Source organism: Sylvia atricapilla, chromosome 13 (assembly GCF_009819655.1).
Source record: "Sylvia atricapilla isolate bSylAtr1 chromosome 13, bSylAtr1.pri, whole genome shotgun sequence".
Taxonomy (NCBI): Eukaryota; Metazoa; Chordata; class Aves; order Passeriformes; family Sylviidae; genus Sylvia; species Sylvia atricapilla.
Genome location: NC_089152.1, coordinates 10,246,659 through 10,315,705, shown reverse-complemented (window position 1 = coordinate 10,315,705; position 69,047 = coordinate 10,246,659). Strand labels below are relative to the sequence as shown.

Below are 69,047 nucleotides of genomic sequence, written 5' to 3'. Positions count from 1 at the left end.
CTATGGTCACGTTGTTGGCTTGATAGGTTGAAATTGAAAAATTAGTCTCTATTTATGTTTGCACAAGCAGTGCAGGTTTTCACTGTCAATGATCCATGTAGCATGAATTTGGAAGAGCGTTCTTAAGCTTCTGACTCAGTACTTCAATGGCATTATTCATTGCACAGTTTAAAAGGTTTAAACCTTTGCAGATAAGGTATTTCTACTGCAAATATTTCTAGACTTCCTCTTTTTCAGTTCTGCTAACTCCATGCCTACCTTAATACATAGTTAGGCTGAAATTTTAAAACAACAATGTACGTATTTGAATCAAATCATCTTTAGTTGCACAGTTTTAGCCAGCCAGCTCCCTAAAGCACAAGGCAAGATCCCCAAACAGACACCATCAGAAGAACGTTGCTTAGTTACTTGAATGAAAAAAACTACTTGAGCTAAGATCAAAGTCTAATTACGACATCTGCATCACAGCACTAAGTTGATCTCATTATAAACAGAATGAGTTTGTAATGAGTTTCCTTCCACCCAGAAAAATTAAAGGAAAAGAATACGCCCTTATTAGGAAAAAGAAATCCTCACTGCAATTTTTCAAAGTAATACAATGCTAAGTTCTTACAAAAGAACAGGAGTGGCCCTTGGTAACACCTAAACACTGATGCAAATTCAAAGTAATTGAAAGCTTCATGCCTTACAATCACCAATGCCTCCAAGTTATTCATTCATGCAGCTCCCTGGATCTTGAGAACATCCCTCTCCAGGTTCAGCTTTGCCCTCTGGAAGGCCAGAAAATTAAACACGCAGAATTCATGTTATTCCCAATGCCTTAAATATATTTTCTATATCCACTGACAATGCTGATTTACATACCTAAATATTTGTTTCCATTTCTTTGGTAGCTAATAAATTCAATTCAATTTCCACTACAGTAGCCAAGGTAGCAGGGAATTAATTTTAAGCAATATAACCCAAGTACTGAGGAACTGGCATTCTTGATACCCTTGAAAGAGAAGAAATGGGAAGAATGACATTAAAGATGGAGCAGCATGAGCAATAATTGAACACTTTTCCATTCAAGCCCAGTCTAAGGAATTTTATACCACACCTAGGAATCTAGAAATATGACATAGTCATTATTTCTGTGTGAATCTTCAATCTCTTCTTGTTAGGAAAAAAACCCAAACAATTTCCAACTTCCACAGTCAGAAGCTAAGGAGGAAAATGACTGAAAATTCTTGCTATGGTTTTCTTCCATTTTTGTTCATGACAGCATTTGGGTGGCATTACTTAACCACCGGCATCTGAAAGTCAGTATGTTAGAAGAGAAGATCTCATGCTGTGAAATACTTTGCATTGTAATGTTTTCTGAGGTATGGAACTCTTCTGACAATGTAGAAATCATTCCTATTACCCTCTGTTAAGTCGTAACAGCCTCATGCCAGTAAGATCAGTCATCAAAAATTGGACTGGGAAATACAAAGGGCAACTCGTTCCAGTAGCCTTAAATATTTTAAAACCTTAATAGATGAGACAAGGCAGCTTGAAAACAGAAATGCAAAAACACAGACACTGAAGTGAAAATTCATACAAGTTTAGAATAATTAATCTAATTAAGGGATGATGACAAGGAAAGACATGTCAATATTTGGGCATGACTATGTTCCAAGATATTTGTTTTAGGAAAGAGGAATGCTGAAGGCATAGGACTCCTCCCAAAGGCAGAGACTAAAATTATTATACTCCTCAAAGACAATTCCTCTTACCAACAGTTGGATTGACTGTCTCTCCAAAGTTTCAAAAATACCTCTCCAGCTAAAAAAAAAGAGATGGGCATAAATATGAATAAAACACACAGTTATTCTGATATATAACAGCTCAAAAGTATCTGTAGAATCATTTCACATTTCCATAAGGAATACATGCATCACCATAAGGACAGAGAAATTGCAGGTTTCTGTTCTGCTTTTCTGTTCTGTTCTGCTTTTCCCTTCATACTATCTTTCCTACTTTATACTGCTTTCATGGAACCTATTCCAAGGTCCCTGACCTTTATTTTGCTCTCTTAGCATAATTTAAGAAACAACTATGTGATACTTTAAGAACGTGCATTAAAAAGTGAAACCTTGGAGCAATGCTAAGAAATACACTGAAAGAGTGACATGTGTGACACTTCCATTCTCACATACTCCTGGTTTCCAGTAAGTTCAGCATGCAGAAGTTCCTGACACCAGCAAAAGTTTCTGGCTCTTCAGAAATGCCCCATGAGATCTCTTCCCACAAAAACCTCTTCAATCCTGAGAACTCTCATGAACAACATTCTTTGATAAGTACTCTCCAGTTTCCTCTTGCACCAACACACAATTTTGCATCCACAGCATCCTTACATGAAGTTCTACAGATATACTACCCACCACTAATCCATCACTACCCATGTAATGGATTACCTTTTTTCTTTGTTTTGAACAGAGGTCTGACTAGCATCAGTTGTTCTGGTATTGGAAGTCACCTTTAAAACAGGCATTTCTGATACAAATTACAATTTTTCAAACCTCTTCCACAGCCACCTCAAAGTTTTTTGCCTGTCTTGAGGAGACATAACATACTTCCAGTCATTTCTTGGGACTGAAACCATCCTGTACCTTTGATAATTCTTGCTGCCTTCTCTGAACCTTTCCCAGTTCTAATATGTATCTTTGAGGACACAAGATCTGAAGCACACACAATATCTGTAGTACAGGAATATCATAAACACCATGGCACTAAGACAGTTTTTGTTATATTCTTGGCTCCTTTTTAAATTAAGGCTAACAGTTGAATTGCTTTCTTCACATCAAGCACTGAGCTGACATTTCCATGGAATCATCTATCTGGATGCTATAAAAGTGACCCTTTCCCTCTGACTGCTCTTCTTTCATTCTCCTTTGTTCTCATAGCTGTATACTGAATTTAATATGACATTTTGCTGCTAAGGCCCTCAGGTTTGTATGGCCTTTCTCTAATTATCAACCAATCTACTCTCACTCCTGTACTGAACACCACACAAGGATCTCACTGTTCCATATCCAAAAGAAGATTTAGTGAACCACTGGATTATATATTTCACTGAAACAATAACCAAGCATCCCTAAACAGCAGTCAAAAGGTGCTAAAGACAAATATTGACAAATTGAAAAATGTATCCTGTTAAATTATTTGCATCTGTCCATTCTCCCTTCCCTTTCCATTTCACCCCAAAGTTTCAAGAGAAGGGCATGTGCAGTTGGGGCTCCAGTCACTCCCGAAGAAATGTAGAGTCTTAGTGTAAAATCCTTTCCTTGGCAACTTAAGACAAGTGAGTTTCCACTGGAAGGCTCCAGGTGCAGGCACACATTTTTTAATGCATCTGCCATGATGGACGACTTCCAGTAGAGATGCAGCATCAGTGGTGTCCACCTAAAGTGCAGTAATTTCACCAAAACTTCCGTCAGCAGGCAGAGATTTCCACACTGTAAGGTCTGGGCCTAACCCATCCCTTAGGCCTTGCCCGTCCAAAATTCCTAATTGCAATGGGAATTTTTTCCATGTAAAGATACAAGACTGGATGCTCACTAGAAAATTAAGTAAACACATTGAGGGTGGCCCTCCCAGAAAGACATGGAGACATACAAAAGCTCTTTCCACTACTTTTCTAAGCATGTCTCTACTATTTATTTATGAGATTTTGTTATAATAAAGCCTGATGTTTGAAATGTGCAATATCTGTCCTAAGTGTAATACAGCATTTATACTTAGTCAAAGTATACTAAAATTAAAATATTATATACTATACAAAATACTAAAATCGTGCCCTAAAGCATATACATGCCAGCTACTCACTATGAACTATCCTTACTTGATTAATAAATAATCAGACCACATCTCCAAATCCACCTACCATGAAAAAAGACTATGTTAAAAAACAGAGTTAACTTGTCAATTTCATATGAAAATTTCCATTCCAGGAATAGATAGGGTAAAACCTACTAAAAAAAGAATCCGCTCAATATTTTTTTTCCTTCCTATGCAGGGAATTATTGTAACAAGATAAAATTATTTTATTTCGTGAGTTATAATAGTTGGGAGTTTTGAACCTTAGTCCACTAAAATCCAAGACATGTATTAAGGGGAAAAAAAAAGATTGTTCTCTTTTTTAGAACCTTTAATATTTGTATGTTCTCCTTTAAAAGAAATTAGTTTGATGCGTTAAATATGAAAAAAAAGGAACATTCTTCCCCAGAAACAGAGAGTAACAAGTCCAACAAGAAAAAGTAACGAAGCTGAAAATTATCTGAACACTCACTGTGCTGGTTTTTCAGTTTCATATTAGAAATGGACTGAAGACAATGCTGAACAATATTTGATTTCTCCAAGAACTGATGACTACTCCCTCCAAATTATCAGATCTGAAAGGAGAAATACAGCCATTCTTGAAGATCAGCCGCCATCTAGTGAATGGTGAGAGAACTGTTTAAAACATTACTTTCAGGTTTTTATCAATTTAAACTAGATTCTTCATGGAATATTTTTTGCCACTTTGTTTCTGTAAATGTTGGGGTCTGTAAATGATTCAGGAGCATGGCTACTAAAAAGTATGTATTTGAAATGAGGGCGATGTCAGTCAGCAAAGTTTTCTAAGAAAATATATAAATAATATATGTGTGATTCCACGATTTGTTCAAAAAGAGCCAATCCTGTGCTCTTTCAATAGGACATACTAGTTTTTGGGGGGCTTCACTATACTAAAAAGAACTGAACTATCAGTGTCTTGAAGTAAAATAATCAGTATTACAGCAATAAAATACAGTAAAAACTTAAAGAAGTTTAAAATTTACTGAAATGTGCTCATCAAGCAACAATAGCAGTTTTTTATATTGGACAAACACTTTTGTTACTTAAGATTAGATTTGCAGGTGTTTTCCTTCTCATAAGAAATCAGAATTTCCAGATATTACAATAAGTCTGTTAGAAGGAGCCGTTATATCCAAATATAAACCATAGAGCTCATTGCAAATATTCAATTTTCCATACTTTTCTTTCCTAAACACAACTTTCTAAAACCAAGCAGAGGGTCTACCACTTACAGTTTGAAATTCAGAAACACAAATCTGCCATTTTAAACAGAGTATGTTTTTTGTTTAATCGAGTACGTACTTGAGGGCACTCATGTTTATGAGAACCTTTGATGGAAAGAAATAAAACAAGAGAATATGTTTATAAGACATTGGCTTGAAAATACATTCGCCTTCTTGGAATGAAAGCTCCTTCTAATTTTTTGTCTGTACATTCTCTGGACAGACATTAGTATGTCCTACACCAAATACCTGGTAAGTCTACATATTCCATATAAGCATATTCCATATAAACATTTGCATATGTGTGCAGCACAGAACCGTGCTATGAAAAGAAAGATTAAGTAGATATCCAGGAGCAAAAGAATAGAAAATAAACACTGAAATGAGAAAATTTGGTCATGAATTGAAAGGAAATGTATTAGAGGCCCTTTTGCACATAATTAGGCTCAAAGAGCAGGCTTGCTGGTTTTCACATCACACAGCCCTACAAAATTCTTGTGAATTCCTATTCAGCATTCAGAATTATTATGAAGTGGTTCTCTTAACACTGCCTGCTTTTATTCACATGGCTTACTGAAATATTTTGTGTACAGCCTTGGTTCAGTAAGGAATGTGATTAACCAGAACACCATCACAAAGGTTTTCTTACACTGCCCCTCCTGAGACCTTCAGAATACAGTGCAGGACAGATTGTAGTTGTGCTGTAAACCTCCTTCTCTGGGTTTTCTGTGAATTTAACTGTGCCTGACTAGCGTCAAGCATTTGAGATCTCAATTCTAGTATGTCTGTGGTCTCAAAGTCTGTGTGTATTCAGCACATGTGTGACTTTATTTAAAACAAAGCTACTTTCAAGAATAAAACTATGCACATACTAAATTTTATCTTGTTGCTCACAACACTGACAGACCTCCTGGAAAGTTTTTTATTAAAATACTGCACAATTCATGGCACAATCTAAGAAGGTGAAGGACCAAAACTTTTCATAAATGCTAACATTTGTCAGAGCAACACTCTGCAATAGTTTTACCAAATGTTGAATGAATATCTGTGTCTTAATTACTTGTATCAGCAGCTTCTTAAGCCAATGGTGTGGCTCCCCATATCTTTTTTTAACCAGCACCCACAGCTAATTCAACCATGACCGCTGGTGACAAAGGAGCAGAGGGAAGCACTGGCGAGGGCACAGGAATGGGCAAGCCCAACATTTGGGAACATGTTTAAGAAGCACTGAACAAGCAGGCAGCGCTGAGGAGACAAAAAGAGGCCAAAGAAATGAGGGTGGCAAACAAGCCCTGTCATGACCAGTTCTGTGGAGAACAAGCCAGATGAATATTAGAAAGGGGGTGAGTGCATTTAGTCTGTGGGATGAGGGTGTAAGAGACTCCAGGACACAGCACTCACCTCTCAGGCATTGCTTTGACAGCCACAGGGGAAGGCCCAGGGCAGTGGCCGAGGCAGGGCATGAGGGAGGTGGCAGACATCGAGTACTGTGGCCAGTTCCGGGCCCCTCAGTTCAGGAAGGACATTGAGGGGCTGGAGCAGGTCCAAAGAATGCCAACAAAGATGGTGAAGGGCCTGGAGCACAAGTCCCATGAGGAACGGCTGAGGGAGCACAGAGGGCTCAGCCTGCACAGGAGCTTAGCGCTCTCTACAGCTCCCTGAAAGGAGGCTGTAGCCAGGTGGGGCTTGGCCTCTTCTCCCAGACAGGACCAGAGGCCACAGCCTCAAGCTGCACCGGGGAAGGTTTAGGGTGAACACTAGGAAAAAAATTCTTCACAGGAAGAGCGATTAGATATTGAATGAACTACCCAGGAATCACCGTCCCTGGCTGTTTTTAAGGAGAGACTGGACGCCGCACTGTGTGCCACGCTCAGACTGACAGGGCGGTGTTAGGACACAGGCCGTATTCAATGATCTCGGAGCTCAATTCCGACCGAGCTCACTCGGTGACGCTGTGGGGCTGAGGCGGGCGCAGTGCCCGTGCTCCGCTGTGGCGCATGCGCGGGGCCGCCTGTCAGCGCGGGAGCGGCTCCGCTGCGGCCCGGCCGCTCCCGTCGCGGGGGTCCCGGGGGTCCGCAATGCCGGCCGCGGGTCCGCAATGCCGGGCGGCCGCGGTGCGCCGGGCGGCGGCGGAGCGGGAGCCCCGCGGGAGGGCGAGGCGCGGTGAGTAAGGAGCCGACGGGCCCGCGCAAAACAGGGGGGTTGCTGCCCTCCCTGGCGGAGGCGGCGATGGAGGCGGCAGTCTTAAAGCTGCTCCCGCTGGACCCGGGAGATGAGGGCACCCAGCGGTGCCGGTTGGGACCTGCCGCGCTCTCCTTCCTGGGAGCCAGGATCGGCGCCCCGCTGAGGATCTCCGTGCCCGGCGGCTGCTGTGTGTGCACGGCGTGGCCCCGGCACGACCTGGCGGACGGGTACCTGCAGGCCGACCTCAGCTGCAGCACCGCGGGGCTCAGGGCGCGGGACCTGCGCGGCCTCTCGCTGAGCCTGGGCCGGCTGCAGCCGCTGCCGCACGGACAGCTGCGAGCGGCGACGGCCAGAGTGGTCCTCAAGAGCGCCGCGCTGAAAAAGTCGACTCCCAGAGCGGTGTTGCAGGAGACAATCAGAGAACTGCTAAAAAATGTGTACGTTTCGCCTCATTACGTTGTTACTGTTGCCCCAAGTCCCGAAAATCCCGTGGTGTATGTTGAAATACTGTCTGCGTCTCCTTTGAAGGAGGGAGCTGGATTGATAACTCCCCATACAAGCATAAAAATTAAAGAGGTGATCACTTTAGAATGGTACAGACATCTATCAGAAGACACTGCAAAAACTTCAATTGCGGGATTGGATGATGTGGAGAAGTCTTTGAAAGAAATGATTGATCTGCCTTTCCGCTTTCCTAAAACCTTCAAGAAGCTGGGTCTTTCTGTCCCTAATGGAGTGCTGTTAATTGGGCCCCCAGGTGTAGGGAAAACTCTAATGGTAAAGGCAGTAGCAAAAGAGCTGGGTGCGTATCTGTTTGGCGTCAGTGGCCCAGCCCTCCATGGGGCAAGACCGGGAGAAGGTGAAGAGAATTTGCGAAGAGTCTTTGAAAAGGGCAGAGAGATGTCAAACGAGGGCCCAACCATTCTCTTTTTTGATGAGATTGATTCTCTGTGCCCAAAGCGAGGAAGTTCAAACAATGCTCCTGAGGATCGTATTGTTGCCCAGCTGCTGACGCTGCTGGATGGTGTAGGCAGTGAGGGCAAGATGGTCATTGTGGCAGCGACAAACAGGCCTCATGCCTTAGACCCTGCACTCAGAAGACCTGGCAGATTTGACAGAGAGGTAAATAAACCCTGTTATTCATACACTCACATTTTCCTTTCATTATTGAGGTGGAAGGGGGCTGTTAATAGTGTTTTGAGTGTCTCCTAGTCATGTTTCATAGTGGAATTCTACAGGTTTGGGGCAGGTGTCTTGTTTCTGTCTTTAGTTTGCTGCAACTTGGGTATGGTTATTTTGGGTTATTTTACTCAGAGCACTGAGAGCTCCATATACTTGAAAATGGATGGGAGGAGTATTTTTGCTTTATCATAATGACATTGACCTGATCTTGAAGGGATTTGTTTGCTTCCAGATGCTTAACCTTACAGGATTGGATTTTTCCATTTAAATCCTAGATTGAAGATTTGTGATTGAAGATTTAATTTCTCCTTTAAAATGTATTGTGACAGAGAACTAGTAACCTGTTGTGTCAAAACTTCTATTAGGGTTTCAGTAGCAGAGATTGGGTCTACTCTGGAAAACTTCCCTTAGCTTAGTAGACCAAAGAAGTAAAACATATGCAATTATGCAACACATAGTGCTTGTGCTCGTATTATTTATTTTCCTGGCTAAACCCACTCCTTTTAGTCACCAGTTTAATCAAGTTCTTTCATGCTTTCATAATTCTAATTTTAATTATTTTCTGGGATTTATAGGTCGTTGAGATGCATTTTTATTATGATGTTTTACCAAGTTTTCAATAATGTGTGAATGTTTATCTATTTTATTTTTTCCTATCATATTAGTCTAATTTAGTGCTTGTGATGTAAGAAAATTGTTATTTCAGTGTTACGGGACTTGATAAACACTATTTGATGGTGTCTTATGAGCGACTCACTGTTCACTTGGAAAGTAAATGGCATTTTAAATATTTGTCATTTGTATAGTGCTGGTAATAGGTTTCCTGTAAGTTGGGATGTAAGTATATATCAATTTTCAGTAGCCAATGTAAAGCAGAGTCAAAATTGCTTGCCTAGGTCTATAAAATAAATGAGTATGGCAAATTATCTACATAAAATTTTTGTTTACTCTCTTTGGTTTAGGTTATTATTGGCACCCCAACAGTTACCCAGAGAAGATCCATCCTGCAGTTGCTTACATCCAATATGCCCATTTCTGCAGAGGTTGATTTGGCTCAGCTGGCAGATATGACGACTGGGTATGTTGGAGCTGACCTTACAGCACTCTGCAGAGAAGCTGCTATGCAGGCTGTGTCCCGCAGCTCTTTGGTATGCTTGCAAATCAGTCAAGAACAGTGTCAGTAATGTTTGTACTACCCTTTCCTCGTTAATACTTCACTTTGAAAAGCTCAACAATTTGAAGACTCACACCAAGCATATTATAAATACATATATGTTATTTTTGCTAGTCCTTTCAGTTCACACCTTCGTTCTGTTACTGCATCTGTGGTTTAATAGTGATAAAATGTAGCACATTCTTCATGTATAGTGAAAGTGGATTTTGCAACTCTTTTATTTCTAAGATTGTAGGATGTGATGTGTGGTAACCCTGAAAGCAACTAGGATGTGACGTGTGGTAACCCTGAAAACAGCTATTTGATTTAGCAGATCGCTACCTAATGGAGCTGTAATTTAGGGAATAATAGTTTTCTCTGAAACATTTATTTCTGTCAAAATTGGTTTTTTCTGTGTAAAAACTTGCTATTAAAGAGGCTATATTTTACTTTGCTTTATATTTTTGTGTCTGCAGTGTTTAAGCTCATTAGGTCAGGATTTTAATTCCTTATTAGTTGTATTTAGCCTTTTGTGAAGTGCTTTGCATATTAATGCAGCCTTGAAGTATTGCAGTAAATTGTTGTTAATATGCCCTATCTGTGTTTGGGGTTTTTTTTCAGGATTCAAATAAAACTGAAAGCATGATTAACATGGGAGATTTCCAAGAAGCTTTTAAAAGAATTCAACCATCCTCTTTTCGAAGTGCAGTTGGACTAACAGAGTGCAAACCTGTGACTTGGGAGCAAATTGGTGGCCTTGAAGATGTGAAATTAAAGTTAAAACAGGTAATGTATTAAACTAATTTAGATAAATGGCTAATTTCTAATATGTGCTCCGAGGTACTTTGTATGCTGCATTATGAAAATTATTTCTCTTGCAAATTAATAAATTGTATTTTAAATATTATTACAGTGTTATTACAATGCTCGAGTTAGAAATCTTGCAGTCACAAGATACCCCCACCAAGAACAGTAATATCATGGGAAAATAGGCATGGTTTTATTAGCTGAAAAGTAATTAACTTGTAGCCAGATAATTTTTCCGTTCCTGAATATTTATCCAGGGATGGCTTTTGGCTGTTATCTCTTCAGGATTGCTTTTAAATGGAAAATTTAAGCAGGAGGCATAATATGAGGAAAGACTAAATCAGTATTCTCTGATTGCCAATTAATGTTTGTATCAAGGAGACGAAATTATGTATTTGGCAGTTTTACTGATTGCTTGTTACTAAGAATTTCATCCCTTTTTAATGTATTAACAGAGTATTGAGTGGCCTATGAAATTTCCTGAGGCATTTGCCAGGATGGGCCTCTCTCATCCCAGGGGAATTCTTCTCTATGGGCCATCCGGGTGTGCCAAAACCACGCTGGTGAGGGCTGTGGCCACGAGTTGTCACTGTTCCTTTCTCTCTGTAAGTGGTGCTGACCTGTTCTCACCTTACCTGGGAGATTCAGAGAAGATACTGTCTCAGGTACAGATTTTAATTTGTGTAACATTCTGTAGTCTAGTTTTGCTTGATTTTTGTAAAGTTAGACCTAAATTTTGTTGTTGAAAAGATAATAGAGCTGTCATCTGATTGTAAAATAGAAATGGCTTACAGATTTACCTGTAGGTATAGTGAGACTCTATCCCTAATATTATGCCAGTGTTAAACTTTGTAAGTATTTCTAGTGTTTTGTTTTAAGTTCATTTAGAAATACAAATAAGAAGCAGAATTTGCCAATAGTAAATGTGAGCCAGAACAGTTGTTAAGAATCATTACAAATGTACCTTTAAAGTTAAATAAAATACAGAGTATATGTAAGCAGGATATTTTTTTTCAACTTACCTGATAGAATTCAGGCACTAATGTTTTATTTTATTAACATTTGTTGAAAAGGTTTTCCGCCAAGCAAGAGCAAATACTCCAGCAATAATATTCCTGGATGAGATTGACTCTATCCTGGGATCTCGGGCACACTGCAGAACTGGCCATGGTGTCTCAGAGAGGGTTCTTTCTGTTCTGCTCAATGAATTGGATGGGGTTGGGCTGAAAGTTACAGAAAGAAGAGGAGGCAAGTTAAAGCTTGAGGCTCAGTGCCAAGAACAAAGTGATGAGGAAAGAAAGGTATTTATGTTCCCTTTCCTGTATAGGAAGAATAAGAACTGCTGTCCAGTTGCTTCAAAAATTTTAGTTGTTGGCATTCACATTTTAAACTTAAAATTCTCAAACTTAAAAACGTGCAAGAAACTCTTTTACTCTGCCATAATTACTAGTTTTTAGAAGATACTGTATATAGGCTGCTGATTGTTTTTACATACAGTATTCCTCAATGAGGCTTTGTTTGCACAGGCTAATGAGCATTACTAGTTGGGTGTTCACTTCTGTCACAAAAATCCTTTTCTTGACGCTAAAGTACAATTTTTTAGATTGATTGTACAATTTTTACTCTTAAACAATTTCTTCCCTGAGCTTACTTTTTTATAAGTACTTTCCCTACTTCATTTGCAGTTCTTTCTCACCCATAATGCATACAAAAGCAGCACAGTTATAATCAGTGAGTTATTTAAACAAAAACTTGTACCATCACTTGTCAGTGAATTGTTCACAATGTTCAATATTTAGCTTTTTTGTGTATAAATTTCTTCTTATGATGATACTTTCTGGGGGAATAATAAAGAAAACAGTTCCAGAATTGTAGGATACTGAATTTTTTGCATATAAAAAGTTCTTTCGTACAATCTGGTCAAAGAAAAGTCTTTATTTATTTCCAAGGCAGATACTAACTGTATTGCTTCTTTGTCATGTAATCTGCCCTCCACCAAGGCAGATTTTTACCTCAAGAAATATACTGATATTGAAGGGAAAATAACTATATGTGAAATCATAGGATCTTTTTGTCCTTCCCCTCTTCTCATTAGTAGTTAACTAATATCTTTTGATAATATCTATCTCAACCATGTTGCACTAATTTGTTTACATGATTTCTTACTCAGCTGGAGTTTTGGGAAACTTTGAACAAAGATTTCATGGTAGTTGCTGCAACAAATAGACCAGATATGCTGGATGATGCCTTGCTCCGTCCTGGCAGGCTGGACAAGATGATCTATATTCCACCTCCAGATCTGAAGGTATTACACATACAGACGTGGCTTTAAAGGGAGAGGCATTAATTGCCAGCATACTTTAAGAGCAAAGAGGGCATATTCCTGTAACATACTTGACAAGTGATGGGTGTTTCCCTGGAGATCAGTCACCAAAACCAAGGTACAATGAAAAAATTTAAAAATAAAGATACAAATTACAATTTTTCAAACCTCTTCCACAGCCACCTCAAAGTTTTTCTCCTGTATTGAGGACACGTAACATACTTCTAGTCATTTCTTGGGACTGAAACCATCCTGTACCTTTGATAATTCTTGCTGCCTTCTCTGAACCTTTCCCAGTTGGTAAAATTGGTATTTTAAACACCAATAACGTTTCAACTGGTAGTTATAGTATTGCATATGGAAAACAGAGAAAATACATGTTTACAAAATCAAGCTACAATTGAGGAAATACCAAATTAAGTTACCTGTCCTCACTTCAAGTAATTTTTGTGTACTGTTCTTAAGGCTAGTGTAGCTATTTGTCCTGAGCTTCACAAAAAATTGACCCAAAGCATGTCAAATCAGGCCTGTTCAGCCTAAAATACTGTGTTTTCATGAAGCAAGGAGTGACTGTGAATAACAGACCTTATATATGAGACAACCAGAAGTGCATTATCTCCATTAATAGTATTTTATTCTTCCACCAAAACCAGTAGTTTTGGTGCTTTTCTGGATTTTCCTTGGCTCTAATCTCAGGTTTGGTACTGCTTTGGAGGAAGATTAATTTTTGGTTTGTTTGGTTTTGTTTTCTTGCATAATATGCACCAATTTCCAGGGAAGACTTTCCATTTTGAAAATCTGCACCGAAAAAATTCCATTAGATGCTGATGTGTCATTACAAGATGTTGCAGTCCTAACAGACCTCTTCTCTGGAGCTGATATTGAAAATCTATGCAAGGAGGTAAGAAATACTCCTGGTTCATCTGTGAAATAAACTTTAGATAACAATTTTTAATGAAAAAAAGAGAGCTAACTCATAGATGTTACTAAGCCATCTCTAGTACAGATTCTTTTCCAGTTTGCATTGAAAATCCAAAGAAAATTATTAAAACAGAAGGACTGAACATGGGTTAATTCTTTAAATAAAAGAGCCAAATAAGAATAAAGTCCGTGATAATTTACCAGAAGTTAAAGAACTGTACTACCCTTTATTTCATGTGGCCCTCTCTAATCCATGCTCACATCTAGGTGAATTGCATGCTTTGTACTGCAAGGTGAAATTAGCAGGTACTGTCAAGGCTAGAGAGAAAAAAAATGAGAAGAGAAATCCAGAATTTGAGTTGAGATGTACAAAAGACAAAAGACTAGTAAGAAAATCCAAATGCATAAAGGATAAGGGATGTATTGTCTACTCCAGACAGAAAAAGTGAATGAAAAAGTTACGGTAACCTTACTTTATCTGTTGTTCAATAACTGTAAGTTATACAATGATGTTTTCAGATACTTTAAATAATGCTTTGTTCCTTGTAAAATATTTTAGAAAACTTACACTGTTCTTTGCAATTTAAAACACAATAAGGAGTTGTTTTTGTTTTTGTTTTTTTTTTTTTCTTTTAAAGGCTGCTTTGTTGGCTTTGCAAGAGAATGGACTCGAAGCAACTGCTGTAAAACAGGAACATTTTATGAAGTCATTGAAGACTGTAAAACCATCTTTAAACATAAAAGACTTGGAATTTTATGAAAAATTCTCTAATCAAGAATTAACCTCTTGAATCTAAAAAGGAGTGGAATAAGTATTTTTAAATATATTACAGATTTTGAAAAGGTTTGCATCTTTCCTGCTTTTTAATACTGTAGTTACTGTAGTTTTCAGGGAGTGTGAAATACAGTAGTGTCACTTGTGAAAAGTTCTGTAATTTCAATAATGAATAATAAATTAAAATCTTGTTTGCCCTGGGTAGGTTTATGTCCGATGAAACAAGTAATTGAGATACTTAGATAAGACACTATGGAACATCTTAGTGTTACTGTAGATTTCCTACTTTTAAGTACAAAAATGGCATAATAAGAAAATTTACAATTTGTTGTGAAGTCTCCCAAAGAAAGCAAATATGTAAGAAATAGAAAACATTTCAGGAAAAAAATTCATTCTGTATAAAATTGAAGGTGTTTTATATGTGCCTATCTAGAGGCTTACTTTCTTACAAGCAGATTCCAAAATGCAGTGGCAGTCAAAGGGTTGTCAGTGCTTAACTCCTTGGTGTACGTTTGGAAGTCAGGTGTTTTGGGAGTAATTTTAGATTAGTTACTGCTTATTGTACAAACATTTGGATTGAGTAAGCAGATAACAAGTGTATAACCAACTCAAACTATAATTTCTTCTTTAGAAGAGGGGGTTTGCTAATGCAGAATTATATTCCCCACCCTGCCATTCCTTGTCAATATATTTTTGTAGGTTCCCTTCTGAAATATACAGACACTTATAAGGAAATTGGTATTACATGTATGTAAGTGTGTATTTTAACTTAATAGTAGAGTAGGAAGGCTTTTATTATTTTTTATTATCTTTTCCTTTTCCCAGTGAAAATGCTTGTGAACAAAATACACGACTTAAAAATAGATTTCCTTATTTTAGCCGAGGTTCAGCAGTTATAAGCTCATTAAACAATATTTCTTTCTCATGCCAGGCACAGTAGGGACTAAACTGAGTGTGATTTATAGTGAGATGGATCACAAAAGGAAGTTCCAAGGCAGTCGGTGACTGAGGAGGGCAGAAGGCAGTAGTAGAAGCTGTTGTAACCTAGGAAAGGCTTCAGATACAAATAACTGCCCTACAGCTTGGAGGCTTTCATCACTGATTTATAGAAAGGACCAACCTGTAGCTTTATTGGTGGCAGCAAATAGATAGTGCTCATGACCCTCCCAAATACACAAAGGTTTCTCAGCAGTAGTCCTGAGAAAAAGTGTGAAAACTGTCTGTTTTGCTTTCTAGTGTTCGAGAGTTTGCATCAAAAGTGCTGGACCTCTAAGTTGTTACAGTGAAAAGCTGCCAGCTCCTTTGCCTCAAAGATGCTGGTGCTGGATTTCCACCCTCGCCCCCTAGGAGGACCAGCTGAGCTGACTGCTCCCTGCCATGTCTCTTCCTTGCCGCAGGGAGGAACCAGAACATGCCGTAAAGGCAGCCTCTTCCTCACTGCTTTCCAGTGGGCAACAGAGAAGGGGAAAAACCAATGTACAGGAGTTGCCTGCTCTCACCTCCGGCCTGCCCCTGGTAATTTTTCTCAGAGAGGGATATTTTGAAGTGATTTTGAAGTGAGCTGTACACAAGAGAGTGAGGGTTGAGCTTTTGCTGCAGCACAAGGGGACACGGTGACACTGGGCTCCTCCTTCGGGCATTTGTAGGCCCCTGTTCAAGCTCTGAAGAGACAGAAACACTTGTCACCTGGGCGTTTATCTGGACACCCTGTCCTCTGGGCAGCTGCCTGGAGAAGGGCACAGCCAAGACGCCAGAGGAGAAGTGGAGAAGCGGGGTTTGAGCGCTGCGGTGTCGGAGGGAGAAGGCCGGGGCAGGAGGGCGGGCAGGCCGCAGCCCGCCCTGGGCCCGTGGCGCCTGCGGGCGCTGCGCTGCGCGGGCCGCGTGGGGGCGCTGCGCTGCGCGGGCCGCGTGGGGGCGCTGCGCTGCGCGGGCCGCGTGGGGGCGCTGCGCTGCGCGGGCCGCGTGGGGGCGCTGCCGGGCCGCTGGGGGGCGCTCGCGGGCCGCGTGGGGGCGCTGCCGGGCCGCTGGGCGCCGGCCGCTGGGGGGCGCGCTGTCCCGCCCCCTCAGCGCCCCCTCAGCGCCGCGGGGCTCAAAGGGCGCGGGGCGGGCGCGGCCCCGGCACTCCGGGGAGAGCTCTGCTGGCACCTGTCCGCTCCGCAGCCAGCGCCGCGATGAGCAAGGGCATCTTGCACATGCTTAAAAACAAAAAGGAAGTAAGTTTGCCTGAGGGGTCGGGGGCAGCGAGTGATGCGGGGGGCTCGGGCGGCCGCACCGGGGTTGCCACTTGATTTTCCGAGGAAATGGGAGCCGCGTACGGTTCATATATTAAAAGTGAGGCGTGGAGAAGGATAATATAGAGGTAAAAGTGAAATCTACGTATTAAAAGTAAAGTGGTGTAAGGAGTAATGTAAAGGTAATGTACAGGAACAGGCGATCTCTGCCTAGATCTGTGTTACCCTCGCTCCCCCTACTCCTGGGTCTGTAGCTGGGACTTAAGATCAACTCTTTTCTCTATTTTATCTTTCAGCTCATTCCCCTGGTCACAATATTGTCCATGGCAGCAACTGGGGCCGTCTCTTTTTCTATCTATTCCCTACTCAGCAAATCTGATGTGATGTAAGCAAAAACTTACTGCTTGGAGCTTACCCTGACTTTGTTTTTTATTCTACTGAGTATTTGACCATCATGTTTTACGCACACACAAACGAAACAAAACAAAACCCAAAAAATCCAGGTTCATATTCCAGGTTCCAGGCACATATTCCAGAGTGCTGGGAGTACTGATAATGACTAAAGTATCTGCAGATTGTAAATAGTGAGGAAATTGATTAATTTGGAGTGTAGTCCAAGTTATTTCATAACTTTTGATTTAATAATTATGTTTTTTCTTTGCTTTAAGTATAAGAAGTTTTAAATGTTCAAATCAAAAATTTAATATAATCACATAGGTAGATGAGATGCATGTAAATTACAACTAGGCTATCAACTTGTAAGGAACAATGTTTTATAGTATTAACTTAAGATAGTATTCCAATGGCTTGGCTGATAATTGGAGCCACATCCTATACTCTTAAAGCTTTTGGGAGTTTATTTATTTATTATAAAGTGATTAGAATAGGCATTTTAACTGTCTTTTACAGAGATTTAAGGGTAAGTCTCCCCTTAGGTTGTGTCTTTATTCAGTTATGATTTTTCAGCTTGCTGCCCTTACAATGGTGTGTGAACAGTGCTGGCTTGCTTGGCGCTTTGGAAGCTGCAAATAAAGCAAGCCATCATCGATTCCTATCCAGATTTTAAAATATAATGCCCAAACCTGTAAACTTGTGCTTTAGGGAACTCCTTCCTTACATGAATAAATAGCTCTACTGATATTAGGCTGCTCCTGTGAAAATGTGTGCAAGAACACACCTTCAAACATAATACCTGTTTTATCTTCCTTTAAAGCATTCGCAAGCTTGGTGATTCAGAACCTTGGGAAAATGTTGATCCTACCAAGTCTCACAAGGTAATTTGTACATTAATATATGCATAATTAGCATAAATTTCCAACACAATGAATCACTTCTTTTAATGTATAAGAACTAGCAAAATATGAATTGAGAAAACAAGTGTAAAGTTGATGTATGTCTAGTTAAAGGTGGAAACAAATGCTTCATTTACTACTTTATGTCTTCACCCTATTACCTAATGGTAGAGATTGAACTCTTACACTGTAGGTCTGATCTTAAATTCATACTGAACTTCTGGTTGTTGTCCTATGTCCATTCCCACCCCAAACACCCATTTAGTGGTACCTTGGAGTATAGAGGAAGTGCTGTTTACCTGAATTACAGACTTGAGTAAGAATGTTTGAGTACTGCAGCCTGAAGGAAAAAAATATCTTAATTTAATAGAGCACTTAGGATAAGGAAAAATAAAATTATTTGGCGTTATTACTTGATTAATATCCAATTGATTTTGTTCAACAAATTATTATGTCATCTGTTGTGTATTTCTGAAAGGAAAATGTAAAGCCACTAGAACTTCTTCATCATAAGCTGATGTTTGATAATGGGGGGGTGAGAGTGGAGTAAATGCTCACTGGCATTTTACTAACTTTCATATTTTCTATTTCTTCCAGCTGATAACAATCAATCAGAAGTGGGAACCTATAGAAGAGCTGGAGAAGGTCAAAAAGCTTACAAAGTGAGACGTTTCTGTTGCCTCCAAAGGTACCCTATGAATCTAGTGGAAACACTTCTGCACAAACTTGACTACTGAAATCAGTGTGCGGAAATGCTTCTGCTACATTTTTAGGGTCTGCCTACAGTTTTTTTGGACTTTGGATGAGGAGTTTCATGTTGTTTTAGAAGCTGGCATAGAGCATCCACATAGTCCAAAAATCTGACTAAAAATACTCATTTTCAATAAGCATTTGATATAACTTCTTTAGTGTTCAGATGGTAGTTATGGATTGAAAAAGCCTTCTTAGTTTTTGTAGAATTTCAGGATTTGTTTCAAAATACATTAGTTTTGCCATTTTATTCATTTTTAATAAAATAAATTTTAAATTTATACATTTCATGTAAATTGCCCAAAAGCCTTTCTAACTTGGAATTCCTGGTCTCCTTCCTTTCTATTCTGTATTTCAATGTTATACAGATACCAAAGTCATAGCCATCTTTGTATGGCAGCATATGGGGTCATAAAGTGCCCTTGCATTCCTTGTCTGTGTTAGACGTGGGCACAGATTAAGTCAAAACTAATGTTGTGCTGCAAATACTGAAACTTACCCACTGAGGAGTCCAGTGGGTTATTTGAGGGTGTATTTGAGACTGCAGATTTAGAACCTCAAACCCTAAGAGTTAAGCATGGCTGGAAGGGAAATGAAAACCAGTAATTTGTTTCGTATTTAAATATTGTTCATGATTTTTTAAGTTACTAGAATTAGAAAACCTGCATTATCCAAAACTACACATGTTAATTTCTTCTTTTTGTGCAAGGTTGTTCAAATGCAAGTTCCAATGTGTTGCACAATTAACAATATTTTTGAAGATTTCTACATGCTGTTAGGAATATATCTTTTATCAAATAGAAACTAACAGATTAAAATTAGGAATGATTCTTTGAAGAGACAGTTCCTCTTTAAGTTTCTGTGTGTTTGCTTATGGGTTGGCCAGGGAAAGAATGTAACAGGCAGGTTCCCAGTAAAATCATTAGACAATAAATGCATCCCATGGCAGAACAGTCCTTTTGTAGATATTTTCTGTATGTCCCCCTCTTCCAAGCAGTTTCTCAGTCCATTCCACAGTTTCTTTTACAATGGATGTTCAGAATTCATAATCCTTTCTGTGAGGAAGAAAGCAAAAGTGAAACAACTGCTAATTGGGAAAAGTCCTCTTAAAGAGTAATAGTCAAGTGCTTAGGTTATTCTGCTGCAGCAATGACAAACTTCAGTTAGAAAAGCTGTCTCCTGAATTCCAAGGTAACTTGGCTTCAGAAGCTTTATGTTTTCTTCAGCTGGGGGGGGGAACAAAAAAAAAAAAAAACTCTAAATGTTACATAAATATTTGTTTATCTAGTAAGGATGACTCAGCAGCATTTATGTTTCAGAGTGAGAGGAGCTACTAGGTCTTCAGAATAAGCCCTTAGCTTGCATTTTAAGGAATGACATTACGAGAAGATTGGATAGCATAGAACCACAAAAATACGTTGCTCCAAGGAATACAAGCTTTAAGTATTTTAAAACAGAAAATATTTTAAAATATTTCTCTGTATTTCCATATTTCTACTGGACTGTAGCAAAAACAAAGTGCCATGCTCTTTGAGTTGATGCATTGAGTTTGTTCTTCAGTAAGTCCCTTTTTTGGTTGCAAATACTCTGTATCTGTCAACATTGGGAAAATAAGTGTAAGTTATTTTTAGTTGATTTTTGTATTTAGCCACATTTCAGTGATGTTTCCAGTAAGACATTAAGCAATCTGACTGCTGTCAGTCACAGGTTCTTCCTTCTCGTGTCCTGAAGCATAACAGCTCTGGTAATAAAACTGTTTTTCTTTGTAAGCCGTTCTGTTTTTCTTTATTAATACAGACTTTTGGGGGAAGGTTTTACACGATGTAAGAAATCAAAATATTTTTTGGCAGTTCAAAAAGATTATGAATATTCTTAGGGGTTTGTGTCGTCTCTGACTGTCCCTAAAAATCCATCTCCTGCAATAGCACATTTTTTCTTACAAGTAGCGTACACCAAGAGCAATTACTGTATCTCCCCAATCAGCAACTCAACATAAATCCATAAAGCAAAATATAAATTATTTCCTTGTTCTACAAACAGTAAAGGTTCAACTGGTTGAATTTTATGAGCTGATGCTCAGGAGAATAGTAAGACTTCCTGATATGTATCATGCAAACCCATGAGTTTTTATTCCATGAACAATTTAGAGACTGTTGGAATCATTTAACAGCTTCCTTATTTATGTCCATTTCCTTCACTCTCATTAGTCTCCTACTCCATTCTGTTCTTGGTTTTGGTTTGGGATTTTGGTTGGTTTTAGCTTTTTTTAGCAATCACTATCTTTGCTCACCCTAGCTAGTACATTTCCATGAGACTATATAATTTCCAAATTTCATATTAATTACAAAGTTTAATAAAAATGCTTACTAGCTTGTTAGAGTTTCCAGTATAGATTAGAAACCGTTAGAAATGTATTTTAATAGTTCTAATCACTATTAGAAATCCAGCATTAGAATCTGTAGTCATGCTTCTCTAGCTTTTTCTGTGTAGTCTATATGTAAATAACTTTCTGGAAGAACAGAAGAACAGAAGGTTGCTTTCTGCAGTGTATATAAAATGAATTACTAATTTTTGTTATTACACTAGTACTTCAAGGCCTTAAAACTGCAGATCTCCTGGTGGTATAGTTGTCAGAGAGCTGTGCTGAGTTTTTTTTGGTTTCTTTCCATGTGATAGCCCCAGTGTCAGCATTTCTCCTGACCCCCTGCATTTCTCTGCCACAAGGTGCTATTAGCATGGTCCTGCTCAGTCTGGTTACTTCAGTGGTGGCTTTCTGCAGAAAATAGTAACTTGCAGCAGAGGGGCCTGATGCAACTGTTGAAGGAAATGGTTCATCCTGCACTTGTCTGCCTTAGTGCAGAGGAGGGCTGTCCCTGGGACTAGCTGTGGAAAACAAACAAGAGTAATGGGAATGATTCACTGAATCCAGCCAGGATTTGGTGTTGGACACTTCCCAAAAAAGCTTTCAGGTTAAACAAACACAGTACACTTTTCAGTTGCTGTCTGAAGCCTTTGGTGTCCAGCACATCCTTGCCATACAAGAGCACATGGACAATGAAATCCCATCAAAAGTGTGACTGAAATGGAAATAAAAGCAATACTGCTGGCTTGGCCTTGGGCACTGAGGGTGGGCATGGTGAATGTTGCCCTTCAGGTGCTGATATGAGCAGGGAGCAGCAGCTTGTTTGCCCAAGGCTCTCTCCATGGGGAAGCAGCCATCACAGTAATGGCCCCTGCGAAGCCGTGAGCAGACACCACATCCAAAGTACTTCGCGTGTGCGCCTCACCCTGACCAAAGATCACACACCTCACCAAGGCTGTGCCTATTTATGCTGGACCTTGCCCAGATGAACAAAGGGTTTAGTTTAATTAGCATTTACTCTTAGATAATTTTCTTGTATATATGTTCTGGCTAGAGCCATTACTGGGGAGGTGTTGCCCTTCAGGGCTCACCCAGGACATGGGAGAGCCCCTCACAGCGTAGAGAGCCCAGGGCCTGGGGCAGATTTCACCCTCACGAGTGAGAGCTGTCCTGCAGCATCACCACGGTGCCTGTGGGGACTGAGGGCCCCATGAGCAAGGTCCAACAGTGGGGTGGCAGAGCACTAGTTGGGAGCCTTAGAGACTACAGTCTGGGTATCAGGGCATAGGCCAGTACTGGCCTTTACTGCCAGGTTACCAAATTAATTTAAATAATTGTCTCTTAGCAACAGGGGCATGACAAAGGGTTTGGTTTGGTGGGGTTTGTTCACATTTAAGACTTCCAAGGTTTGGCCTGGTGTGCCAGGCCACCTCCATGGCCTCTCTTTGGGGGCTGGGACCCTGCACAGGCCATGTCCGGAGTCCCTGGAGGTGTCTGGGGTGTCCCGGCTGGTGGCTCTGTGTGCAGCCCCATGAACAGGTCCAGCTGTGCAGCAGCAGCAGTGACAGCCAGGCTGTGGTGCTGGGCTGGCAGGTGTGCTCCTGTCCTGGCTGGCAATACCATTTCTGCTGCTCCTGGCAAAGATTTGAATGTGTGTAACATTCTATAAAAGGTCCAGATAAATATTTTGGACTTCATCATGCAACTTTTTTAAGATAAAGCACGTCATTTTTTGACCATCTTTCCATAAGGTTTAAAAAGTACTTGAGAGCATCTGTTAAAATTCAGATAGATGTGCTTCCAGTTTTACTGGCTGTCGAGCAGTAGAAAAATCACTCACTTCAACTTGAAATATTCAATACAGAATATTTCCACACTCTGGTATTACTTGCTTGCTGCCTCTCACATCCTCCTCCCTATTTTCTATTGAGACTCATTTCTTTTGGTACTTGTTAGCAAATGTTTTCTTCTTGCCAAACCTCTTTCTGTCTCACCCACCAAAACAAACACATCAGAAAAACTTAAATTTGTCTTCACCTAGTTTATTTGTCTATTACTACTGTTCATTGATAGACTTGCCCTGTGTTCTAGAAAGTTAAACATCAAATGAGTAGATCAGAATATAGTTAGGCTGGTAGTTTAAATGAAGAAATTAAGAAGAAGAGGCCCTGCTTTAAATGTTTGCCTTCCTTCTCCCTCTCTTCTCTTCTGCTTTGCTTTATTTATGCTGATGGATTGTAATAAATGCATCATGAGTGGAAAAAAGGCAGAGCCGTACTAAAAACAGTAAGGATACATAGACTAAACTTTTCAAGAAGTCATTATATACATAAATAATAAAAGTACTTTAAAATTGTCTTTGAGCCATGAACATAAGCATGCATTATCTTTCAATAGACTCACATAAAAACATTTTCAGTTTTTATTTGAATTTAACAAATTAATATGTTGGTAGTTAGGTTCCATTCCCCTGAAAGCTCTCTCTAAATTATGCTGCTACAGAAAAATAAAGGCCATATCTACTAATAATATTATGGGAGGCTCTTGCTCATGCACTTCTAGCTGGGTATCTTTTGTTTAGAGTAAGGGCTGTTCTGTTACTGAAATTCTGTTTGGTTGTTCCTTTGCAAGTAAATGGTAAAATAATTTGTTCATGTTCTGTAACTCCAAACTTGGAGTGGTCTGGCAGTTTTTAATCCTAAGCACTATAAATCATAGTGATTCCTGAGGCCTGGCAGACTGTGATAGTGCAAGTCCAGGCAGAAGCTGTAAAACAGCTTTTCTTTAATTTGTGTATTTTTTGAGTCATTAGAAGACATAATTTCTGTAAATTCAAACTCCCTTAGCTCTCCCTCAACCAGACTTGCTGACTTCACTGACCCCAAGTGTTGCTGAAGCGGGGAGAGGAGATGATAGCTCTTGAACTTGAGACTTTTACCTCAGACATTGATTTTATAATCAGATTTCCCTGCTGAAGGGCATGGGCATTCTGCACAGACATTGCTGTTACCAGGTGATGGTAAACTGAGGATCTAGAGACTCCAGAGGATAAGTCATTAGGATACAGCACCAAAAATAAACTGTGGGGACCAGAGCTCTGTAGCAATCCTGTCAAAATCCTAAATCATTAAATGATGCAGTCCCAAGGCAGAGCCACCTGCATCCCATTTTACAGTTCCAGTTCTGTAGAACTCTGGTTTTCAAACCACTTTCTACCATCTTATTCATTTTTACAGTATTTGGCATGAGACCAGTCTGGTCTGGTACTCCAAAGGTAGACTCTGGGCTCAAGGGCTGCATCAACCTTTTCCATAGAACTGTATTTTGTCTTCAGAAACACTGGTGCATGGTGTGAGGTGTAAATGAGGAACACTCGCCTCTCCACTAGATCATAACAGAGATTGCCAACAGCATAGTTAGTGAAAAGCTGGAGTTCTTTCCCTTCTTGTTTCAATATTGTGCACTATGTGAATTTTTTTCATTGCAAAGTTGTGTATTAGCTGAGAGGTCAGAAAGCCACACAAGTCTGAGAAACTTCCTGCATGTAAATAAATGTGTTTAAGCTTTCAATTTTAGCAAAACTGCCACATTCTTCATCTCCTGTTGGATGTCACTTCTTTAATTGAATTAAATGTATTTCCAGTAGGCAGGTAACTAATAAACACCATCCTTTATCTGATGCATGAACAAGGAAGTAGATGCTAAAATTCCTGATTCCTGATAGTAACAGAAAAATCTTATCAGTTTGCCAAAGCAAGGCCAAGTCATTTACTGCTAATACATCACCAATTCACTACATCAAAACAAAGGGAAACATGTTTTTTTTTTTATTGAGGATGTTAAAACTGTTTCATTTAATGATGCAACTTTCCCTTCTGCTGTGACTTCTATAATTCAATAAAGTCTAAATATATTTTGAAGACTGTTAGCACTGTGCTGCCCATGCTGTCAGCATTATTAAATATGTAAGCATTATGCTGCCATTAGTGTGTTTATTTTCCTCTTGGCAAATTCTTTGAATGAAACATGCTATGGTCAGAAAAAAAATCATCTTCAAGACTGCAGTACCCACCTTACTCCCTAAAGCAGAAATCTACAGCACAATCCTAGTCACAATGACTTGCAGTTCTAGTCATTGCCTCATTGCCAAACACTCCAATATATATATTTTTTTCATACAGTAATTAAAGTTTTTGGTGTGGGCTAGACAGGTAAAACACCTTTATTAAGGAGCAAAGTGACTGTAAAATCATCAGATGTCTTAGTTGAACTGCGCAACAGATCAATTAAAATGCTGCAGTCGGTAAAGGAAATTGGTATTGACTTAATTTCAGACCATTACAATTTGCTGCAAGTACAGTAGTATGTTCCATGCTTGGTTGTATGGTAGTGTAATGAAGTCTAATGATTCCCAGCTGCTATCTGCACTACCCGCATGACCTGGCTTTATGTGTTTCTTCCCTCCTTCCTTTTTTTTTACACAAACACACCGTTTATCATAAACAAAATATGAACTCTTAAAAAAATAATTAAAAAAAAAAAGAAGCCAAACAACCAACCCTCAACTCAGTAAGAATACCCCTACTTAGCCATAGAAGATGGTGAGCTGATTAGTAGGGTTTAATTTTGTTATTACTCCAACTCCATGAGCAGCTTCCTTCTAGCTCTGACAGTTAAAATTAGGAGCTAACTCTTCTCTTGATCCTCTTCCCAGAGCAATCTCAGATGTAGTAAGTCTGTGGAAGAAAACGATTCTGCTTTCATTACTGCTTTACAAAGACAGTTAATAGAGCTAATGCACAGTTATTCACAAGTGAGTGCATCTAAAATATATTGTCATTTACAGCTGTCTGTGAACCTTTAACATTTGATAAGCAGAGAGTTACTCCTTTGAATTTTCTTTTACATTACTTGAATTTTGCCATGTGGCAAGCTGAGGAAGCTAAGGTGCTTGAAAACCATCCTCATTTATTCCATCTAGTTCCGTCTCAAGCAAATAGAAAGAAACCAGTGTGTAACTGGTTGGGCAATTTCTATTTCCAGTTGAAGGTGTGTCTCTTCTGCAATAGCTTAGAAAATACAGAATTGCTTAATAGCTTCAAGAAATGAAAGAAGACTTTACTGGAAGGATGTTGTGGTTCTGAGTTAATCAGCCTCCCTCATCTATATTTTTTCTCCCTGAAGTCTGTTCCACTAAATCCAAAAACACCACTGTGCTAGCAATTGCAGCGTGTGAACACAACAATATCTGCAATTTATAATTATACCTGCCTGGTTTGAAACAAAATTTTTTCCCTTACTTTATGTTTTTGATTAGGTGTGTCCTCTGATTCTTCACAGAAAACACAGTCAGGAATGTTTCAGAGGGAAGCATCTGTTGTCCTGGAAACATGAATTCAGCACCCCAAAGAGGGAATACTGATTTTCATAGAAACAAAGGGCTTGTGAGATAACTTACCTTGTTTCCATTAATGAATATAATCTATTCTAATTACATTTCAGATATCTGTATCCTCTAATTTTTACTCATACAATTTTTTTTTCTTGGATGTTTGTAACTGGAGGAAAGCACTGGAGCATGCATTTCATGATATTTACCTATATATGCCTTCAAGAAGTGTCTAAACTCTTTCCCAGTAATTGATTAGCCAGTCTGCTAGGTTCGTGCTTTTCCTTATTGCATCCATTAAGAAGTTAAATCCCCTGTGGGTTTTTAAGGAAAAAGTAAGAGGGTTTAGGGGTGGCTTATTGAGGGGGAAGGTGTAGTAGTGGTGCTTTGGAGTTGTGTTGTTGTTTCTTTGCTTACTAACAAGACATTTCTAGGACGTGTAATGAAATTATTCGCTTGCCAGCGGGAAGTCTCCGTGGCTCTCCTCAGCGCACCACTCGATAGTTAACGCTGGGAGCGGGGCGCCATCGTCTGGAAAAGCCGGGAATGGCCTGGAAGGCTCCCAGGTGAGGAGAGTCTGCCCCTACAGGTGCGTCAGACTCCTTCTCACAGCGCGCTTGGAAACAGGAACACGAGAAATCTGTTAAAAATTGCAAAATAATTGAAATATGGAGCATCATCTTAACTATGAAAATTTTTGTTAACAGTGTTTTTCTTAAAAATTCTGTTTTATAAATAGAAGGTCAGATACTAGACATAGGTGACTGGTTTTATAAGCTCATGCTTCATCAGTTTATTTGGAGATTTATTAAATCATTTCTTTGTGTGTGCTTTGGGAAAAAGAAATAGAAAGATTGCAGAGACTTGGGTGCTCTCAATGCACCTGTGATAAAAGCAAATTTTTAGTCTCTTTGCCATCTGGGTCCTTTGGTATAGTCATTAGATGAACTAAAAATTCTTGTGTATCAGTACTTAGTTTACTATGTAAAACAACGCAAAACACACTCTGGACAGACAGCCCTGACTGATTTCATGTACCCTCATGTACTGGCTGATAATGGTCCTGGAGAAACAACTTATCTTTTTACTATGTATAATAATAAGGCAATCATGAAGCAGTCATCTTAAGGACAAAATTATACTTTTGCTAATGAAATGTCTTTCTTTCCCCTACAAAAATGTATGCCATAAAAGGTGTAAGTGCTTCATAGCTGTAATAAAAGCAGTTATTTTATCTTGCATATTTAGCACCAGTTGCTTTCAAACTGAGCAATACTGAGAGAAAACAATGTAGAAAAGGAAAATAGAGATAAAAGAGCAAAAATACTCAAAAGAGCAAACACAGTGATGAGGATATAATCATTTTACAGCTGTACACACAGAAGGAAGCTACATGTGTGTTTTAAGAGCAGATTGCTGTGGTGGCTACAAAACACTAAATGGAAAGGATCCATATTTATTTTAGTAGCTTCCAAAATTGTGTCAGGTATTTCAGAGAAGGAAGAGCATGTAGGGTCCTTCCTAGGGCATTCAGCTGTGGAAAATGGACTGAGAGTAGAACAGTAGGGGATTTGCCAGCTCCAGAGCACAAAGACTGACAGTGCCCAGCATAATTTGTTATGGCGGGGAGGAGAGGGTGAAACTGGAAAGGGAATAAAGGATGGGATGGGGAATGTGGAGGACCTTTTTTTTTTTTTTTTTTTTTTTTTTTTTTTAATGGTAGAAAGGGAACCTGGAGGCTTTCAGGTTAGGTCTTTCTTGTGAATTAGCAGCTCGGTTAGACAGTGTTTTATTTTAGTCTATTGATCAAAGAGAAAATGACCTTCTGGCAAAGGCAAGCCTGCATTTGAACAGCACCGCTGTGGGCATGTGTTCCACACCTGGTACAGTCAGAGAAGCTCCTGGTGACCCTGTAAGCAGCAAGTGCCCAGAGTGTGAGCTGGACATTATTAATGAAACTGTGGAGAGGACAGACAAGAAAACAGAGAGGGATGCTGAGAACAGCGGCATAATGCAAAGAGCTGATGAAATGTGGTATTTGAGCAATGTGTGCTCACTCCTGAAAACACTGAATGTGTTTGGGGCAACCAGCAAGAAAAAAGACCTTGACAATGCCATTTTGGATACAGGGAAATGATCTGGATATTTCCAGGGAATTGTCCCCTTCCCTTGAGATCCCAAGGGGACTTCTTCTCTGGCAATGGATTAGTTTATTGGACTAGGAAGCTGCCACAGTACCATGTCTTTTACCCAACTACCCATCTTTCTTTATTACACTTACAGTTATTTGTAGAGAAAAATAATGCTCTAACAACCTTGCCCTGCAGCATCAGTGAAGTGTCCTCATGAGATCCCACTAAAATACCTGAATAAAATCCTTGCCACTCATTACTTGATGGGTGTCTTTTGGGGTTTTTGGTTCTATGTCAGAAAATTACTTTTAAATGCCAGCCTTCTGCATTTCTGAGTCATTCTGCCACTTGGGAGTGATTCTGCAAGAAATAGCAGATATGTACAGTAGTGAGATAATTGAAGACCAGATTCAAGTATGACATTTTAAATGGTAATTCTGCTGGTGAAGAAAGAAATGCTACTGGTATTGAAAAGACAAAATGTCAACACAATTAAAAACAAAAACCAAACCACATAATTAAGCAAGGAAAACATTCAGAAACAAAATATGTTTCTGATAATTTTCTTAGGATAAGAACACTTCAGAAGGACGAGTGGGATGTGAGGGTATGCAGTCTACTCATATGGAAATGTTTTATTGACTCATATGAGTAGGTTGTCATCAAAACCGTATCTTTGCTTCAGAAAAGGATGGGTGACAATCACAGATTTAGAAAGGAAAAACCTTCTCCCAGTGTAGACTTTCAGAAGGGGCAGAATTTTCTCAGTATTTAATCTGTTCAGTCAGCAAGAGTATTCCAGCAGAGCTCTGGAAACCAGGGACACTGGTTCTGGAAACCTGCTCAGATCTTGGAAGTCTTTTGCTTAGAAAGAAGTCCTGTTAAGTATATGCATGTTCATTTCAAGCAGAGGATTTGTTAGAAGGAAAAGAATAGTGTCAGAGCGTGGAAACTATCTTAGCCACATGGAATAATCTGGCTTGGAAAAACATGAGACTTTATTTATAATGACACCCCTTTTCTCTAAGCTGAAACTGAAAATTATCTTGACGTATCTATAAAAACTTACTGATTCTTTTATTCTTTATTCTTCATTTTGTTTTCTGTTGCCTTTTCTCTGAACTTCCAGTCTATGGACCTTAGTAACAAGGGCCCCTCACAGGTGAATGTAAGGTTTCAGGAAAGTTTTGCCAGTTGCTTTATAGTGATCCTTCTCCATGCTTTGTCGGCTTATACTTTCTAAAGTGCAATTATTGCATGTGAAATCACAAGTCTTAAATCGTTCTGACTGAAGACAGAGAAAATTAGTTCTATGTATAGCATCTGCAAAGTGAGTAAAAGCTGAGTGTTCAGACATTTAAAAACACAGCTGCCCTAAGAATCAGATTGCTGTAAGAATTTGAAGATGAAGAGAAATACAAATAAGTATTTTATAAGACAATGTGAAGTTTAATAGTCTATTTAACAAAACCCACAATAAAACAACACACCTTTTTTCTTCAATTAAACAAATGTATAGTAAATTATTTAAAAACTGCAAATACAATACACATCTACTGTACTTCAACATCTAATTACATCAACTGTAAACCCCAATTTAATTAAAACCCATTTGAGCATTAGTATGTGCAAAATACCTGTAGTTTGTGGGTTTTGCCTGTACATTTGTAAGGATGGGATGCACATTTTTCATGAACTGTGATATGGCTTATTAATGATAGTGTTTGTATTGCAGCATTACCTTCCTGAGCACAGTGTTGCCTTTGAGCTGCACATGCTCCCACATTGTACACGAGTGTTCCCATTTCTTGCCCAAACAGATATGAACACAATCTGGTGTTATGTGCACTTTGTCCAAATTCACAATGTGCTGTCAGCTTTCATCAATAAAAATTCAAGTGATCCCTACCTCCAAAAAGGGAAGAAGCCAAAATTGTTACACGAAATGCAGCTACAAATCAGCCTGATGAAAATGTGAAACCCTAGTGAGTTTCAAAACAGACAATAGCTGAAGAATTCACAGCTGAATATCACAATAACCGTAACTGGGCAAAAGTTTTCCTTTCTGATCCACACAGAGAACTGCTTTTCATGTCAGTCGAAGTTCTGCATAAGATGAAAGTACAGAATAAACACAAAATATTTCAAGCCAAGTTTTTCCTCTCTTTCTGAACTTCGTAGTTCATCTTGCTGCCCTTAGCTTCTTCAGTGCCAATGACGTCAGAAGCTGGTTAAATCTGGGCTTGTAGGTGTATGATAGCTTAGTGTAAAGATTTATTATCTTGTGTACATTCAAAGTACAGGGGTTCCACAATGAGGCCGAGCAGTTCCACCTTGTGGACTCTGAGCTGTCCCGATGAATAGAGTCTTTTCAGGTTGCTTCCTCTCTGTAGATAAAAAAGGGCCTTTCTGCCACTGTAGGTTGTTATGATATTGTTCTCCAACACCATTAGGTTACTGAGCTTGCTTGGATTTTGTTTTATTCATAAGCTAAGTATTGGGAACTGCTATTGCAGTGGCCTTCCTGTCAGGATGCTGCCATGCTGTGCTCAAAGCAAAATGAAAATACCAGAGATTGTGATAGATGGAATTGTGCACTCTAAAACTTCTGCTCCCCACTTTCCTGTTAGATGCACGTATCTGAAGATTGCATTTGAGAGTATTTCCATGTCAAATATCACTTCTATAATTTGTCTTTTCAAACAAAACAATCATGGAAAAATTATCAATTACAGGACATTTATTAATTACAATTAGAATGCATGCTAATCAACTGGCCTTTTAAGGTGAATCAAATGATGGTTTAGACATTCAAGATTATTAAGAACAAATCCATCTTACAAGTCAAAACTTTGTAAAATAAATAACCTGTTTCTAATGTATAAATCCTATTCTAAAATACATTAAAGATAACTGATCGCTTAAAACACTTTGGGTCCAGTGTTGGGTTTCTAGTTAAATACCAGAAGTCTGGGCAAGAACCTTCCTGTCTGGATCTCTGAATGCCCAGATTAAAGCTAACTTTCTGGTCTAGGTACAGTAAATTCTGTATTCTGCTGTCTCTGACTAGACAGTTTCCACAAGAATTCAACTTAATGTATATGTTAATAGTTAATATGAGATACCGTACGAAAATTCCTATTGCAAAAATACTGAATAATGAATTTGGGGATCGTGATACATTGTGCAACCCTGGTATGATCAGCTTTAGAGAGTTGTGACTGAAATACTGAATACCTGATCCTCCATTTGGAGTGCAGGTACTTTGTGGTACATAATGATTAAAGGACAATATCGGACTGTAATTTGTGAGGTATCTGCAGAGCCATGTTCCAGTTTGTAAACAATAATCCAAAACCAGTTTTGTCTCAAAATCATAATAAATTGAATAACCCAGTACAACGGAGAGAGTGAAATACATGTTCTGTAGGGCAACCACTGCACTTCTTGCAGCACCAGTTCTCCCTGCTGCATGTCCCATGGTACAAATCCACATATTAATGGTTACTATTGGATAATTTTCGTTTTGCATTTATTGCTCTCAGTCTTTGACTATACAAGGTAAAGAATAAGGCAGCAGTTCCCAAAACATATGAAATTAGGCACTGGAACTCTGACAACTTGCGCAGGTTTTGCTCATTTCCTGTTTGTAACTCTGAAGCTGGACAGAGCACTTGTACATTCCAAACGTGTTCAGGAGCAGTTGTCGGGCCTTGGACTGAACATCCTCCCATTTAGATGAACTACCAGGAACTGCAAAATTAAGAAAATAATTAATAAATTCACTCCTTAAGAAATCTGAGCAATGCATAAGTTCTCAAATTTATCAGTGTCACACATGAGAATGACTTTTGCTCACACTCATTAATTAATTTAGTATCGTTCTTGTGGTCACTGTGTACTCTGTCACTGTACACCTCTCTTGATAGAACTCCATGTATGTCTGACACTTCCCCCAAAAAAACCTGAGCTTTCTTACCAAGAACTGATATTTGTAGTATAGTAATATGTCTGAATCGGCACATGTTTTGGCAAAACATTTATTTTTCATATGTTAGATCATTCCACATTAGAACTTCACTCTTTCTTTCCGTAAACATATAAGAAAATTTCTGAACAGAAATTCTGTGTTGTTTTTTTCCCCTACACAAATAATCTGAATTGGACATTTTGGTATGAATATATTTTATTTGCACAATTTTCATTTACACCACATCTTTCTTGGCCAAGGTGTTATATTCCTTGCTGTACAAAACCAGAGTTAGTAGATATCCAGAGTTAGTAGTAATACATTCCCCAGAATGGTATTTCTTGGTTCAACTTACATAACAGTATGAAGAGGAAGTGGTGGGGTTTCTCCTAAACTTGGAGTTAATTTAGAATTATGCTACCCAGCAGCTTACCTAGTTGCAAGTGGACTATGGCAGTTGTTTTTCCTGCAGTAAGAGACCAAACATTTAAATCTTCTATAGAATAAACATCTTCGATTTTCATCAAGTCTTCCTTGATGCGATCCACATTTAAGTGTCTTGGAACTCCTGTGATACCAAACATGAGAGAAAATTAATTCTATCTTCTGCAAAGTCTCAGTAGCCTTTAAAATGTCACAACAGATCTCAGTGTCAAAAAATTAGAATTGTGTTGTAGGAAGTGATGATTAACATGTTATCAACAGAAAATATTATGGAAATGGGCCTGTTAAGTCCAGTAAGGATACAGAAGTAGTACAGGAATTGCAGAGCTGTCTCAACTGAAATCTGTCCTGTCCAGAATCCACACTCTGGCAACAGCCAACATTAGATCCTTTGCAATGATGTACTTTTGTTGACAACTCTACTGCAGTTAACTAACCCCTGGTAACTGCTTAGGCTGGACTCTAAACTCAAAATCTGTATTAAAAAATGCTACGGCCTGTCTCTAAGGCCTCTCTAAGTCAGAGATCAAGTCCTTGTGGTATTTTCAGCAGCACATCTCTAACTTACCACCACCATTCTTTATCTGTACGAAGGGCAAAATCAAAATTTTACATGATCAACATGGGTCAAAAACTAATACAAGTACTGAATAAACTCTTTCTGAGTAGTTTTGATTCTATAGTAGCTTTTATCACTTACCTTCTAGTTTTATGCAGTTTCTTTATGTATACTATGAGGAGTTCAGCCACAAATTTCTTCAGACTTTTTTCATGACTTCTTTGAACCTGGTGCCTTACTGTCTCTTAAATTATTTCCAGTACTATCTGGAAGTTTTGAAAGTTCAGTGTCCAGAACTGTCTCACATGAAAAAAAAAATTCCTTCTAGTGGAGACCATCAAAAATTATTTAGCTAATAAGTAACTAGCTAACTGTCTGGTATTTGTACAGCTTTCTTTTTCCCAGGAAAAAAGGACTTAAATTCTCATATCTACATCATAGCATTCTTAGTATAATGAGGAAACTGAAGTTAACACCAAAAGTTGATATAACTTCAAGGGCCTTGATGTTGCAGCAGCAGTTTCCAGTATAAACATAAGTCCACTCTCTGGAGATCCTGATTCTGAGTTGGAAAAGTTCCCTAGCATGCATAAAGCCCATATATCATCACCTTTAATGACATCATTAATTTGGAGATTTTTATGACAACTGGGATACTTATGCAAACAGCTACAGCTCAAAATATCTGGAATCTGATAGTTCATTAGTTTGTCTTATCTGTTTTCTTCAGCTAAATCTGTTGCCTTGGAGCTAATTGAGGGTTCTTCAGCAAATTTCATAATTTGTGCCTTCTGAGTGAACTTCTACTTGGTTGGATTTTTTTTTTTAATCTTAAGGGACAGCAAACCACTTGATTAAAGATTCTGAGGTTTCTGATTTAACCTCATAACATAATAAAAGTAAAGTAAATGATAATTCACATAAGACAGCTAGGAATGTGCAGTTAAAACCTATGATTCTTCTACCAGTCCTAACATCTTCACTTTATAAAGCAACAGTACTAGATCAAGCAGTAACAGTTGGCATGTAAGCTGTGATAAAGCAAAGGATGTTACTGTTTCCTTCTATGTCAGGCAAGATAAGATCCTTCAGCCCACGTTCAGCTTTTTCTTCCTTTTTTTTTCTGCATTTTACACCACTCTTAACTTGCAGTTTCCCCTATGAGAACAGTGAATACACACAAGTAAAACAAAGGTACTTGCGGGAAAGGGGAAGACAGGACAGGCACGAACCACATCTCCAGCCTGTGCTTAGTGCTTTACCTGCATTCACATTCACTTTAACCGTACAAGTGATAAAAGTGAGTGTAGAACTGAGTCTGGGCAAATGTTCACTTGATTTGTCACTCCAGACACACAAGAAAGTTCTGTACATTTCACTTCTACATGTCCTGATGGTAAAGAGGGTGCAGACATAGAACTTGTGTTGTTCTGGCCACAGTCAAAGACACCTAAATCTGCTGCAATTTAGAGAAGCCATAAAGAACCACCAAACTAAAGCAGCACTGAGACAGAAAGGTCTCCAGGTACAATCCACATAGAGATGGGAATCATGAAGTCAAGAAAACTGGTATTTTCCACGTAAAGTACTGCAGATTTGGCACAGATCTTACCTTCCAGAATAATAACTCCCGTGTCACACAGAATTCGAACTGTTGTAAAAACCACCAGTATGGAAAATACATATGTACATATAGGATCAGCAATCTTGTATTCTGGCTGCAAAGGGAAATTTCACAATGTCAAACGATGTATGAAAACAAGATCACTTACAAAAATGTGACTCAAAAAACCCAGTTACTTCTAAAAAGTTCTAACTTTCATGATTTTTGTTGTTGTTGTTGTTGTTTGAATAGTTACAATATATGTAGTAGAGACAGTTTTGCTTATTTTGCATGATGTATAAAGCTTATCATAAAATATCATTAAAAAGTTATTTTTAATAACTTATAAAGACAGGTCCCTTTTGATTTTAATCACCAGAGTTGAAATGCCAAGAGCTCCCTGTGCCCCCCGGAGCGCCCTTCCTTACCTTAAAGCGGATGATGTAGGCAGCTACGAGCACCCCGATGCTCTGTACCAGGTCCCCCAGGGCATGGACAAAGGCTGCTCTCACAGCCAGGCTGCTGTGCCCGTGGCTGCTGTGCCCGTGGCTGCTGCCCTGGGCTGTGCTCGGAGAGCTCAGCTGAGGTACGTGAGAGTGAGGGTGGGAATGGGAGTGAGAGTGAAGGTGGCCAGATTGATTCAGCAAAAACCCCATTCTGAAAGTGAAAGAAGAGAAATGCTTCAAGAAACAAGATTTAGCGTTTGTTGGATGGGGAGGATTTGTCGAGGGTTTTTTCATTTTAAACCAAATAATTGAAAAAGTAATACTCAGTGTAATTTGCAGTCTTATTTCTGAAAATTGAGAGGTCCAGCGAAATCACATCCCATGACAAAGTTACAGGCCATGAATGAATTGGCAGCTTATTGAGAATTACATTTTATGGGTGTTAATGGAGAGAGAGCTCTTACATTAAGTTAACGGCAACACCGACAGCTGCTGTGATGAGCATGATATCACCATTTATTTCATAGTCCATATGGATCGTCCTCTGAACAGCCTCATACAAGAGGAAAGCCATAAGGATATAGACCAGCAGTACACTAATGATGGCTGACAGTACTTCTGCAAACAGAAAGGAAGAAAGCATTAGAAAAGCGTGTCTCAGATCCATTTCTATTTCCAAATTAGAATGTGGACAGGGCCTTGTTTTAACTGCTTTATCAGTATCATACCTAATATAAACAAACAAGTTGTGTGGCAAATAAAACCTGTAAAATAGAATTAAACAACAGAATTTGTTCTAGTCCACTCCTTCACATGTCTTTGTCATCAGTTTATACCTCAAATTATGTTTTCTCTAAAAAGTTCTGCACAGGTGATGATCCTGACTTTTTCAGAAAACCCAGAACATTTGCCAGAGAAGCTGCAGGCGAAGGCCCTGTCCAGGGGTGAGGAGGACAGGTGATCTCAAATATCACCAGCCTACCCACAAATAAGGGAAACCTTGATTTTAAGTGTCCAGAGTATTAAGCTGGGTTTATAAATTATTTTTATATAACCTTTTGTACTTAGGATGGAGAAGAAATTATAAAAATATAAAGAAACCAAACAGTACAAATGTCACACATGATACTCTTAAGCTCCTTGACATATGTGTTCATAAATGTTATCTGAGCAGATTTCAGCTACAAAGATTTGCTTAATTTTTCTGTATTACTGTGATATGCTGTTCTAACATTATCTAGTATTTGCCAAATATTATTATTTCACAAAAGTAAGAGCATTATGACAATTATGTTGGCATAGGAACGTTATCTGATCAGCAGGGACTTTCAAAAGGAAATATATTTCTAAATAAAGACAAAAATTAGAAAACTAATAAAAACTATCATTTCCTTGCCCTGTACTTTCTGTTGCCATTTACATCTGTGGAAAATGGTTACAGTTCTCTGAGCTTCCTGCTGTTTAGATGGGAGGTAAACAGGGTTGAGTATTTTACAGGTTGGGACCTTTGTGCTGCCTCAGTACCCAAGTCATGAAATTGTGCTGGTAACAGCACACAAACCTGAGAAGGATGAGTCCACACCACAGTTTTAAGGAAAGAAAACAGGCATTTCCAAACGGGCCATTAGATTGCTTTAAAACATACATAAATGTACTTTTACCCTCTAGCTTCATATTCTGAAAACAATTGCCCTGCAGCAGCTGAAACTTAAAAAAAAAAATAAAAAAAGCAACACAGCTGGCAGAGAAAACATTAGCCCAGTTAAAGACTGTCTCAGTTATAAGGGAGTTAATACAGGGCTTTACAAAAAGCCCTGGGAAAACCTTAATGCTCACTCCATTGTATTTCATGTAAATCTGCAGCCATGCCTGAGTAATCTGTAATCATTATGTGTAATGCTCATTACTGTCACTTGCCAGATGGATCACTGGGATCTCAGCCTTCCTCTGTGAACTCAAAGAGCAGAGGTGGAATTAATTTACTTGGAATTGTAATGGTTGTTCTTCCCCCTAGCTCCACACATGTTGCCCTGATTTATTCCCCAGTAAGGGTAAAATTCTGCCCTTGGCTATCCCACAGCTCTAAGAACACCCATCTAAGAATTGCCTCTCTTCTTCCTCTGCTTTGAATCTGTCAGCCTGCAGTACAACCTGGATTACTGTAGATGTCTTTTCCAACACAGAAGTGTTTTAATTTTATTTATTATTACAGAAGAACACTCCCCATGCAGCTATATCAGCATTTTAATGTCACCAAAATCAGTTGATCTGTGCACTGAATTATTAACACCATTTTGGGAGAAGAAACTCACACCAACACATTCAGCTGCTGGGTAGTGTGTCAATGCCTGGATGAGGAACAGCATTACCACACAGTAACAAGGCTTTGAAAGGCAACTGTCACAATCTGAGATGATTTCAGAGAAACTTGAAAATCCTGGAAATATCCACAGAAATGGAAGTGATCTTTACGCTGGCAGATTATTCAGGGCAACAGTCTTAAAAATGCACAATACATTTCTTACAAGGTTTTCCAGAATGCTCTTTTAAAAACTTGTGAAGCCATAGCACATTAGCATTTACCAGAGAAATAATATAATGTGCTTTTATAATCTAAACTCATGTTTTCTGCAATAGAAACCAGTGTTTTCCTTGCAGTTTCTTCCACAGTCACTGTCATGTCAGCACTGTAGATTTGTGCTGAGATCTTTCACTTCTTGTGAAATGAACTGTGCAGGGTCTCAGTGGACTGTCTGATTCTGTCATTACTAACATTGTCTCTGCAGCAATGGACGAGTGCCAGGTTCCTTATCTATGCTTAAATCTGCTCCGTGTCTTGCTGAAAAGGAGGTACCTACACTTGGTGGTGAAACTGAACTATTTTTGGCTTCAAGAATTTAATTCTTTTTTGACATGACTGCAACTTCTATTATTTTGTCTTCACTTTTCTAACCCATTCCTGAATCTGTCAGCTTCCTTTTCACAACTGAAAATGGAACTTATGTATTATGTATTCAAAGAGAATTCAAATAAATGAAAATTAGTGCTAACTTCCTTCTGGAATTTGACTAGACAACTAACAAGTCTGTTGCTTTTATAAAGTGACATTTATGCGAATAAGTTTGAAAAATCGTCATTCTGCAAACAAAAATGATAACAAGTACCAGAAACGCTGTTCATTAGAACGTTCTCATGCTTACTGAATGCATGGATTATCTTAAAACTTAATGCAGAGAAGGTCAGTGATGAGACAGTACTTGTACATATCCCCAGTTTTAAACAAATGCTCCACATCTTTTTCTGTGACAGATGCCCAGTCTGTACCCTATTTTTAACATCCTGACATGTTTTAACATCTCTCTTGTGAAATTTAAGCTATTGTTGAACCGGTATTATTTGCTGACAAGCTTCTTACATATAGGTTACTTGGAAAAATGTGTTACAATGAGGATATACCCTAGAAACTGTTTTGTTCCATTGCCAGCACTCACTGATGTGTGAAACTGGGCCCTCAGGCCACAGCATTCAGATTGGGTGCCTAAAATCAGGCAAATAAATTTCCCAAATGTGGTTTTTAAAAATACTGTGTTTAGTAATTTTGAACCATCCCATCTTCTGTATTTTGGGGGTCCCTGGCAAGGCCTTGACTCACTTCCTCTTCCTTCCTGCACAGAAACTCTTCTCCCCAGCCCCAGGCTCTCTTCCTCCTCCCCCCAGAAAGCTGCACTGCTGCTACTCCTGCAGGATGGTTGAAGTAAAAGGGAACCCCTGGAAACTGTGTAGTCCTACTCAAAGGAGGGTCAGCTACAGTGGATTGCTCAGGGCTGTTTCCAGGTGGGTTTCATATATTTCCAACTGAGGACACTCCACAACCTGTTCTAGTCTTTGACCACCTGCTAGCACCTGGAGCAGAAAAGGAGGAGCAATTGCTGCAGAACTGAGAGGCTGCTCCCTGGGGCTGTTCCCAGGGAGAAGGGCAGTACAGACTAATTTTATGGGCCATATCTGGCCCATGGACAACCACTGGATCAGTCTGGCTAGTATTTTTCCTGGCAGTAAACTGGAAAGAAATATATATATAGAAAATGAGGTGGCAAGAATCCTCAGGGATTTCTTCTTTCACATTAATTGAAAAGTCAGTGAAAATTCAAAGCACTGAGTAAGATTTTAATGGTTAAGTAAGTTTCTTTTTTTTTTTCTTAAGATAAACCCCTGTTTTAGGCAAAGGCATGGCACGTTCGAGGTATGTGCTATTTGGTTTTAGAAAAGTTACAAAGACATATAAACTACCCAAATTATTTTGAAATAGGGTTAAAGTATGTATAAATGCTAACAAACATCCTTCTGAAGAGTATGAGCAGATGCCAGGGGCATACCTACAAGGTCAGGTTTCAGTATCAGAGGGGCTCCTATCACAAAATTAAAACTTCATGAAAGAAAAGTTTGTAATGGGAAATGCTGGCATTGCTAATGCCTTCTTGCTAGAGCACCAAAGAGCTTAGCTAGTGTACAGAGTTATGCATTCATGCACTAGTGACTAACTGATGACAAATGACAAGGAGTGATGGAGTTGTTGAATTCTACTGCTGTTCTAGCAGCCAAAATAAGAATTGCAAATAGTGACTACACAAGAATGAAATTCTTTGAAAAATGTATGCTATAGAGTGTTACAGAAAACAGGTACAAAACCGGGGCACTAGAAATTATCTATTTAATGAAAAACTACTTTGAAGTTTTTGCTAAAACGTCTACAGACCTGCAGCTGTATAGTACATCCACTTAGCAACCACATGAAAACACTCTTTATCATCGATACATTTCCAAACATGAAGTAATAAATCCTGAAAATATTCTTCCAAGGGTTAGTCCATAATTCTATTTATACTTCTTATTAGAGACACCTAAACTGGACAGAGGTTAAGTAACTTGCTGTATTTTGCAAACCATGGGGCATTTTGACCTCAGCTTTCTGTGGTTTGGGGAATGCAAAAGGAATGATTTATACAACTTCTGGCAGGGCAGCGCTCTCTAATAATATGTTCTACATAACTTCTTAGTTGTGGATTAAAATGTAATTTTTCACAATGAATAGGACCTTTTTCCAGTATCACAATTCTGCTGAAGTCAACAAGATTTTGTAAATCCTGGGCACTGGCAATAATCTGTTGTGAACAGCAAAGGGCTGACATGCACAGCTCCTGCACCAACAATGTCATCATGAATTCAATACCCCAGCCTTCCTCTTCAAGATGGAAGATGAATTAAGCATTCAGAATTTAACTCTGAACCTAAGTGCAAATTCCACAGAGATGGAGAGACACACCCTGCTCCCAGTGAATGAAATTCTGCTGTCCAACTTTAGGCAAAGTTTTTTTCGTTTTTTAATCTATTCTCTTGTGGCAATGACAACCTATGCAGTGTATCCCCACTGGCCAGAGAAAGGACATTGAGAGTCAGTTAAAGCAACTCTTAGGTTTGCTGCTACTTTCTTTCTAGCTACCTGTTCTTCTAGAATTAGGTGCTCTTTACAGTTGTTGCTTAAAATCCTCTTTAATAGCAAAGTCTGACAGTTACATACCTAAGCGATGAAATCCAAAAGTGAACCTCTTTGTTGGAGATTTTGCAGACAGCCAGAGAGCGAGGAGGGTCAAAATAATACCACTAAGGTCAGTTAGCATGTGAAGTGCATCTGTCATAATTGCTAGACTGTTAGCAACGTAGCCACCTGAAAACATAATAGGAAAAGTCAGGACACATGACATTTTTAATTATTTTACATAATATCCTCTTGCATACAGTTATTTCTTTTCAGAATATTGCAGTAAGTACATGAGAGCCCTTCTTATACTCACTAAACATGGAGGGAGGTTTGCCATTACAAGCAAAATGCCAAGCTATAATTTAAAGCTACCATAGTTAAAAGTGCAGTCAAGTGTGCTTTCTATTAAGAGTAATATGGAAAGGATTCACTCCTCATATTCTAACAGAGACTACTTGCATCATAATGTTTGCAAGATCAGGTCCAAAACAGTTTTGTATCATTTCTCTACATATTACTCCACATGTGTTTAATCAACTGAGTCTTTTGTTAAGCTACATCTGTTAAACACTCTGACATGACAGAACAGGAACAGAACTCCAAAACTGCAATGACCAGGAAATGTACCCTGTCTCCCCTTTATTATGTTATCTTTAACCTTAATTATTCTCCGTCCTGGCAGGAGCATGTCAGTTCTGGCAATATCTATTGCAGACAATGACTTTCACTTGTATAGCATTTTTCTTTGTTATTTATTACCATATTTTTTTTTCTTGTAATAATGAGCTGCATTGAGACAAATGACCTGAGATCAAAGGTTAATATCTTTGTTCCAATTCAATTGCTAGTGCTACTATTGGATGAGTGAGAGATTTTAACAATGCACCTATCACTTAAGTATCCCTTATAAAAGAGGAATCAAGGACAGGCTGTGTTGTCTTCCATATGCTTGAAGGTAAGCCCATTATCTCAGAAAAGATCACATCTTCAGTGTCAGCTCAGCTATGATTTGGTTTCTCTTTTTACCTTGAAATTATCTTGCAGCCTGTAAACTGTACTGAGCAAGCGTGCAGCTGGTGTGCCATTTGGCAGGCTTCAGGCTCCAACTAACATTTTCAAATAAAGAAATTTTTGAATACAATTAAAATTGTCTTAGTGAAGAGGCTGACCAGAGGAAACAGCAAAGGGGAATTCACAGGTGGCTGCTTGCTTTTAAGAGTGGTCATAAAACCTGTGTGTGTGAGGCTGTGAGTGTTCTTATGTACACACCTGCAGACAGAGCTGCTCTCTCCTCCCCTGCCAAACACGGAGCACAGCTGTACTGCAGTACTGTTTGTGCTGTGCACAACTACCAAATACACTATATTTCAAACAGCCCCTTTCTTCAATTGTTCAGAACTTTCTATGTCAAATTCCTCTGAGGCTGAAATTCTCCAAAAGGCCATCACAGCTCAAAAACAATGAGTTTTTAAGATTTAGCAATTCAGCGGCTTTTTGAGTAAAACGAGTTACGCCTTTTCTTTCTGAATTAATTTGTGTTCTCCTATAATAAAAAAAAAAATATTTAGAAAGTGCAACTCAGCCTCTTCTATAGTCAACAGAGAAGAAACAATAATTGACATGTAAGGACATTTAGTTTAGCAGTTTACATATATCACGATTTACAATATATATGTTGATTCATACGTATTATTTTGAGAATCACTTCAGTTCAAGGAGAGTCAATTCCATTTCAGTTAGCCTCTCACTTTTAAAGACTTCCAAAATAAAATTATAAGGAAGGAATTCAGACACTGAAGCTAAACATAATGCAGCATGTGGATTAAGAAAACACATTTGCCATTTATGAAATCCTGAAATAAAAGGTTCTCTGTTTCTAAAGGTATTGGTTCATTGCTTGGTTAAAGGTATTGCCTAGGGACTGTTTAAATACAATTGGCAACTTGGAAAAAAGGACATATATAACCTTTACAAATAGACAGCTTGATGGTTCACCACTGTTTTCAGTGACCCATGAAGGACAGCAGTTCTCCTCATGGATGATCAATTAGAAATCTCTAAACATAGCTGAAAACATCAAAATCCTGTCAGAAAAGCTAACTACGACGTGCAGTAAGTTTTTCATTTCTTGATGCACAATGGTTTCCCCAAAGTGTAAACTGTTATCTGACTGTTCATCAAATTAAACAACAAAAACTGAGATAGGCTGGAGTAATGGATTTGGAAAAAATATGCCAATCAAGATTTCACAAAAAAAGCTGCTGAAACAAGATTTCCTTCATCTTGACATTGGTAACAGACACCAGAAAGATTTCTACTAAAAAAAATAATTGTCTGATAGAGTCTTCTGTCTTTTTCTCAGAAAATCAAATCTGTCAAAGATGATAGAAGGAAGTCAGTTAAAATATCCTATACAATCACAGTTTCCCAAATAACTGAGCTTCAGATCAATTAATAAAGTTTGGAAATTTGAAACCAACCAAAGACAACACAGTAGAACAGGTCTGGAGTGAAATAAATTAAGCAGGTAGGGCACTGACCCAGGACATGGGGGCTGTATCTCTAATTACTCTTCTGCTGATGATTACTTGCCTTGTGACAGGTCATTCAGGTCGAGATCCACAGAAGTACAAGGGCTACCCAAACCCTCTATTTATTCTCTGAGGAAGATGGATGCCTGAATATTTGATGGGTCTGGCCCACAGTGCTCTCTGATTCTGTGCCCAAAGAATAATAAAAATATGGCTGGAAACAGCACAACCAGACCTGAAGAGGACGAGTCCACAGTCCAGCACTAACACTCTGACAGACAAATCCAGCCTCCTCAACTCCTGATTGTACAGGAAGAACGACAGATGACATGACAGTGATCAGAGTGGTTTTACTCTCAACATCTATTATTTCTAGAGCTCTCCCTGCACTAGCTATGGAAAGGTCTCCACCAGCAGGAATTGGATCCAAAGCCCCAAACAGAAACAGTCTCAGTGACTTGAGCATCAACCTGCCAACAGCTCAGACATTCCTCAGTAAAAGGCTCTTCAGATGAGCTAAATTCAGTGCACATCAGAACTCTGATACAAATACAATCAACTAACATCAATCTCATGTTAAAGGACGTCTAAGCCTAAATAACAACACTATTGTTTATCAAATTTACCTGAGTTCATGCTGAGCCAAAATCTCAGCCAGAGAAAAGACATAGAGCCAGGGGGCAAATGGAGGCATTCAGCCAAATCCCCACAACAGGTTTGACACATGGTGCCTTAGCCATAATAAGCTGATGTATTGTGGCCGTATTATTAATGAACAGCCACACACTGAGACATGCTGAAAGGCGAAACTACTTTTTTCCATTAACCCACATTCCTGAAATAAGGCCCCAAATAAAACTGGTGCAGACACAGTCCATATTCTGGTCTCACTTTGAAGAATGGAACATTTCTTCTAGGGGTTTTGTCCCCTACATCTGTGGGACAAACTGCATTAGTTATCCTCTAGCAATTATTTTGTTCCCTATCAATCTTGCACAGGTTTGTCTTAAAAACACAGTTCAGAGCTGTCTTAGAAAAGCATCCAAGAGCATGAGCTCACTTCACACAAGTGCTCAAGTGACTCAAATTGCAGAAGTCAGGAGGAGGATGTAGTCTCATGCTACTGTTCTTCACTTCCAGAAAGTTTTTATTATTTTAATTTTTTATGTGTGTTTGAATTATGGCAAGTAATTAAACTGATTAGCTCTGATTCAGACTTGAATGTTAAAATTTAAGAAATTTAAAAGCAATTAATTGCTATGGAGAGACTTGGCTCAACATACATATCAAAGTACTGGCACAGCGTAGTGCTCCCCACAAGTCCAAATCAGGGGACAGTGAATGAGAGCATTAAAGGATTTTTCAGGAGGCTGAATTACACCCAGCAGATACTTGCACTGCATGACATGGATATATCCAAAATACAGATAGTAATAGGACTCAGTAAGTGAACAGAGATTAAAAGATAAATATTGAACTTCATAAAAATGATTAGACAATGGCAAAGGCATACCATTTAACAGCTAATCTATGCATCTCAGGGACACTCACATTTTATTTCAAGTCTATGCTGCTATAGCCTATTTGATAAAGCAGTTTTTCAGTACAGACTGGTGTATAATGCACAGGTTCTCCTCATGCTGCACAGCACAGCTGTTTGGAAAGAGCAACAAAAGCTGAACTGGAGCAAGAGGTTCATTCTTTTGAACAATCAGGGGCTTAGACAGGAACACATTTTCAGGTAAAACCCCACTATACTTCTGCAAGTACTAACAAATAAAAACCATAAATAATTTAATGCAACTACTTGGTATTCTTATACGTTGTAACAGAAAGTGATAAAATAACTACCACTTTAAATGACTGCGCTCATATGAATTATGTCTGGATAGAGCACATGCTAGTCCAGAGCACAGCAGGACATCAAGAAGTTCTCAAGGGAGTGATGTCTTCACTGGATGGCCGTTGACAGCTCAGGACTTGCCTTTTTTTCAGTTCTAAGTAATAGTGTGCATTGCTGTATCTGGTGAATAAGGACTAATACTCCCCAGTATTACTTTCATTATTTGGTAAATGTCATATTTGAAACAGTATTTTCTTCTCTTGTTGCAAACACAGCAAGATTTTATGGCTGTTGATTAAAAAATACTTGGATCGAAGTTGCTCATGACACTTCTCCTTTTTTAAAAACACCTTAAAAACTTACAAGGAGAAATAAAAATCCATTAGATAAAGAAAAAAATTTATATTTTATGCCATTTTGGGGAATTGATGAGAGATTCAGGTAAGGGAAGTTGCAAATTCTTTCATGGAAAATACAGGCGGACTTTATTCCCTCTCACTCTCAGCTTATCTCTCTGGTCTCTCTAAAGGACCGATGGTTTCTCTCAGTAAATACTCAAAGCCAAGGCCAGAGCAGCCTAACACGCTGTGAGGCACCGTGCCGGAGGGACGGCACGGAAGGCCCCCGACTCACCTATGAGCTCCCCCGTCATGAAGAGGAGGTAGAGGAGGGCAGCGAGCGTCAGACGCTTCTTCACCTTCCTCTGCTTGGAGCGCTCCCGCCGGCTGCTGCAGCCGCTGCAGGGGTCCGGGCGGCCGGCGCGGGCGCTGCGCAGGGCGATGTCCCGGTCCAGCAGGGACTCGTCGTCGGACGGCAGCCCCGGGGACGCCCCGTTCACCGGCGCCTCCGGGGCCGCCTCCGAGCCGTCGTCCGCCACCACCACGCGCAGCTTGTTAAACCTGGGGAAGTCCTCGTCCCCCACCTCGTCCGAGAAGTCAAAGGCACTGGAGTCGTTCAGGAACAGAGGGTCCTCGCTCCTCCCCAGCAGGGACTTGATGCTCGTCCAGAGCCCGGCCCCAGCCATCGCGGCGGCGCTCGGGGGCCTCGGCGGGCGCGGCCGACCCGCCGCGGGCGGCTCCGCTGGCGCAGCTGTGCCCTGGCAGGCGGCGCCCCGACCGCTCGTCGTCCCGTCAGGGCATGTCCCCTACATCGCCCCGCCGGGCCCCGCGCAGGCCGCACGGAACGCGGCGCGGGGCTCCGCCGCGGAGCGCCCCGGTACCGCCGGCCCACAGCGCCGCCTCCGCGCCGGGCACCGCGCCGCGAGGCGCCGTCACCGCCGGAGCTCCGGTCACCCCGCGCAGCGCTCAACCGGCGCAGCCCCGGTCACGCCGCGGCCGGGCAGGCGGCGCCCGGCGCGGGGCCGCCTCCCTGCCGGCGCAGGGGGAGCGCCGCCGCCGCCGCCGTGCGCGTCACATGCCTCCGCTCCGCGCTCCGCCGCGGGCGCGCTGCGCGCCGCCCTCGCGATTCCTGCGCGCGCCCGGGGCCGCCCCGCGCGCGGCGGCAGCGGTTGGTGCGAGTCGCGCCCCCTGCGCGCCCGCGGACCCCCGCCGCCACCGCGCCTGCGCCGCCCGCGCGGGATGGCCGCGGGTTCGAGTCCCGCTGCCGCCGCCCCGCCGCGCCCGCGGAGCGGGGACACCGCGCTGCCGGGTCGGGGAGCGGAGGGGCCCGCCCGGTGCGGCGGCGGCACCCCCGCGTCCCTCGGACTGGCCGGAGGGGCTGTCCCCGTCCCTCCGTGCGTCCCTTGTGTTCAGTGGGTAAATGCCATGCGAGGTAGAGGCTAGGACCTGCCAAAGCCGTACAATGCAGGTATGGTGGTCTGTGACAGACGGGAAGCTGTGTTCAGTGTGCTGGAAGCCTGAACTGCATAGTTTCGTGCTCTGGCTTCAGATTTTGAAAGGCAGAAGTTTGCATTGTGTTGCTTTTCTCTTCTGTCACGGCACAGCCCTTTACATTGCTTCGCTAACTCTGTTGAGGTAGGGTTGTAGGAAGCTTCATACGCCTTTCTGTACATTCCTTAAAGGAATGTAAGGATAATCAAGTCTCAGAGACCCTGCTGTTGTATAATTCCTTTCATAACTGTGCTCTAACATAAGAGTAATTAGATTTTTGCCTTTATTAATTTCTCTGAGAGGCTATTGCCGCTTCTCATTGGTCTAGAAATTTTCTTCTGAGTTTCAGCCTACACGTGTTCTGCATCAGTTTGTACCTATGGCCAAATTCTGTTACTGTATTCAGTCAGTTTGCTAAGCCATAAGCATTTCTGGGAAATGATGCCTGTCAAAGAGAAGGTACATAGCTTGTTGTTTTTACTTGGTTGAGGGAAGTGAAGTCTGGAGAGTCGTACAGAAGCGCAGGATTTTGGAGAAGGGCACTCCTTTTCTGGTCAAGGGCTGATAGCAGATTCTGGCAGGTATCAGGGCAGTGCTGCAGGACGTGGAGCGAGCCCCTTCTTGGAACTGGCCCCACGGGAGGGGAGTCCTCTGTGGTAAACCGGCCTTGGGTGGAGGTTGCTTATTGTTGTTCTCTTAATGATGTCCAAAAATAGACAGTATGACGCTTTATCTGAGCTCCCTTGCCACTTTACAATGTGGCTGTTTTCCTGAGCATGCAATCTCAGGTTATTTTTCTTCAAGTGGCTAAAGTGGTCCCATCTCCTGCCCTTTCACCTACTTCATAATTCCTCTGGCATTGTTACCAGCACAGTTGTTTAGGGGCCAGACAATGAACTGAGTCCCTGAAATTAACTGGGTCAGAATTAAACGGTGCATATTGGGAGCGTTTTGGATATATTTGTATGTGTAACTGAGACTGCTTCCATGATCTCAACTTGCACAGACATCCATATGACAACGAGGGGGCAGTGAACAGTGTGGGAGTCAGAATGAGCAGCCAGGAACAGGAACCAGTTAAGCCAGCCTTGCTGCCTAGAAAAGTGCTCCCAGCTGTGTTCCAGTTCACCCATTTTTAATATTTCTGTTCTCTCTGGGTGATTTAACTCACTCTGTGTTTCAAGAGTTTCACCACTTGTACCAGTACAAGTGAGTGAGGACACAGAGACATGAGCAGCCAGGTTCCAGGAGCCACCAAAGGAACTGCTTTTAAAAATAACTTAAAATGTTGGGCTTTACACTGCAGCTTTGCCACTTCTACAGGAACAGAAACTTGTAGCACTGAGGAAGGATATTTAGCTGGGAGGACTAACACACTAAACCAGTGCACCAAGGTTTGCCAGCTCACCTTTTACTGAATAACTAAAAGACCAGAAGTGTTGTCAAATCAAGAACCAACTCATACATTGGTAAAATGAGCCTCTGTTGAACAGAACCGTTTGTAATACTCTGCTACTCAATTTCTTCATTGTAAAAGCCAAGGCTCTAGTCTTTCTACAGTCTCATTTACTTAAGGAGGACAGAGAGCCTGTAAGAGGTTACCTATTAATGAGAAGTGTTTCCTTTTCATGTTGTCATCCCCGAAGTCATGTGGCACCTCCAAAGCTGATGGTTTAAAACATCCTATTTGCTATACAATTCAAGCTAACTTAACTCCATTTTCACTCACATTTCTAGGGTGGGGCACGGTTACAATATATGTAACTGCTTAAATCCGTTGCAGTAATAAAATCCAGAATGCCTATGTGGCAGTGTTGCATTAAAGGTTTCTGAACACAGTTGCTACAACAAAAAATGAAAATTAAACATGATTATGTGGTATTAACAGTATTGCATACATAGGCACCTGGGAAATAGTTGCTGCAAAACAGGACATTTTGCAGAAGAAAAGGAACAAGAAAAGTTTTCTATCATTCTCTTTTTTGGAATATTTGGGTTGACAAAGAGTTAAATTTTAATTTGTCTAGAAAACCAGATACCAGTTTTCTATTCCAATCCTTAGTCTATTTCTGCAAGACGTGGGAAGGCCTGGAACAGGCAAAGCAGAAGCACAAATCTGAAACTCCCACATCTCAAGTGAGACTATTTCAGTGTCATCTCACTTGTTCTTACTAGAAATTCCATCTGGAAACTGAGAAGTCTTTCCCAGTGAAACTTCCAATAAAAGTGGATTGTTCCTCCTACCAAAAGAAACTTCTAAGTAAAATTGCTAACCAGTTAGAATTAAGAATTTGAGTCACAGTTAATTAACAACTTCCTCGTTGCTTCTTTTAAAAAGCAGAGAAATTGTTTTTAATCCGATGATGGAACAGTGACATATTTGTCAGCAAATATAACCAGAATATGCATAGGAAGAAAAATGCAAATGAATTTGCAATAACCTTGCTGTTAGAAATGTTAGTTTTAAGGTTGACAGATCACCTCAAAAGCCCCTTTTTGCCTCTGTTTCTGAAGAGCATTAGGGCAACTGCCTGAAATTAATTTAACCTTTAAGGTTTGGGGATATATTAAAATACTGCATAAACAAAACAAAAAAACCCCAAAACCCCCCCCCCAAAAAAAAAAAACCCCAAACAAACAAACAAACAAACAAACAAACAAAAAACCACCAGAACTTTCTGAGCGGTCCTTCATTAGTTTATTTCTATAGTTGCAGCTGCATTTCCGAAAAGCCCCGTGCCCCGCACGCTGGGACGGAGCCATCGCCTCTCGGCTCTGTCAGGCCCCTGCAGCACAGCGCGGTCTCGGCAGGGATGGAACCCGCACACCGAGGCTCAGCCCCGGCCCCAGCGGCTGCTCCCGGGGCTCCGGGCGAGGCGGGCAGCTCCAGGGAGCGGCGGGGAGCAGCGGGCAGCCCCGGGAGCGGCGGGGAGGAGCAGGCAGCCCCAGGGAGGATCGGGCAGCCCCGGGGAGAGGCGGGGAGGAGCGGGCAGCCCCGGGAGCAGCGGGGAGGAGCGGGCAGCCCCGGGAGCGGCGGGGAGCAGCGGGCAGCCCCGGGAGCGGCGGGGAGGATCGGGGAGCAGCGGGCAGCCCCGGGAGCAGCGGGGAGCAGCGGGCAGCCCCGGGAGCGGCGGGGACGAGCGGGGAGCAGCGGGCAGCCCCGGGAGCGGCGGGGAGCAGCGGGCAGCCCCGGGAGCGGCGGGGAGCAGCGGGCAGCCCCGGGGAGGAGCGGGGAGCAGCGGGCAGCCCCGGGGAGCGGCGGGGAGCAGCGGGCAGCCCCGGGGAGCGGCGGGGAGGAGCGGGCAGCCCCGGGGAGCGGCGGGGAGGAGCGGGCAGCCCCGGGAGCGGCGGGGAGGAGCGGGCAGCCCCGGGGAGCGGCGGGGAGCAGCGGGCAGCCCCGGGGAGCGGCGGGGAGGAGCGGGGAGGATCGGGCAGCCCCGGAGCGGCGGGGAGGAGCGGCCAGCACAGACCCGGCACGGGCCCGGCCCGCGCTCCGCGCTGTCACCCAGCGGCGCCGGCGGCGCTGCGCGTCACTTCCGCGCGCGGCCCGGCGCGGAGCGCGGCGGCGGCTCCATGGTGCGGCGGCGGCGGGGCGCGGGCCGGGGGGCGCCGGGCCGGCCCGCTCGGTGAGGGCAGCCGGACCCGCCTGCCGCGGCCTCGGGCGGCGCTGCCCTGCCCTGCCCTGTGCTGTCCTGCCGGAGGGCGCCGGGAGCGGCGGCGATGAGCGGCACGGAGGGGAAGGAGGCGGCGGCCGCGGGGGACCCCGGGCCCTCGCTGGGTACGTGAGGGGAGGCCGGGCCGGGCGGGACGCGGGTGCGGGGAGAGCCGAGGAGAGGCTGCAGCCGCCGCAGGGCCCGGGCGGAGCAGGGCGCCCGCCGGGAGGCTCCGCCATCCCCGCTGTTATGGCCGGGCTCCCTCGCCCTCCGAGGGCCGCCTCCCGCATCGGTGTCTCCCGTGCGGGGGACTGCGGGTTAAAGGGGTTTTGTCTGCCGTGAGCGCTGCAGACAAAAAATAATCATGCCCATATAAAACTTACAGGCTGTGAAGTTCAGCATGAACTCTTGGTTTTTTGAGTGACAGGCGAAGACCTTTCATAGCCTAGGTTGTCCTCAGACTTTGAAAGCAAAGGTTGAGGGCTATTAATGTTTAGGTACTTTTAATACGTAGTCAGAACACTGATGTTGCCCATTTTTTTCTTCAGTAGACTGGAGTAAGTACTCATTTTTTATTTTTTTTTTAAGATATCGATGGAACAGATGTTTCCCTCTTTCTCTTCTGCTGCTGTTCACATAAAAGGGTTTACCAGGAAGCTTGTGATATAGGACTGAGAATAAGGGAGGAATAAAGAAGAGGAGTAAGACGAAAGTCCAGTTTAGTTGAAAAAGTGCAGAGAATTTTAATGTGTTTTAATTCTTTTAAATTTTAAAAAGGAAAATATAGTTGTTCCAGGTGAAACTTGAAGTGTGTGCTGACCTGTCACACTCAGCCTTGCCCTTCTTTGCTGTAGGTGCCAGTGATGCGTCTCCAGATGAAGGAGTTGTAGAAGATCTGCCTTTAATAGATGAGAAAGCTGTGGAGCAGCTCGCTGAAGGATTGATTTCCCACTATCTGCCTGATCTTCAGCGATCAAAATCGGCACTGCAGGAACTTACGTAAGCAGATTTTTGAAACCAACTTCATACACGTGCATACTGGGTTTGCTGCTCTTTCAATATAATGTGCCAGTTCCCCTTTAACTGGAATATAGTTTATCAGCATTTCTGTATCCTGACTTGAGCATCCTGAATAATTCAGTGATCTGTGGGAGTACCAGGGGGTGTACAAGCTGCAGTGAAGCCTGTGAGCACTGTGGCTGAAGAATGTGTAACAGTAGAAGACTAAAATCCCCTAAGCCAGGCAGAACAGAAGACATAGATTTCTTAAATGCTTATTCACTTCTGTAGTGGGAAAGTGTGTTAAAAGCTGGGTTTATTTTGCTTGGAAACGTGCAGTTTGTATTCAGGGCAGCTTGTAGTGAGATGTATTCTTTGTTGTTCAGTCTCTAAACCGTATTGCAAAACACTTGAAAAATACAAGTGAGGAGCTTAGCAGATAATAGTTCTTTGTACACTGATACCTCACTGATAACTGAGAGTAGTTGATTTCAAATGCAGACCAGATCTGCCATGGATACAGAGGTACTGGAAAGAGCTTTGCACAGATCCATCTCAGGTTTTGCAAGGTATCTTAGTTTGGGTTTCACCATGCATGATGTGGTTATGCTTCTGCCAAGGACAGCCTTTGTCTGGAAAGACCAGAGCTGATTTGTGTGGGATGGAGATCCTTAATAATCACCAGGAATCCACATGAGTTCTGTACAGAAATAACTTAGTCCTGCATCGTGACACAGAGGCACCCAAGTGGAAAGTCAAGAGCTAATTGTTCTCCCTTCCAGTCAACCGCTGCAACCTGGAGAGTGTCTCTTCAGGGTTTTGGGGATATTTTTCCTGGATATCCATGTGCTGTATGATGCCAGCTGAATTTGTGCAACAAATAGCAGCTTGGATTTTTCTGAAGTCTTTAACTCGTGTTTTTATTGAAATCACCTAGCAGTAGATAAGAAGAATCTGGTATTGGGAAGTTTGTATTGATACTGTTTTGATTAAAAGTCTATTTAAAAGGCTGATTGAAAAGCATATGTAGTGCTTTACTTTGGGTTTATGCATCTTTTTTTGTTTTAGACAGAACCAAGTGGTACTGCTAGAAACATTAGAACAAGAAATTTCAAAATTCAAGGATTGTAACTCCATTGTTGATATCAATGCTTTGGTAAGTACCAGTAATGCCTTTTAAATTCTAGATTAGCATTGATTTTCTTGCTGAAGCATTACTAGCAGCTTGTGTCTTTTCTTTGTTCTTAATGACCTACAGAAAGAAAACCAGTTAAGAGATTAGGGACAAACTGCTGGAGGGGGTGGGAACCAGCTTATTTCCCTTAAATAGAAAGGGCAGCAGGAAGAGAGTGCAGGCTCAGTCAGGCAGCATTGGTGAGACTGGCTCTTCAAAGCCAGCAGCCAAAGCAAATGTATATGTTTTTTCAGTAGAATTGAGGCTCCAGCATGGGTCTGTGCACCTTCCCAGACTAGCAGAGAGGGTGCATGAGACACTTATGTATGGTGCATAAAATTGTAATATTTTTCTTCTGTTTCATGAATCTTCACTCAGTAGATTACTGTATGTGATTGTTGGGATGTAGTTTTCTATATTAATGTATGTGATATGTAAATTTTAGATATAAACTTGAACATGTTTATTCCATTGTCAAACTGTTCTGGTAGTCACTGGTTTTGATTGCTATTTTGCTGTGTAGCTTTATAAAACAACTATTCTTGACAGTCACTGCTTTAACAGTTACGGTTTTTAAGTTTTCAGAAGCTAAACACTATCACAACAAGTTAGTGAATATTAGAAATGAAATGATGATGCTGCATGAGAAGACATCAAAGTTAAAAGTAAGTGGGATAAATATTTTTATTTTCCAATACAGATATTTACTTACATATTACTGAGTTCCAACTTCTATTTTGCCTGCTGAAAATTCTGATTAAAATAGAAATTTATCTTAAAAGGATGTTTTCAGTGTCTCCAAGCCATGTATGTTTTTAACCTTTCACTTGCTCCTAATGTTCCTCAAGCCACTTACACTTCTGAGCTGCTCTTTAAGTGTCATCTTCATGTTTAGGTGGTGTAAGAATCATGCCTTGTTCTGTTGCTTAGTCCACTCCATTCCAAGCAGTTCTCTTTGTTGTTTCAATTTCATTTCAATGGAAACTAGATTGTCACAAATGTAAGAATTTCTCCTTCTGTTTAATGTACCATTAACAGTGGCATAAGTTCACTGGTTTCATGCTATATAGACAGCGTGGTTACATTCTGGCAAGATTAATCCTTCAGTGTGTTCAACAAGAGACTTTTTTCTTGGAGGCAGTAAATTACATGGTAAGAACCTTGTCAGGTATACCCAAAGGATGACTTTTAGTGAGACTGAAGAGGCGCCAGTTTGTGTTTTCCCAGTGTAGACCACAAACTTCCCATTTTTGAACAGTAAGCTGAAAGTGGGAGGGAGGAAGCAAAAATTAACAGTTTATGCTACATTCAGTCATAAGAAGGGTGTACTGGAGAGAGGGAGAATGGGAGGGATTTTGCTTGTTGCTCCAACTTAAATATATCTATAAAACTTACAATTATTTTCTTGTCTTTTCTGTTTAGAAAAGAGCACTTAAGCTGCAGCAAAAGAGGCAGAAGGAAGAATTGGAACGAGAGCAGCAACGTGAGAAAGAACTTGAAAGAGAGAAACAGTTAACAGCAAAACCTGCAAAGAGGACCTGAAAGCAGAGCATGCAACACCTTGTCTGAATTAATGATTTATACATTCACTGGAATTAAGGCAGACTTTGCTTAAATTGGGCTATAGCTGTTGCTAACAACAGTCTACCCTATGGTATTATAAATTCCAGAATGGTAATAATAGAGTTGGTAACATTCACATTTTTTAATTTCAGCCATTCAAGTTGCCTTCTTTTGTAATGCTATGCAGTTTGATATTATTATAATGTAAGTTAATTTTTATATATTTGTATATTGGAGAACTGGGCATCATAATTTTAAGTACCTATCCTTTTTTATTTTCTTGTTCTTCCGGTGTTTAGAATTCTGAGAGATTTGATGACTGGCACATGTTTTTCAGACAAAATGCAGAATACTTCTTTAAAGTTCAGTTCTCATCACCAGACTTCAGTGGCTATATTTTCACTGAAACTGCTTTGTTTCATGCAGTTGGGATCTGTCTTTGATCATAAATACTGATCTCTTGTGCAACCTTAGCTTGATCTGTCTCTGATGAACTGAAGAATATAGCAGTGTATTTTGCTTAAAAGTTTACTTCATTGCAACAATCTTTTTTTTTTCTTTTTTTTTCTTTTTTTTTTTTTTTTTGTCATCAACTAACTTAAGAACAGCTTTAAAGTAACTTCTGAATAAGTTCCCAGCTGAAATGATTGGCAGGGGAGAAGAACAACACTAAAGATTGTCAAAATTGCTGTGTGCATAACACAAATATTAATGACTTTGTGCTTCCACAAACATTTAATTCAAACCAGGAAACTGTTGCTTCTGTAATGGTTTATTAGGAAGCCTGTAATTGGTTTATTAGGAAGCCTGTGTGTTCTAAGCATATTTTTGTGGGATTAGAAGTTGTAATTTCATTTTATGTGACAAAATAAAACATAAGCAAAACTAAAATTTTGCACTTCATATGAAATTCAGCCACCTGTAGGAAAACTACTTCATTTAGTGTTTTTTCCTTAACAAATGAATCATTTGCACTTCATATCTATATAAGAGATTTTTTGTTACACTGTCCTCACCCAAATTGATGATTATTAGTGTGTACTGATGAGAAATTTGGAATGAGGTTGATATCCATTTCTCTGAATGTGATTCCCATCTTGCAGCACTTGGTGTGAACTCCCATTCAAATGAATGTAAAAGTTGTCTAGACTGGTAAAAGAACTTTAAATTATTTGTTCCTACAGTCTAACAAACTAGTTATTTTATAACTGTGGTTTTTTTCAAGTAAATCTGTGTTTCTTTCTAAATAATAACGTAAATTATGTGTTTTGGAATAAGATAAATGGTAAGCTATGTAAAGTTTTCCATAAAGTACATATAGAAAGGTATCACAGGGGCACAGTCAATTTTACTTATTGTTCTGTTTTAGATGACTCACACAGTGTACACCTGCCTGGACTTTCTGTATTGTAATTTTCTGAACTCCTAATTTCCTGTTCTTAATATTTGTCATCTTTTTCTGTGCAAGATGTACTCTAGCAAGTACCCAGCCATCATGCAAGGTAAACTGCAGTAATGTTTTGGGGCAAGGAGAACAAGCTACTTAAAGCAGTCTGAAGAGACACTGAAATGCTTTTAGTGAAGCAGTATTAGATTAAAACTTTCCACAGGTATTTTTCCCTGAAGTTGACTTATGGCTATTAACTGCCAGTGGATTGTTGGCCTCTGCTGTGGTTTGTATGTATTTCTATGAGAAATGTAAAGAATTTCCACAGTCCATTTTTTGGAGCAGAATGTACATAACTAAATGTTGTCTTAAGTATTTTTTGTTTTGTAATGTAATTTCACAATCAGATTCTGAGAATTAAAACTGTTCTCATTAAACTATAACATGAAACTAGATGCCTCAGTATGCAAATCAGGATCGAATTCCTTTGATATTTCTTGATTTGTATGCCCTCTTATAGAATCCAGTTTACTGTGTCAAGTGGAATTCTCTGTCAAGAACTGTGTGTTTTTTTCCAAAGAACTATGGTTTTATTTTGTTTCAAAAAAATCATGGTTATTTTAACTAGAGAATACTAAGAAATTAATAGAAATTGATACTTTTGAAATTTGGTAGATTTCAGCACTTGGAATAATTTCCAATCAAAGGAATAAAAGCTAACAGTGCTTACCTGACGAATCATGCACATACATAAAAATGTAAGTGATGAACTTTTCCTGTAAAAGCATGGTAAGATCTGGGTTTTCTATTAATAAAGACCTAATTCTACTAAATGACTTTTCTGTAATAAAAGGGGGAAATTAATAAAAATATATAGGATGAAGTTTGTTCAGTTTACATAACTTCTATTAATGTGTTCTTAAATCACTTCAGTAAAAACTACAATTCATTATCTCCATAGGATGTTCTGCCAAATACTCTTGTAAGTCTTAATGCATAAAAGTAAATGCTGCATTGGATGAATTTAATGATACTGACATGTAAAAGCGTGTGCTTGCATCAGCATGCACAGCTATAGTTTCTATTGCTGTGTACACTTAGTCTTGACTGATTTCATAAAAAGTTACTTACGGAGTAGATCAATGTGGTGGTCAGCGTTAGGGTAGGCAGTGTGTGCCCAGCCTCACACAGCAGCTCCCACCCTCTCATCCTGCCTGGACTTTGGAAGGGTTAAGGCAGCGCTGCCCGCAGCTCTGTGTGTCTAAGTGGGACTCTGGGCCGCTGCCTGGGCTGGAGGCCAACACCGAATGCGCAGCTGGGTTTCGATAAGGGATTGGCAGGGGCCCAGGTTTAGGACTGGACTTTCAAAACTCGGGGAAGCGCGGGTTGGAGCCGTAGGTGCTGTCGGTACTGCCCGGAGCGGAGCGCCCGGCTCAGCCCCTCGCGGGGCTCGGCGGCCACCGCCGGCCGCGCACCCCCGGCCCGGCCGACCCTGCCCTGCCCTGCCCTGCCCTGCCCTGCTCTTCCCGGCCGGACCGCGGCCTTTGCCCGCGGCCGGGCAGCGCCCGGAGCCCAGCTCCGCCCCGCCGCTCCCCATCGCACACGGGCCGGCGGCGCGGTGCTTTCCTGCCCTGCTCCGCGCGACGAGCGGTGAGTGCGGAGCCGGGAGCGGGGCCGCGGCTCGGTCCTGCCGTGAGGGAGCGGCGGTGCCGGCTCGGGCCGGGCGGGAGGCGGCGGGAGGGCCGTGCCGGCGGGGCAGCCTGCGGGCCGCAGCGGCCTCCCCGGGCGCGGACGGGGTCGTGGCCCAGCCCCGGGTCGTGGCCCCGCTCCCCCGCGGGGCCGGCTCCCTGGGCTCCGGGGCGGTGGCGCAGCTGCGGCCGCTCGGCCCCCCGCGGCTGCTGTGGCCGGGGCCGGGACACGCTCTGGAGCCGGCTGGGAGCTGCCAGAGCTGCCACACGTGCGTGCCCGGAACGCTTAAACTGCTCATCTGCTTAACGAATGGTTGCTGTACTTCTTGCCAGTAGGACTTCTCTAACTTTATTTATTCCAACTTCCTTCAATAAACTGGATCGATGAAGTAGGCAGTCTGAGGAGTTTAGCATACAGTACGTGTCCCGGAGAGGAAGAAATTGCAGTTGTCCTGAGTGCCTCTGCATGAACTGTCGAGCTTCGGGTACTGTTTGTTCTGGGCTCTAGCTGAGATATGAGCTACTCAGCTCTCCTGCTCAGCCTTAACTATGATTTCTTTAAAGTGCATTTTCTTCTGTATTAAACAGACTTATTCTAAAAACATGCAAACAAATAGCCTTAAAGTGAAATAGAAAATATATTTATGAATGTAGGTCCACATTTTTAAATAGCTGCCTGCACAGATGATGAACAGCCTTCTAAAGCGAAACTAACTTATCCTGCAGTTTTGTGTTTTGTTCTGACTGGGGGCCGGGGATGAGAAGAAAATATTTGCGTCTTGGAAACCTGTAGAATAAAGTTATTAACATTTGTTTTACAGTGGATGCCTCTGAGATTTTTCCCTCACTGTCCCAAATTGTAACTGTAAGGATTAATAATGGGGCATTATAAAGAATTCAGGGTTCACAGACATGAGGGATGTCAAGAGAGCACAGAAAGGTGCTCAATTTCATGTAGTGTAGTGGAGAATTTTTGACGCTGACATTGAAGATTTTCTTGAAAATATTTGAGGTTTCTGGTGTAATTTTGAAACTCCTGTCTGTAAGTAACATAAATAAGTAAATAAATCAAAAAGCTGTAATTCTTGCCTGATGACTTGAGGAATTTAGTATTATAATTTTTGCCTTGAAAACTAACCCTATTTACTTAACTATAAATATCAGTTCTGCCTCCTGTAATTGTTACTGGTGCCTTTCCTTATCTCCTAGCTTCCCACTCAGTGAGAGATGTCAGCAGTTGGAACAGTGTCCTCCTGCTCCAGTCTCCTTTCTTGTGTGTGGTTGCTGAAACCAGGAATGCAGAAGATGAGCTCCTTTGGCTTACACACAGCAGCCAGGTGTGCTGCCAAGGATTATTATGAAGTACTTGTGTTGGGTGGAGGTGCTGGTGGAATCGCCATGAGTGCTCGGATGAAGAGGAAAGTGGGGGCAGGAAACGTGGCTGTTGTTGAGCCAAGCAAGGTGAGTCTCCCTCTGCTGTAAAGCACTGTGAAGAGTAAGCATTTTACAAGTGACCAGATGGGTCTGATTCTCATCTCTCTCCAATAACGCATTTTTAACAGTGGCAAGTAAGCCAACTAACCATCTTTCAAAAGGTTTTGTATGACACTTTCTTCTCCATGAGATTTCTGCATCCCTGCAGCTTTGTCTTGGAAAAATCTTGGTTATTTATACAGCTCCTTTTGTTAAGAATGATACAATGTTAAGAGTACATTGCTCCATTTGGAGTGATGTGCCTTTAAGTCCCTTTAAACAGTTTTGAAATGTCCATTGGAACTTTCATTTCAGACTCATTACTATCAGCCACTGTGGACCCTGGTTGGTGGTGGTGCAAAGCAGCTGGCAGCTTCTGCACGTCCAATGAAAAGTGTAATACCTGCAGGTGTTGAGTGGATCAAATCTCAAGTTATAGCACTGGATCCAGATAAGAACTGTGTCTGGCTAGAGAACGATATCAAGGTAATGATGTAAAAAAAGAAAATAACTCCAATTAGTCTTACGTACTTGGTCCTAAAATTTTTTTCTAATAAAAATTGTGGTAGACAACTAGATTAGAATAACATCAACTTAAAATCAACTGTTATCATAAGCCTTTGCTATAATATGATAAGCCTATGGTGAACTGAACAGAAAAGAGAATATTTTGCTCCAGATACCTGGGTTTGTGTATAACAAAGGCTCTGTGTGTAACTCATCATGCAGTTAGCATTTTAACTAGAATTCTTAAGAGCTTAACTTATGTTACTCATGCTCCCTATATCTCCTTCCTTGTGACTGTGTTGCTGTCAGGTAACTGAAATTTACTTTGAGGTAATGCTTTGGTTTCTTTGTCTAAAATACTTTTTGTTCCTTCCACAACAGGTATCTTACAAGTATCTGATAATTGCCCTTGGAATTAGTCTGCATTATGACAAGGTATTTGTTTTACAGTAATCATATTTTTACTAATTTTAATAACATCACATACATTCATTAAAGTAAATAGCTTTTCAGTACTGTTTTTACTGCAAGGTATTGAACACAGTGAGTTAAAGAACTAGAAGACAGACTAATGACTTTACTCCTTCCACAGATCCCTGTGTAATAATCCAAACTACCCTTGGGAAAGCCTTTTACTACAACTGTTGCATCTCTGTGGCAATATCAGCAGATGGGGCAGCAAGTGAAATCTAGAACTTTAGGGCAGCCTGTAATAATGAGATAATAACACGTGCTGACTGTAGTTTGAAGCGCCTCTAATGTAAATAGAACGAGGAACACAGAGCAAAACTAAATGTCACATCAACTAAATCATATAGTAAATTCTAAAAGGAAATACCTGTTTTATTATTAGACCTATTTTTAAAAACAACAACTAGCAAGTATGGACTTTCATTTTGACAGAAACTTCTTATATAGTCATTTCTCGGTCTGTATTTAATACTTGTCAATGATGACAAAATTTTTGCAATCTGTACTTGAAACCTTAATTTCTCTTTTCCTAGATCAAAGGCTTGCCTGAAGGTTTTAATCACCCTAAAATAGGTTCCAATTATTCAGCCCAGACAGTAGAGAAAACATGGAGAGCTTTACAGGATTTTAAGGAAGGAAATGCTATCTTCACTTTTCCAAATACTCCAGTGAAGTGTGCAGGGGCTCCTCAGAAGATCATGTATTTATCAGATGCATACTTGACAAAAGTAAGTATTTTACCCTCTCTGCCAATGCTTGTTCTCACAGTTGGAAGGAAGGCTTGTTCTAAGGGTTTCATATTATCTTTAAAGCAAATATAAACCACATGAGAGCGCTGTGACTCAGGATTATTAAAGTGACTGAGTTGCTTTTTCTATTTTTAATGTATAAGAAATGCAGGTAAATGGATTGTTCATAAATATTTAGCATATATTTAATCCCAGACAAACTTGTAGAATTCAGAAATACAGTTCAGAATTTCATACTGAAAGAACTGCTTGCCCTGCTTCTGGTGAGCTGCAGATACAACTGTTCTCAGCCTAATTTATAACTTCACATCATGCACCAAAATAATGCTGGCTGGAATTAAGTCATTCTTGTTACTGTTACTTTAAGTACTTAATACCTGTTGCCATTTGTTTACTAGTCTGAAAAGTGGGTATGCCTACTCCTTGGGCACATTGACTCAGCATCAGGAGGAGTCTTAGCCAGGCTGTTAAAGCAAGCTTAGTGGAAGCAAAAGACAACTTCAGGTGGAAGTGTCAGCTTCATATCTGTTTAAATCTCATGAGCTGCCTACTGGGTGAGTATCTGAATTATGCATAAAAGTGAAGGTTTCAGAAAGCTTTTTAACACTAAACTGCTTCAAGAATTTAACCTGCATACAGCAGTTCCTCAGTGCCTTGCAGCCACCTCCTCTCACAAGTTGTTTGAAGTATCTTCAGTACCTCATGCTGAAAGGTTCTACCTTCTAACATGCTGTGAAATATTAATTAAATATTCATTAGTAATTGAACTGCATGAATAGTTTTATCAGCTCTTTGGTAGTGCAGCACAGTTCTTTTCTTGTCACAGTTTCTTAATAGAAAAGGCTAATTTGATCTTTTCCTGCAGACAGGAAAACGTCCCAAAGCAAACATCATGTTCAACACCGCACTTGGTGTGATTTTTGGTGTGAAGAAATATGCTGATGCACTGCTTGAAGTAATAAAGGACAGGAATCTTGCTGTTAACTACAAGCGCAACCTCATAGAAGTTCGAGCAGACAAACAAGAAGCTGTGTTTGAAAACTTGGACCAACCTGGAGTGACTGAAGTTCATCAGGTCAGGAGCTTTCAAACCCCTTCTTTGGTTCTATTTCTTTTCCTTGTCTACTGCAAGGTAAATTCTACATTGTTATAACACAGTCTACTTTGTTGTGTATTGCTGTTCCCCCCCAAGAGTACTATCTCTTAACTTTAGCAGAATATTAAAAATTTTGAAACCAAGGTGGAGAGAAGAAAAAACGTCTCATAAATTATGCCTGGAGTCCTGTATGCAGTGGGAATGTCTCAGGTGTGTATGGAGGAAGGCAAATTGCTTCCAAATGGAGTTGCTTGATAAGGTTCATGTTAATTACAGGACGCACTTGAAAACTGAAAATAGATTTTCATTCTATGTACTTGTTTAAAAATCCTAAACAGACACAAACCCAAGAAACTCTCTCTCCACTCTGTGCTTATTGCCCTATACCAACAGTTAAAGTTTGCTCTGATGAACCATTGCACTGAGTGCATTTCCTTTCTGTTTAGTATGAAATGCTCCATGTTACACCCCCAATGGGGCCACCTGCTGTACTCATCAACAGTCCTGTCTCAGATGAAAACGGCTGGGTGGATGTAGATAAGGAGACTCTACAACATAAAAAATATCCTAATGTCTTTGGTATTGGAGACTGCACCAACCTTCCAACATCAAAAACTGCTGCAGCCGTAGGTAAAGTTGCACATGTGTGTGTGTAAATGACAAGTGTGAAGTCACAGTAAGCTTTTTGTTTAGTTTGCTGCTCCTGAGGTCATGACTTCAGTTTTGAGCTTTCAAAAAGACCAATCTCCTGGGGTCTGGATAGCTACAGACCATGTTGATGCCACTAACCCAACAGTTCTGTTCCTCCAGATGCCTCACAGATGAACTAATTCTATTTTTTGTGTTTTTCATTATATGACAATGTCATATAATGAATTAAGTATTCTTGTATTACATCATCATTCAATAATGAACCTTTCTGCTTTATCTTAGCTCCTCATGCATGTGTCAACTAACTGATAAGTCACTATCAAAAAATCACATGTTCTGGCCTTGTAGCCACACATTCTACAATTAAAACACTTTAGATGCATGGTCTCACAACTAATAGAAGGCAAATAAAAGAATAGAAAAAACCCTCAGGGTATACAGTATGTTATTGATATAATGAAAGAGAGGGGGACTTAACTACTTCAGTAAATGGGTCTACAGTCAGCACTCAAAATGAAACAGAACTTCAGTGTGCCAGAACCTCAGTGTTTGATAAGACTGAGCAAGTATAATTTATCACAGGAGAATAGGCATAGGCTAAAATTATCAGCTCAAATTTCATTAAGCTTTAGCATGTTTGAAACAGTGAGGCCAAAGCCTTAGTACTTTTTTTTTTTAATCTGGGTCAGTAAATTTACATATAAGTTCAATTGCAGCTGAATTGTTCAACAAAATTCCTGGCTACTCCTGTTTGCTTTAGGAATGACAAGAATTGCTGGGTGAAAGTCTTAATACATTTCCTTTTTTCTTATTTAGCTGCACAGTCTGGAGTCCTTGATAAAACTATTTCTTTGGTAATGAAGAACGAACTGCCAGTTAAAAAGGTACTTACAGTTCTTGTCTTAGGGAGAAATTCTCTTGAATGTTTTCTCCCTTCTTATACAAAGTATTGCAAGCAGCTGAGTGTGTGAACTGAAAGGCAGGAAAAGCTTTGCCTCTGCAGTTGTGGTGCTAAATGGTTACATGCTGCATGGCAGAGTAGTAATGGAATTGCACAGTATATTCATGAACACTGCTATTCACTGACTTCTGAGTTAAGAGAAAGTTAGAGACTCATTAGTCAGGGTTTTTCATCAGTGTAAGTGATTTACTTACACTGTTAAGGTAATACCTGCTCCAGAAAAACTTTTGCAAACTTGCCTCTCCTGTGTAGGACATGATCTTTTAAGGAGTTAAACTGAAGCTTCTGTACTACTGGTGTTAACCCTATAAATAATTTCAAGTTTGTCCTTGAGCCTTTACTTATATTTTACAAATAGCTTCCATGGGGCAGTAACCTGAATATCCTGCAAGTCTCTGGAAATTCTCACTAGAGATCCTGTTGGAGTAAACACCACCTCTCATCCTGATTTGCGGGTCACTTGTTCCACCACTTACAATAACCATTAATGACATTATGCCCTATTGTTCTAGGTTAGGTCTAATTTTACAATGTTGTTAAGCAGATCTACATTTGAAATAGAGTGACTTAATATTGCCTTTCAACTTCACTGTTATTTACACCGGATGCAGAAACTTCCTAGGAAGTTATTTTGAAATGTGAATGTTAACCATGGCTTGTACAACCTCAGCCTTAGGCTTTGGTCAGAATAATGAGAAGTGGCTGTTTTTCATTGCAGTATGATGGATACACTTCCTGCCCACTAGTAACGGGCTACAACAAGGTGATTCTGGCAGAGTTTGACTACAATGCTCAGCCTTTGGAGACCTTTCCCATTGACCAGAGCAAGGAGAGAACAACCATGTACCACATGAAAGCTGATATGATGCCTCTGCTCTATTGGAATGGACTACTTAAGTAAGTAATGGGGAAAAACAATCAGGTATAGACACCCGTTATAGTTTAGTCCCTTGCTAAAATAGAAGCAAAGTACATCCCTCAGTTGTCATCAGAACAACCCCCTAGTGCTCAGTTCTTCACAGTTCAGTATCTTATAAGAAAAAAACTTTCCCCAAGCCTACTTTGATAGTAAGTGAAAGAACTTTCTCTATTTCCAGGGGATACTGGGGAGGACCAGCTCCTGTCAGGAAGCTTATGCATCTGGGCTTAAAGTAACTGCTGGTTCTCAGCACTGGTTAAAATCTTCCAAAGAAGTGGACTGGTCTCACACTGGATCAATACATATCTTCCATCTTGGAATATGTGGCAGACTTAATTTTTTTTTTTTTTTTTTAAATCAAGCTTTGGTCACTAATTCACTTCTCCTCTTACTATGGATTAAAGCCTCCATAATGCTCTTTCTCTGCTTTTTATGTAAACTGAGGCCTTAAACTACTTGTGTATTTACACATGAAGCTGATCTTGCCTTACCCTATGGATTACTACAGGAATTACTAGAACAATCAATATTTTCAAAGCTATTTTGTATGTAAAATTTTCTTCTTGACCCTAAACTGAATTGTCTGCATCCAAGATCAACTGCATGCACTAGACTTAACAGTGATTCAGTGTTAGTAAAATGGCCTGAAAATCTCCAGACTTCTGTTTTTCAAGAACATCAATCCAAATTTCTATGCATACCTGCTGCCTAATTATTAAAGGAATGCATGCAGAATTTTGAAATCAAAGAAGTCAAAGCAGTGTATGTCTATATGGATACACACACACTCTCCTAGGATATTTGAGCCACTTTACATGATTTCCACTATAATGTTTTAACCTGTGACACTAAGAAAATAATGAAAAAAGTAACCTGAGAACACATACTAGACTCAAGCACAGTTTAGGATCACAGACAAGGGGGAAGTGCTTTTTAATTATGATCATATAGCGCTCATATAGTTTAAGGGAAAGGTTGAACAAAGTTGAATTTGAGAGTTGAGTCTTCACAGAAGCTGGAACTTTAGAGGCAGTCAGGTAGACAGCATGGAACAAACAGGAATCATCTTCACTCACAAGAATCATCATCAGCAGCTTATTTCTAAACAGAAAGATAGATGTGAACATATTTCAAGTTACAGCTTCATGCTTTTTCAACACAGGTTTTAAAAGGTTTGCCTTTGAATTGCAATTATAAGCTTGAACACATACCTGGGTGTTGAGTAATTCTTCAATCTTATTCTGGATCTGCCCATACACATCATTAAACAGCTCCTCCTTTGATTTTGTCCCATTCAAATGCACTTGAAGAAAGTAAAATAAGAGAGCTATTGTAGAATGTCTCCGCAAGCTTGCCAGATCCTAATTTAAAAAGCATGCAGCTAGAGGGTATGAGAGAAAAATATACTCCCTGCAGCTGCATCATTCACCTCCTCTCATGCATTTAACCAGTACATATTGCACAGGTTTGAAAAGCAATGTCATAAAGTGTTCTTGTCAGTAAAGACTCACCTACATCAACTCCAAGTTCTTCCATTATCTTCCTGTGCTTTACATACATAGGCCAAACGTGGCCATCAAACAACCCAGGTGGATCCGGGACAGTGTAATTCCTGGAACTGTAAATTAAGGCATTGTTACCCAAAAGTACTCTAATAACAGTTCAGGGAAATGACAAATCCTTCATTGTGTTTCTCTATACATAATCCCATTGACTCCAGTTTGGTTTCTGAGTTTATCAAAACTTAGTAGTTAGCAAGGGCTGCAAGCATCAAGTTACGCAAATAAACTGAAATTTGATGCGCAAGTCCAAAGTGTTTAAAATACACAAAGAGTTCCCAAGACAGACTTATCTAAATATTGCTGAATAAATTCTTAAAAGCTTTAGCAGAACTTTATGTAAAATAGCTGTCTGCTTATTCCTCTTGAAATGCAATTCGGGTTTTCACTTGTAGTAACAATAGTGTATGTGTGCAACAATAGAGCCAAATGTAAAACCTCAGATAGTCTAAGACCTGGGAACTGTGTAATTGGAAAACCAGCATGGGAGAAAGCCTAGTGAAAGGTGTGTGCAGGAACTGTGCATTACATACACCACCCAATAGCTTGGTGGGAAGTTTCAGGTCAGTTCGGTGAAGGAAGCTACAGTCTTCTAACTCAGCAGCTACATTTCCCTTTATCCCTTCTCATTTAAAGCTCCAGAGAAATAAAGTCTTGAATAGAGTAAGATGTTATTGGGCTAGCAAAGATCTCAGACAAACTTACCTTCTTCTCCTTTTACACTCTTCATATGGAATGGAAAGAAAGTACCGATGGTGGAACACATCAATCAGTGGCCTGAAAGAGACACCTGCTTGGTTACACCTTGACTTATTAGTAGCAAGAAAGTAAAATTATATCCACTTCCTGTACTTGGAGGACTTTAGACTTGTGACACCTAAACTTGGAAGTAGTCGATGCCTCCTGCTAACTCTTGAACAGGTTTAGAACAAGTCTTTTTATTCCCTTGGAGATTTACCTATTACATAAAATAATGTAAAAATCAAAATGTAGGAGAGCACAATTGATTACCTGTAGGTGTAAAGTAAGAAGCCTTCAACAATAAGAATGTGGACTGTTTCATCTCCTCCCTCCTTATCTTCCAAGATCTGGGAATCCAGTGTGTTGTTGATCCCATGAGAACGTTCGAACTTGACTGGGTTTTTTATCCAAGCATTTATGGTACTCATCATAGCTTCCATATCTAATGCACTAATCACTAAGACAAAACAGACAACTATCGTTAAACAGTAACTAAATATTAGCAATTGATACAGTCAGTACAAAACAGTGCACAAAGAGAATCAAAATACTCTTTAAGGTTTTGAATTATGCTTTGATAACACTAACAAAGGCTTACCATCATACTGTTTAAACCCATCTTCAACTTCTATTTCGTCTTGGGGCTGAAACAGTAACAAGAAAAAAAAAAAAAAACCTGCTTGGTCAGGACAGCTACCGAGAAGCTCAATACCCATTTCAAAGCAAGATTCAAGATCCAAACCCTGAAGCTACAAAGGGGAATCTTAACCCTCCACCAGGTTCCTTTGCATGCAGATAAAACCGCTCGCTCCTCTATCTTCCCACGGACACGAGCACGGCGCCCCGCGCTCCACGGAAAGCCATGGGGACCCGCTGCAGCGAGGCTTATCCGGCCGCCGCACGGCCCCGGCAGGCAGCGCAGGAGGCGCGGGCAGGGCGGCGCAGGGCGGGCAGCGCGCCAGCAGCGCGGGCGGAAGCCCGCGGGGGTCACCCCGCGCCCTCCCGCGGCCTGCAGCGGCCGGCGGCCCGCTCACCTTGAAGAAGTCATCCTGGTGCACCACGCTGCAGTTGGGCAGGGCCCGCATCAGCCGGCGGGTCAGGGTGGTCTTGCCGCCGTTGGTGACCCTGCGGCGAGAGCGCGGCCGTCGGGAAGCGCCACGTGGGGGCCGCATCCACCCCCCCACCCCCACTGCGGCACCGGGAGGGGCCGGGATGAGAGACCCGTGCCCGCCCCGCAGCCCGAGCCGCTTTCCCCGCCCGGTCCCGGCTCTCACCCGCCGATGCCGATGATGATGTTCATGGCGCGTCCGGCGGCCGCCCGGCCCGACTCCTACTGCCTGTTTCTGAGGGGCGAGGGGAGGGGGACCCGGTGTCTCCGGTACCGGCCGTCTACGTGCCTGAGCCGGGACCCGGGCAGGGGGAAGGAAGGGGCCGGAGAAAGAGGAGAAGGTGGAGAGGGGAGAAGCCAAACGTCAACTGCTGGGCAGCGCCATGGTCGCTCAGAGCAGCAGCAGGGCCGGTCCGCGCCGCGCCGCGCGCTCCGCAAAGGGGGGCGGTGCCCGCGCGCGCGCGCCTTCCCCTCCCTCTCCGCCGCGCCCATTGGGCGGCCGCCTCCACCGCGCACCCAATAGGAAGCGGCGTGACGCGAACGGCTCGCGGCGATTGGCTGGGGGGCGCTCACTCACGCCCGGCCGTGTTACAGCGCGGTCGCTAGGGGGCGGTCGACGGCCTCCGCGCGGGGAAGGGCGGAGGCGGCAATGTGGGGTGTGGCGCCCCCTGCTGGCTATAGCGACGCAGCGCAGGGCCGCGGGCTCCCCTCCCGCAGGGCGGAGCTGCGGCAGCGCCGGGCGCCGGGCCCTGCCGGCGGCTGGGCTGGGCCCCGCTGCGGACACCGGCCCGCTTCTGCAGCGAGGAGATACGCCGGGACCGGCCGTGGCTCCCCGTGAGGGCACGCGATGCTCCTGAGGCAGCGCGGGCCGTGCGCGGGCGCCCCCTGCCGTTGTGCCGGGCGCAGCGCGGCGGCCCCGAGCATCGCCGCGGTCAAGGTCACCTCGGGCCGGGCCGGAGCCTCGGGGCGCCCGAGGGAAACTGGCCGGGAATCGACACG

General features: G+C 41.2%; 6 protein-coding genes and 1 long non-coding RNA gene across 11 annotated transcripts; 5 read left to right on the top strand and 2 right to left on the bottom strand.

Annotated features, from left to right (window-relative positions):
- Nucleotides 1-7,175: 7,175 nt before the first annotated feature.
- AFG2B (AFG2 AAA ATPase homolog B) lies at nt 7,176-14,623 on the top strand. Its single transcript, XM_066328404.1, has 8 exons — nt 7,176-8,390; nt 9,413-9,598; nt 10,225-10,389; nt 10,866-11,075; nt 11,484-11,711; nt 12,581-12,715; nt 13,509-13,634; nt 14,293-14,623. The coding sequence occupies exons 1-8, from the start codon at nt 7,314-7,316 to the stop codon at nt 14,443-14,445; spliced, it is 2,280 nt and encodes a 759-aa protein (XP_066184501.1). The 5' UTR covers nt 7,176-7,313; the 3' UTR covers nt 14,446-14,623.
- A 1,917-nt stretch (nt 14,624-16,540) lies between these two features.
- Nucleotides 16,541-20,471, top strand: C13H15orf48 (chromosome 13 C15orf48 homolog). The gene is made up of 4 exons (XM_066328403.1): nt 16,541-16,642; nt 16,957-17,045; nt 17,874-17,934; nt 18,550-20,471. Exons 1-4 carry the CDS (start codon nt 16,601-16,603, stop codon nt 18,616-18,618), a joined length of 261 nt encoding a protein of 86 aa, XP_066184500.1. The 5' UTR covers nt 16,541-16,600; the 3' UTR covers nt 18,619-20,471.
- A 9,557-nt stretch (nt 20,472-30,028) lies between these two features.
- Nucleotides 30,029-46,881, bottom strand: SLC30A4 (solute carrier family 30 member 4). The gene is made up of 7 exons (XM_066328399.1): nt 46,154-46,881; nt 41,186-41,332; nt 36,072-36,225; nt 35,590-35,818; nt 35,171-35,276; nt 32,989-33,123; nt 30,029-32,338 (listed from the first exon to the last, which is right to left on the bottom strand). The coding sequence occupies exons 1-7, from the start codon at nt 46,542-46,544 to the stop codon at nt 32,184-32,186; spliced, it is 1,317 nt and encodes a 438-aa protein (XP_066184496.1). The 5' UTR covers nt 46,545-46,881; the 3' UTR covers nt 30,029-32,183.
- Nucleotides 37,447-41,205, top strand: LOC136367044 (uncharacterized). Its single transcript, XR_010744630.1, has 3 exons — nt 37,447-38,457; nt 39,281-39,441; nt 40,700-41,205. It is a non-coding gene; the product is annotated as an uncharacterized lncRNA (long non-coding RNA).
- Nucleotides 46,882-50,910: 4,029 nt separating the features above from the next.
- BLOC1S6 (biogenesis of lysosomal organelles complex 1 subunit 6) lies at nt 50,911-57,008 on the top strand. Of its 2 annotated transcripts, XR_010744629.1 has the most exons (6): nt 50,911-51,127; nt 51,857-52,001; nt 53,070-53,157; nt 53,754-53,840; nt 54,598-54,942; nt 56,108-57,008. XR_010744629.1 is itself a non-coding variant. In XM_066328402.1 (5 exons), exons 1-5 carry the CDS (start codon nt 51,070-51,072, stop codon nt 54,715-54,717), a joined length of 498 nt encoding a protein of 165 aa, XP_066184499.1. In that variant the 5' UTR covers nt 50,911-51,069; the 3' UTR covers nt 54,718-55,316. The 2 variants fall into 2 exon arrangements, 1 of the variants encoding a protein (XP_066184499.1); XM_066328402.1 differs by lacking the exon at nt 56,108-57,008 and having other exon boundaries at nt 54,598-55,316.
- SQOR (sulfide quinone oxidoreductase) lies at nt 56,117-65,299 on the top strand. Of its 4 annotated transcripts, none has more exons than XM_066328395.1 (10): nt 56,117-56,240; nt 59,023-59,274; nt 59,602-59,772; nt 60,175-60,228; nt 60,798-60,992; nt 61,879-62,088; nt 62,556-62,739; nt 63,577-63,644; nt 64,440-64,618; nt 64,819-65,299. In XM_066328395.1, exons 2-10 carry the CDS (start codon nt 59,041-59,043, stop codon nt 64,874-64,876), a joined length of 1,353 nt encoding a protein of 450 aa, XP_066184492.1. In that variant the 5' UTR covers nt 56,117-56,240; nt 59,023-59,040; the 3' UTR covers nt 64,877-65,299. The 4 variants fall into 4 exon arrangements, with proteins under 4 accessions (XP_066184492.1, XP_066184493.1, XP_066184494.1 ...); XM_066328396.1 differs by lacking the exon at nt 56,117-56,240 and adding an exon at nt 58,085-58,298; XM_066328397.1 differs by lacking the exon at nt 56,117-56,240 and adding an exon at nt 58,090-58,230.
- Nucleotides 65,300-65,542: 243 nt separating this feature from the next.
- On the bottom strand, nt 65,543-68,517 carry LOC136367042 (nicotinamide riboside kinase 2-like). The gene is made up of 8 exons (XM_066328400.1): nt 68,215-68,517; nt 67,975-68,065; nt 67,539-67,584; nt 67,211-67,397; nt 66,905-66,976; nt 66,152-66,258; nt 65,852-65,943; nt 65,543-65,741 (listed from the first exon to the last, which is right to left on the bottom strand). The coding sequence occupies exons 1-8, from the start codon at nt 68,238-68,240 to the stop codon at nt 65,736-65,738; spliced, it is 627 nt and encodes a 208-aa protein (XP_066184497.1). The 5' UTR covers nt 68,241-68,517; the 3' UTR covers nt 65,543-65,735.
- Nucleotides 68,518-69,047: the final 530 nt, after the last annotated feature.

Bases quoted from the DNA above. Each gene is read 5' to 3' on its own strand.
- C13H15orf48 (XM_066328403.1), top strand. From the start codon at position 16,601: ATGAGCAAGGGCATCTTGCACATGCTTAAAAACAAAAAGGAA. The intron at 16,643-16,956 runs GTAAGTTTGCCT...TTTATCTTTCAG, and splicing joins TGCTTAAAAACAAAAAGGAA to CTCATTCCCCTGGTCACAAT. The intron at 17,935-18,549 runs GTAATTTGTACA...TATTTCTTCCAG, and splicing joins ATCCTACCAAGTCTCACAAG to CTGATAACAATCAATCAGAA.
- LOC136367042 (XM_066328400.1), bottom strand. From the start codon at position 68,240: ATGAACATCATCATCGGCATCGGCGG. The intron at 66,259-66,904 runs GTAAGTTTGTCT...CTTAATTTACAG, and splicing joins GAGTGTAAAAGGAGAAGAAG to TTCCAGGAATTACACTGTCC. The intron at 65,944-66,151 runs GTGAGTCTTTAC...ACTTTCTTCAAG, and splicing joins AGAACTTGGAGTTGATGTAG to TGCATTTGAATGGGACAAAA.
- BLOC1S6 (XM_066328402.1), top strand. From the start codon at position 51,070: ATGAGCGGCACGGAGGGGAAGGAGGCGGCGGCCGCGGGGGACCCCGGG. The intron at 52,002-53,069 runs GTAAGCAGATTT...TTTTTGTTTTAG, and splicing joins TCGGCACTGCAGGAACTTAC to ACAGAACCAAGTGGTACTGC. The intron at 53,841-54,597 runs GTAAGTGGGATA...TTTTCTGTTTAG, and splicing joins AGAAGACATCAAAGTTAAAA to AAAAGAGCACTTAAGCTGCA.
- SLC30A4 (XM_066328399.1), bottom strand. From the start codon at position 46,544: ATGGCTGGGGCCGGGCTCTGGACGAGCATCAAGTCCCTGCTGGGGAGG. The intron at 35,819-36,071 runs GTAAGAGCTCTC...TTTCACTTTCAG, and splicing joins GGTGTTGCCGTTAACTTAAT to AATGGGGTTTTTGCTGAATC. The intron at 35,277-35,589 runs GTAAGGAAGGGC...TTCCCTTTGCAG, and splicing joins CCTACATCATCCGCTTTAAG to CCAGAATACAAGATTGCTGA.
- SQOR (XM_066328395.1), top strand. From the start codon at position 59,041: ATGTCAGCAGTTGGAACAGTGTCCTCCTGCTCCAGTCTCCTTTCTTGT. The intron at 59,773-60,174 runs GTAATGATGTAA...CTTCCACAACAG, and splicing joins GGCTAGAGAACGATATCAAG to GTATCTTACAAGTATCTGAT. The intron at 60,229-60,797 runs GTATTTGTTTTA...CTCTTTTCCTAG, and splicing joins TTAGTCTGCATTATGACAAG to ATCAAAGGCTTGCCTGAAGG.
- AFG2B (XM_066328404.1), top strand. From the start codon at position 7,314: ATGGAGGCGGCAGTCTTAAAGCTGCTCCCGCTGGACCCGGGAGATGAG. The intron at 9,599-10,224 runs GTATGCTTGCAA...GTTTTTTTTCAG, and splicing joins CTGTGTCCCGCAGCTCTTTG to GATTCAAATAAAACTGAAAG. The intron at 10,390-10,865 runs GTAATGTATTAA...ATGTATTAACAG, and splicing joins TGAAATTAAAGTTAAAACAG to AGTATTGAGTGGCCTATGAA.